Below are 72,089 nucleotides of genomic sequence, written 5' to 3'. Positions count from 1 at the left end.
AGGAGATATTTCTTGGAGCTACAGGTAAGCCTTAATCTAGGCTTACCTGTAGGTCAAAGTTGGTTGTAAGGGTTTACTACCACTTTAAGTAGGCAGGTCAGACGAGCATCATCAGGAACAGCTGGTAACTGTGGAGAGAGAAGAGAGCTGGCAATTAGCCGACAGCTGAGTGGCCAGCCCAGAGAAGGAAGAGCTAAGCCAGCCCTGACAGTACCCCTTCCTCAATGACCCCTTTCCCTCGGAGGGCCACCGGGCTTGAGGGGAAACCATCTATGGAACTCGCAGAGGAGGACAGAGGCATGTACTTCGGAAGATGAAACCCAGGAGCGTTCCTCCAGACTGTACCCCTTCCAATGCATCAGGTACTGTATGTGCCCACAGAACCTACGGTAGTCAACAATGGATTGTACCTCATACTCCTCATGGTTCTCAACCTGAATAGGGTGAGGACGTGGCACCGAGGTGGTAAATCGGTTACAGACCAACAGTTTCAATAAGGAGACATGAAACACATTTGAGATGCGCATACTAGGAGGAAGGTCCAACGCGTAAGCCACTGGGTTAATCCTGCGAAGGATACAGAAAGGCCCAATAAACTGAGGTGCAAACTTCAGTGAGGGAACACAAAGCCGGAGGTTGTGAGATGACAGCCAGATCCTGTCCCCAACCTGGTAGGAAGGTGCAGGCAGGCGTCTGCGGTCAGCATGGAGTCTGTACCTATCATTAGCATGACGTAAAGCCTCCTGGACTTGTACCCAAGTGGAACAAAGACCATGGAGATGCTCCTCTAACGCAGGAATACTCTGCGGAACAAACGAGTCAGGCAACATGGATGGTTGGAAACCATAATTCGCCATAAATGGAGACAATCGGGAGGCAGAATTCAAGGCACTGTTGTGAGCAAACTCTGCCCAAGGTAATAGGTCAGACCAGTTATGATGGTCAGAAATATAGCAACGTAGGAATTGCTCCAAGGACTGATTGGCTCGTCCTGCGGCCCCATTAGACTGCGGGTGATACGCAGAAGAGAACACAAGCTGGATTCCCAACTGTGCACAAAAGGCTCGCCCAGAACCGGGAGACAAACTGACTACCCCTGTCCGAGACAATGACCTTGGGTAGCCCATGTAAGCGAAAGATCTCCCGAGCAAAAAATGGAAGGCAGTTCCTTAGAGGTGGGCAACTTCTTAAGTGGAATACAATGACACATCTTTGAGAACCGGTCAACCACCATAAGGATAACAGTGTTTCCTTGGGAGTTGGGCAATTCCACAATGAAATCCATAGACAGGTGAGTCCAGGGCCTCTCTCCATTGGGTATGGGTTGTAGGAGGCCCACTGGAAGGTGTCGTGGAGTGTTACTCTGAGCACACTTAGGGCAGGCAGCTACGAAGGCAGTAACATCAGCCCGTAGACTAGGCCACCAGAATTGTTGGGAGATGGCCCAAATGAGTTGATTCTTCCCAGGATGGCCAGCTGCCTTGGGAGAATGGTAATTCTGGAGCACAGCTGTACATAAACTCTCTGGGACAAAGCAGCAGTCACAAGGTTTATCAGGAGGAGCATGGACCTGAGCAGCAAGAATTTTGTCACCCAAATGAGAAGTAAGACTGGTGCGAAACATAGCCAAGATACGATCAGGAGGAATCATAGGAACCGGAACCGACTCAGACTTGGAAGTAGAGGAAAATTGTTGTGCATCAGCCCTTACATTCTTAGTACCGGGTAAGAATGAGAATGCAATTAAAGCTCGACAAGAAAAGAGCCCATCGCGCCCTTCTGGGAGAGAGTCGCTTAGCCTCAGACAAGAATGAAAGATTCTTATGGTCAGTAAGAATAAGAACGGGCACAGTGGTACCTCTAAGGAGATGTCTCCATTCTTTCAGGGCTAAAATGATCGCCAACAGCTCTCTGTCACTAATCTCATAATTGCACTCAGCAGGTGACAATTTCTTGGAAAAGTAGCCACACAGATGCATAGTGCTCTCAGAGTTAGGACGTTGAGACAGAAGGGTGCCAACTCCAGTCTCAGAAGCATCCACTTCTAGGATAAAAGGCAACAGAGGATCAGGATGTGCCAACACAGGAGCAGAATCAAAGGCAGCCTTGAGAGTCTCAAAGGCCTTAATGGACTCCGGAGACCAACTCTGTGGGTTACCGTCCTTTCTGGTCATATCAGTCCGGGGTTTGACCAGAGACGAGAAGTTACAAATAAACTTCCGATAATAGTTGCCAAAGCCCAGGAAACGCTGCAGAGGACGTAAACCCACGAGTCGAGGCCACTGTAGGACTGCTAAAAGTTTCTCGGGGTCCATCGAAAAACCAGCAGTGGAAATGACATAGCCCAGGAATGTAACCTGTTCACGATGGAACTTGCACTTCTCCAGTTTACAATAGAGATTGTTCTCTCTAAGTTTCTGAAACACACGACAGACATCTGTGTGGTGGCTCTCCAGGGACTTGGAAAATATGAGGATATCATCGAGATAAACCTACACACACACACACACACACACACACACACACACACACACACACACAACTGCAACAAATCTCTGAGGACATCGTTAATAAAATCCTGGAAAACTGTCGGGGCGTTACAAAGGCCAAAAAGCATTACCAGGTATTCATAATGGCCAGTTCTGGTATTAAACGCAATTTTCCACTCGTCGCCCTCCTTAATGCACACGAGATTGTATGCCCCTCTCAAGTCAAGCTTCGTGAAAACCGTTGCTCCCTTGAGGTGGTCAAATAACTCTGTAATCAATGGAATCGGGTAGGCATTCTTAATTGTGACACGATTGAGACCCCTATAATCTATACAAGGTCTCAGTTCACTGCTCTTCTTTTTCACAAAGAAACCAGCACCAGCAGGAGACAAGGATTTGCGGATGAAACCTCGAGAAAGTGCGTCAGCAACATACTCCTCCATGGCCTTATCCTCCAAGACCGACAAAGGGTAAACCCAGCCACGAGTAGGTATGGCACCAGTTTGAAGGTCAATTGCGCAATCATAAGACCGGTGTGGAGGCAAACTACCGGCTTGACCTTTATCAAAGACATCACTAAAATCACGGTACTCCTCCGGCAGGGAGGGGAGTGAAGAGGTGCACAGGACCTTGGATACCTTCAGGAAGCATGTCTCACTGCATTGTGGTGACCAGGAGAGAACCTCAGCATGGAGCCAATCAAAAGAGGGGTTGTGCCTCTGTAACCAAGGATAACCAATAACCAGCGGAAACCTGGGTGAGGAAATAATTGGAACTGGATTTCTCATGGTGAAGAGCCCCTACAGCCATGGACAATGGAACCGCCTCATGAGTCACCTGGGCAGGCTGTAAAGGTCTCCCATCAAGAGCCTCAATGGCAAGTGGAGTGTCACGCAGCTGCAGTGGAATCGAGTGCTGCGAAACAAATGCAGCATCAATGAACAGGCCTGCAGCCCCAGAGTCGATTAGAGCCTGTATCTCGATGGACGACTCAGCCCAAGAAAGGGTGACCAAAACCATGGGCTTATCCTTCTGGATAACTGGGGATGAAACAACGCCACCTAAGGTCTTGACAGGTCTTGACAGGACCTCAAGGTTCGGGCGTTCCATGGACGGGTAGGACGGGTAGGACAAGACTTCAAAAAGTGACCTGCCTGGCCACAATAAAGGCACAATCTCTCCCTCCTCCTAAAGGCTCTCTCATCCGTAGAGAGACGCGTGAAGCCCAGGTGCATGGGTTCATCTTCACTGACCAACTTGGTACCAGGAGGCATGGGAGGTGAGGGAGGCATGGGTGGGACTACAAAGCTTGGAGGCAAATGTACAGGAAGCTTCCGCAAGCGCTCCTTAAGAGAAAATCTTTCTCTGAGTCTGGAGTCAATGAGAATGGCAAAAGAGATCAAGCTCTCCAGCTCAGTGGGTATATTTTGGGCTGCTATCTCATCCTTGATGGAATCCGAGAGACCATGAGAAAAAGCAGCCATGAGGGCCTCATTGTTCCAAGGAACCTCTGCTGCCAGAGTACAGAGTTCAATGGCGTATTCGGCAATAGTTCTCGTGCTCTGTTTGATGGACATGAGGCACTTGGCAGCAGAAGCGGAGCATGCGGGAACGTCAAAAACCCTTTTAAAGGAGGCCACAAACTGAGGGTAACTCAAGACAACAGGTTTTTGCGTCTCCTATAGAGGGTTAGTCCAGGCCAAGGCTCTCTCAGAAAGCAAAGATATCACGAAACCTACTTTGCTTCTGCCCGTGGGAAACACCTGGGGTAGCATCTCGAAGTATATCTCAACCTGATTGAGAAACCCTCTGCATTGAACTGGATTGCCCCCAAATTGCTGGGGAAGCGGAGCAGAACCAGACATACCTCTTATAGAGGCAATACTCGAGGCAGGGACCTGCACAGAGACTAGCGCAGCAGCAGGGATGGCCTGTGACTCAGGTTGTACCGGAGCAGCCACCGTGGGGGATTCCAAGTGAGCCGTGCGATTCAGGAGCGTTTGTAACGCCATGGCAAACTGATCCATGCGGTGTTCTTGGTCATCCAATCTGGAAAAAAATATTACCAACAAGTGGATTGACTGCATCTTCTGAATTCATGGCCTTTGCCTACTGTCAGAAACCATGAATCAGGCTGAGACATAAGTACAATTAAATCACACTTGTTTATTAATAAAAATAAAAAATTTTTTTATAAAAATAAAAATGTAAATAGAAAAAGCGTAGTCAAGCATAGCCCAAGTCCAGTAACCAGATCGGGTAGTCAGCCAGGCCACAAGTCAGGGATCCAAGTAGAGCACAGCAAGCAGGATAAGGAGCCAGAAGGGATGTCAGCAAGCCAGTCTTTAAACAAACCGCAGGATATGGTTTCAGTGATGTGACCAAGGCGAAGGCAGAGGTGAAGTGAGCTGGAAGGCTTTAAGTAGGCAGGTCAGAGGAGCATCACCAGGAACAGCTGGTAACTGTGGAGAGAGAAGAGAGCTGGCAATTAGCCGACAGCTGAGCGGCCAGCCCAGAAAAGGAAGGGCTAAGCCAGCCCTGACAGTATGCCCACTAAAAATTCACTGCACCCATTCACTTCTAATGATGGACATACATGCACCGTTCTTTTTTTAACTGTGGTGAAATAATAATGGATAACAATAAATCAAAGTAACATTACATTATAACAGTAAAACATATGTAACCCGGGGGACAGGTAGCAGGTACAAAGCTCCCTGGGATTAGCAGTTTTTAAAGCACAGATACCAAATCCAGTGAGGTAGTGACAACAGTGCTGTGTTTATTTGTGTTATATAAAAGTCTATATACAGGTGCTGTACAGTGTTCCAGAAAACAAATAAGAACAAAAATAGCAAAACAAAAATCCTAGCTGTGTCTCAGCTCTAACTACACAATATGCAGGCCCTAACTACCAGGCTGAGCAAGCCTATCGCTTGTCAGTTTCTGCATAAATTGCTTAACAGCTTTTGCTCTTCACAGACCAGTGTTGTCGGTGTTTCTCAGGCAGAGAGCAAAGGCTGTCTGCTCAGGTGAGCTTAAATTAGCCTGGGGAAGAGGACCAAGACCCGAACTGGACCATGGATCAGAGATCCCTGAACGTATATGAGAGGAGCCTGGGAGATGTATAAACCCCGAACAGGACTTTTCCCAACTCTCTCTGGGACTCTCTGCTACACATACCATACCTGCAAAGCAAACACGATAAAACACAGTAACAATAAAACAGCAAAACAATAGAGAGAGAACAATAGATAGAGAACAACACTTTTAATACAACTTTGAACATTCCAGGTTAGGGTCTCTCAAAATGCGATGGCCATCTAACACCTTTCGAGACCCTGTGTTAGTGTGCCGTAGCACTGTTCTGTGCTGTACCCTACGCTAATACTCAACTAGTGTATGGTAGTGACGGAAACAGTCACCGATGCAGAGACCAGGTTGGTCAGGACAGGAGGGACAATAATAGCGGGTGTCATGCCGATATCAGTGTTTTCTACAGACATAACATCTTTGGGGTGTTCTTTGGTTAGAGGTACATAATTCTATATAGTTACATAGAAGGTGAGGTTGAAAAAAGACACAAGCCCATCAAGTCCAACCTATGTGTACATGTACTATGTGTATGTGTGTGATTATTGGTCAGTATTACATTTTTTATCCCTGTATGCTGTGGTCGTTCAGGTGCTTATCTAATAGCTTTTTGAAACTATCGATGCCCCCACTGAAACCACCACCTGTGGAAGGGAATTCCACATTCTTGCCCCTCTTACAGTAAAGGACCCCTTATGCAGTTTAAGGTTAAAGCTTTTTTTCTTCTCATTTTAGTGAGTGGCCACATGTCTTATTAAACTCCCTTCCGCAAATTTTTTTTATCCCTATTGTGGGGTCACCAGTATGGCATTTGTAAATTGAAATCATCACACATGTGTTCTGTCTTCCCCGCTTGTTTGGGCAGACTAGAGGATCACCCGACACACAAAGCCGCCAGGGTTAATTAACCTGTGGCAGCGTAGTAGGAGGATACAGTCAATTTTTTGCTCTCGACTGTCCTCCATCTTGCAACCCCAGTGGACATGCGCAGTCCACTGGGGAAGCTTGCTGTGTCAGCGGGTGGAGTGGGCGGGGCCCCGTTCCGGCGGACGTGCCTTTGCACTTGTTCGCTGGGGATGGGGCCATGCACATCTCACTCTGGGGGCAATTTTTTAGCCGGCCACTATCCCCTCCCTCTCCGTCAGCTGTTTCAATTAGTTGTGCTGACTGATTGGAGAGGGAGGGGTATTTATTAGCAGTACCTATGTCTGCTCAGTATCCACAGCATTCTACTGTGGGATGCCGAGACAGACGGTCAGATTTTTTGTGAAGCTCTTTATTGCAAAGGTAAAGGATTTTTTGTTTTATTTACCTGTGCTACATGGATTTATTCATGCTGGGTGTGTGCTTATTTATCTGGCTGTTTGGACATGCTTGCACATGCTGAAACTTATACTATAATGGATTGACCCAAAGGGAATGTTTATAATGTAAGAGGCATTGGTCAATAAATTTAATTAAACCAGTATATATATATATATATATATATATATATATATATATATATATACACATATACATACACACACACACACACACACACACACACACATATATACACACTTTTTATTATAGTTACCATCATTCATTATCCATTGAAGTTAACACCAAGTCGTGTATTTCACTTCACCTACTGCTTCAGGTACATATGTGCTAGCAGTATATAATCGAACTAATTAATATATATTGGATATTAAAATAAGTACATTTTTGAACTTAATGTTTTAAATTAACCCTTTTTTGTTAAATCAATCCATACTACTTTGTTACAGGACCGACTATCCTGCCCCAATGTTTCCTCTAGCCTTTCTTTTGCCCACTTTGTTTTGGTTTAGATACCGATACCTCTAATTTTGGGAACCTTTGAGGTTAAGAAAACACTCAAAATGCCTGATTTGTCCTGTTGCTTTTATCTATAAACATCATGGAATATCTGTGTAATACCTCACTCTGACCTGTAATTGTATTATATGAAGATTTATATAATATTTGCAAATATATACGATTATTATTTTTACATTTTAATATCTGTTATTTGTTTTTTTGAATAGAAATGTGCTTTTGCTTACATACTCACCCCTGTGGAAGGAGACGCGAGGGCTCCGAAACGCGTAGGGTGTTAAATCTTTATAGCTTATTGTACTTGTAATATTGGGGGTTGTTTAACTCAAGTGTAGCACTCACTAGCGAAACCAATCCACACCAGAAACTCAATTTCAGGGCTTTTTGACCCACTTTTATTAAAAAAAGAAAAGAAAATGTCCATCAATAGCTCCCACGCAGGGGTTTCAATTTCACAGCAGTCATAAACAAAAAATACCAAGCCACCTGGCTTTATGGTCAGCAATACTGCCGTTTTGGCTTTACCCTTCAGCCCTCTTGGCCATATAACAGATCAGGGACTGTACCTCTTTTACTCTTCCTCACTGCTCATCCCACAGCTTTGGGCCCTCTGACTACACCATGCAGACATGCATGCTTCTCCCTTGCTTGCCTGGACTCCTCGGGAGGGTGGAGCCCAGAACCATGGTCAGGCGTCTAGAAATAGACCAACACACACCTGACCAGTCAGTGTGCTGGTGAATCCCAAAATCTGGACCCAGGACTGGGGATTTCATCCCACCCGGGCTCCAGATCACAAAACAGAATTTAGTAAATAATGAGGAAACTGAAAAGTCAGTTTCCTCCCAATGTTGCAAGCTCCCTGGAGCCCCTCAACCCGCCTGGTTGAAAATGCTGGGTCCATACACTGGTGGGGTACCACACTAACACATAACCCCCCCCCCTTGTTTCGACCCGGAGGGAGAAACACCTGCACCCACCATAGCAGTTGGGACACCTCTGTGCTGGCCATCAGCCACGCAGGCCCAACCCTTTTTTCGGGTGCGAAAACGACCTGTTTTTCCCATCACAACAGGTCTCTTGGGTTTACCACCTTTTTGCCTTTACCCTTGACCACCAACTCCCCAGAGCATAAAATCTGTGCATCACTCTCATTTTCCAAGAAATTATTCATGTTAATATCAAGGCCATTATTTACACTAACATTCAGGAATACACCACCATTTCTCCAATTACCAATACCGTCAGTTCTTTCTTGCTCGGGATTTGTTAGGGCCAGGCCCAAGGAGGGACAACACACAGGTGAGCAGTTATCTCTTATGGGATCTTCACTTCACCTGTTGTCCAAATCTCGGTGGGCAATTGTCCTAACAATTGACACTGAACAACGCATGACCCATTTCTAGCAGTACAAATCTTTGTCAGCTCACACTTTTCCATGTCAACATTTTTGTTCCTCTCCATACTATATTTGAGAGCGTCTCCGGTTACCCAAACTTGTACCTCTCTGCAGGTGACAGACAGAATCTCTGCTTTTGCCATGTCCAGATCTGGCCCTTCCTTCTTACGAGGTCTAGCGGGTGAGGCAGTATCCGCACCATTTACTATACCCTGCTCAGCCGCACCTCGGACTGCACTAGCAGACATGTCTACCACTGCATCAGGCGGAGAGACCTCCAATGTCTCCAGCAGCCCCCTAGAGCGCCTTCCGTACTGAACCGTATCCGGAAGCACTCTCACAGGGAACTGTGAGATCACTTTCCAGACTATTAAGCACCATACCACCCAGTTCCACTGGTGGTTAATGTTACCCAGCACAGCTTGTACTACCTGGCTCCACCCTTTGGTACCATGCAGCATTACCACATCTGACTGTAACAGAGGCACCCAGGTGTACAAGGAATGTGCTTTCATCAGTTCAAGCAGTTCCACTAGCATATCTGTAAATTCTACACACTCCACATCAATATGTAAAACATTTTTGGGGACCTTTCCCTTATCAGAGACATAAAGGGGCTCATTCACTGCAGTGTGAGGGGCCACGACATTTAAGGGAGCCTCCACCTCACTGGAGGCATCCATCACAACCTGATGCTCCACTGGAACACTGTTAGATGCATGTCTCCCATTCATCCCCTCTAACTCACCAATAAGGCTCTGCAAGTCAAAATTCATTACCGTGTCACCTTGACACTTGGAATTTAGCGGCTGGGTTGTGAGCACCACATCTGCCATGCATGCGCCCTGATCTGGTCCTTCTGACTGGAGGGAAACATCCCTTGCAGTGACCAACGCACCCTCAACCATCGGTCGCTCTGCAATCTCCCTGTCTGGCACAGCAGTTGTTGTATTCACACCCCTGTCACTCAACATAGTCTTGTCTAACATGGCTAGCAATTGTTTGGCCCAACTGTCCCAATCCATTGTGCTTCCATTATGAGGGCTCAGCAGTACCTCATCATCTGCTCTAGGAGGCACCTGGGATTCTGCAGCACAATCAGTACCTTTGTTGGTTCTATATAAATCACATTTTGACAACATGCTTTTACTCTTTGCTAATGCTTCATCAAACAAGGCAGGCTGCAATACACCATCACCACCTTGCTTCTGGGGCGTAAGCACACTCAGCTGTGTATCTTCAGCTTTGGCTAGTGGACTTAACCCTTTACCAACTGGGTTACACATATGGTAAACAGACTGCCCATACAAATTATCATTGCATGGTGTAGACCCAGTCTGTTCCACCAGAGCAAATTCAGTGCTGTCCTGGAAAATCTCTGGCTCAAACGCATCGAGAGCCCCTGAGACTTCCATGGACAACCCTGTGGCTCTGCGTCTGGTTGCCAAGGGAGACGTCACTCTTTCCTTATTACTTTTGAACAAATCAGAATAAGTACATTTATCATCAGCATTACCTTTACCATCAGCATTCATAGACATAGCAGTGTTATAAGCTTTAACAGGCTGTTTTTGGTCAGTACACTCAGCACCCCGTGTACCGCTCAGCACACCACCCTTCCTCTCCAAAGGCATTATTTTGGCCATTAGGGCAGCTTCACAGTTGTCCTGGGAAACCACGTGCCTCACCACTGCGGGCTACTGGTAGGTTTCCCTGGGCATCTCTGTAGCACCAGTCACTAGGGGACCTGGCACACAAACTGTATTGGTCACCTCTAGGTTACCACTTCCAGCACTCTGGTGGATTACACCAGGCACACATATAGTCCAGTCTTTGAGTTCTTAACCTTGCTGCAGGTTAAGCTTCAACCTGTGTCTCCCCACTACTCAGGGTAGCACACTGCAGCAAGTCCATTTTTACACCTTCTGCTGATCTCCCAGCCGGATATACTCCCACTTCACTGGAATCAGTCCCACAAACTGCAACAGTCTTACCATAATCTGTAGCAGGTAACTCTGTCTTCAATTGAGTACGTTGTCTCTCCTTTATCACACTTTTACTGGCCAACTTTCCCTGGTGGCCATGGAACGAAACTGCAGCAGCCACTTCTGACTCCTTAGCACCCCCTGCAAGCACAACAGGTACTTCCTCACTGTTGGCAGAGGTGACTGAAAACATGTTTGCACAAAAATCTGGGCTTGTGGACAAAGACTTCTGCCCAGTAACCACATCTCCAGGCATGTTCCATAACCTGGGACAAGAAAAAATTCCATGCCCCAGTTGACCACATTCCAGGCATGGTACATTTCTGCACACATCTTTAGTGGAACGCAGCTCCACATCTCCACTGTAGCTCCTCCTTCCAGTTAACACCCCATCTCTTGTTGCCAAGGGAGATGGCACTCTTCCAGCCGTATTTTGACTCTCCCAAAGGCAGCGATTTTGCACTCCTTGCAGCATTGTTGGTTTCACCTTGCCACAACCCTCTGCAGGCAATACTTTTCTCATGTGGTGGTCTGCAGCCTTGAAATTACCACTGTTGCTACGGGCAACCACATACCTCTCCAACTTCCGTTCAGCATGTTGATCACTCCTGGAACACAAATCAGGCTTCCAAAACATTGTTGTAGACTTTTGTATGGCCATGTCACTTTGTATTGGAGACAGAGACAATGGGCACATGGCGACAACATGACCCCACTCTCTGCACCGCAAACAGCGCTCTTGTTTCAGAGCCTTAACAGGGCTTCCCCAATTGCATCCTCTTTGAAACTTAGGCTTCCGCACATTCATAGTTGGCCTGCTTGCACCAGTGTTGTCAGGGGCAACAACATGCACTTCCCCTTTAACTGGGGTTGGTGTAGCAAAAAACAGTCTGCAATACCCTCCAGCAGGCTCAAACCCTTGCTTAATCTTCACAGTCTCTCCATCAGACTTTTGCGCCTTCCAGCAAAAAAATTTAACGCTGTCACTTTAAAGCAAGTTGCTTTTCTCTTTGTGCAAGCCCTCCTCACCTGCACACAAAGATTGTGCTGTCTCATGCACACAAACACAGTTCATATAACAGATGAACTCACTTTTTTGCAGGGATCTCCAGGTCTGCCCGCATCCAAGCACCACTTGTAATATTGGGGGTGGTTTAACTCAAGTGTAGCACTCACTAGCGAAACCAATCCACACCAGAAACTCAATTTCAGGGCCTTTTGACCCACTTTTATTAAAAAAGAAAAGAAAACGTCCATCAATAGCTCCCACGCAGGGGTTTCAATTTCACAGCAGTCAAACAAAAAAATACCAAGCCATCTGGCTTTATGGTCAGCAGTACTGCCGTTTGGGCTTTACCCTTCAGCCCTCTTGGCCATATAACAGAGATCAGGGACTGTACCTCTTTTACTCTTCCTCACTGCTCATCCCACAGCTTTGGGCCCTCTGACTACACCATGCAGACATGCATGCTTCTCCCTTGCTTGCCTGGACTCCTCGGGAGGGTGGAGCCCAGAACCATGGTCAGGTGTCTAGAAATAGACCAACACACACCTGACCAGTCAGTGTGCTGGTGAATCCCAAAATTTGGACCCAGGACTAGGGATTTCATCCCACCCGGATCACTACGAAATCCCCGGGCTCCAGATCCCAAAACAGAATTTAGTAAATAATGAGGAAACTGAAAAGTCAGTTTCCTCCCAATGTTGCAAGCTCCCTAGAGCCCTTCAACCCCCCTGGTTGAAAATGCTGGGTCCATACACTGGTGGGGTACCACACTACCACATACTGTATATTACCGATAACCATGTTGTTTAAACTGTTTTTCTATGACATGTTTTTATGATATTTAATATATTTCCTTTTCCATTTTCCATTTTTATCTATTGTAGGTGCCTTTAAAGACCACCAGGGGTTCTCTTTTGTTAAAAAAATTATATATACATATATTAAAAAAATACATATACATTATCATGAATATGCCAGAAAATAAAATGATATGAACAAAAATCAAATCCTATAGTTCTCAATGAAGAAATAGGAGATAATAAATAAAATAAAGTTCTCTGTGACTTTTGAAGGACAATGTGAATCCACCACCATATAAAGTGCAAGCTTACCAGCTGCACAAGCTGTTCGAGCTTTTGTCTAATACCCTGCCAAGGCCTTTATTCCTCCCCGTACCTCCAATGGCTGATGAAACGGGCGTTCCTGGATACTGTGGATCTGTTCCGTGGTCAGCGGCCAGCCACCAGATACAACTTGATGCAAGTGTTTATAACGATCCAGAAAAAATATATAAAAGAATTGCCATCGGTAAAATTGGTGGTATTTTATTTAGATAACGTTGATGCTTATAAACATAGAATGGAAGTAATTAAAAGCAATAAGAATGCCAGCCGGCAAGCAAAGGTACAAAAACACCCGTGCAAACGGCATGTAAAAACAGTGCAGTGACGTCAGCATGTCGCTCCTCCCAATGCGTTTCGTCACTGATCTGACGTCATCCTGGGGCACAGGCGGTGTACAGACGGACCGTTATATATAGTGAACATACAACCAAGCCTCGATCTGAATCTTAGATAGCTAATACTAAAAACACCATTTTGGTTATGGGAATACCAAACACCATTTTGATTAAGGAGAAATCAAAAAACGTGACTGAAATCATATAGATGACAATAAGTGGCAAAGTCAATAATGAGCGCAATGGCCATGACATCCGCCCAATGCCCAATGCACCCACCATAACCAGACCACAAAAACGAGCCAAAGCACTAGCTGGTACACTCAACGAGCATAGATGTTATTAAGGCGGGTAATAATTTCAAACGGCTAAATTTACATATGCCGTTACACCCGTAATGAGGGTATGTCATGGACTACCATCTTTGTTTATGACTATATCATCACCCTAGTTAACATGAAAATAGGCTTCCATGTCCACACCAACACCCACAAAGGGGGAAATCGACTGACTAAGTTAGAACCGGTCAATAATCCCCGTGGTAGATAATAAAAGGAATGTCACTTGTAGAATTACTTATCCATCATGGCATTCCAAAGAAATAAGAAAGGGCAAAACAGAAACAAAAAATGTAAATTGCCATCCAAGACTCAGTTCAAGTTTACACGGTGAGCAAAGAACAAGTTTACACTGTGAGCATAAATCAGTATAACAACCAAATTCTCAGTCTCTCTGACCTTGATATTAAATGGAGGGATGTAAATTCAGGAGTTATCTATAAAGGCGTTAACATCCACATCTACATTTAAACTGTAGGGGACATAGATATTTAATCTATTGACCCAAGATATATCAAGCTTAGAGATGCCTCTAATTAGGGAACTACCTGTCAAAAACCATGAATCAGACTGAGACAGAAGTACAGTAAAATCACACTTGTTTATTAATAATAATAATAATAATAATAATTAAAAGGTAAACAGAGTAAACATACTCAAACATTGCCAGAATACAGGAACTTGAATGGATAGTCAGACAAGCCAAAATGTCAGGGAGCCAGAGATGAGCGTAGTAAAACAGCAAGCAGGATCTGGAGCCAGAAGGAATGTCAGCCAAGCAAATCTTTAACAGGAACAGAGAAGATGTGAGAGAGATGTGATCAAGGCGAAGGCAGAGATAATCTGGGCTGGACATCTTAAATAGGCAGGACTGACAAGCAGGATATCATCAACAGGTAAGTCACTGTGGAGAGAAAGGAGCTGGCAATTAGCCGACAGTTGAGCGGCCAGCTTTGAGAAGGAAGGGGTGAACCCAGCCCTGACACTACCCCTCCAATGGGAACTGTATTTATCTATCCCTAAAAAAATAGTGTTAGAGGGATCCCTATTGTGGGTAGTTAAATAGTGTTTCAATACGGAATGCTCCGTGAACCCATTCCTAATCTTATTAATGTGCTCATTCAAGCGAACCTGAAGGGGGCATTTTGTCCTGCCCACATACTACAGTCCACAAGGGCACTGCAGCAAGTAGATTATCTCCGCAGTAGAGCATGTAATAAAAGGTTTTGATGTTCCTTAGAAGTGCAGCTAGAAACAAAACTATTCATTCTCCTAGTCCTACATCTGTTAAGTGAGCATACTTGACATTTTTTATATTGATAGTAGCCCGTAAGTTCACTAAAAAAAATGTTTGTTGTTAGGGGGGTCTAGGACATTGGGAGCCAATTTATCTCTCAAAGAGGGGACACCCCTAAAAACTACCTGAGGTCTAACTGGCAAAAAAGTGCTCAATATTCTGTCATTACCCAGAATGTGCCAATGTTTGGTGATAATGTGCTTAATATTCTGACGTGGATTTCAAAAACTTGTAATGAATGGATTTGTAAAAGTACTGTCCCTACCTTGTTCAGAAGGTCTTTCTTTCAAAAAATCCACCCTGTCGACCTGATTGAGGGTATCAGATAAGGACTTCATTGAGTACCTTTCTCCAGAAATCTCTCTGTAAGGCCGCGTACACACGGGCGGACTGTTCGCCCAACTTTGTCCGCTGAACAGTGTTTGGGCGGACAGTCCGCTCGTGTGTGGGCTTTCAGCGGACAGTTTCAGCGGACAGTTGGACGGACAAGGTTTTTCGGAAATTCCGAAAAACTGTCCGCTGAAACCTTGTTTGAGCGAACAGTCCGCCCGTGTGTAGGCTTGTTCGTCAAACAAAGTTGCGCGCATGCTCAGAAAGGATTTTCACGCCGAAAGCTATAATGCAGTGTATAGGACGTCGTATTTTTCGTCCCGTCGTACATGCCGTTCACGTCATCGCGCACGGTTTCAGCAAACTGTTCGTCCGTCGTGTGTGGCCATGTCCGTCCATGCTAAGTTTGAGCGGACTGTTTGCCGAAACTGTTGGACGGACAAAGTTGGGCGAACAGTCCGCGCGTGTGTACGCGGCCTTAGGGTCCCAACTTGCACTAAAAACTCCTCGTGTTCTGTTCAGTGCAGTTGCGCTTAAGCCTCATATACTGACTTTTAGGTACTGACCTAAGCCAAGAGGCATGGTGGCAACTGTCCACCGAAATGTAAGAATTTCTGTCAGTCAATTTAAAAAATGTAGAGGTAATAAATTACTCCTGACAGAAATTTTAAGGTCCAAGAAGTTGATCTCCTTACAGCTTGCCTCATAGGAGAGATGTATCTCCCTATTGTTTAAATTAAGAGAATACATAAATTCAGACAGGGCGACTTCACTTCCCACCCATAGGAGGAGGATATCGTCTATGTAACATGCCCATAAGACCACTCCCAGTCTCCTCTGAGCATAGACGACATCCTCCTCCCACTGAGCCATGAATAAGTTTGGCAGGCACATTTAGCCCTCATAGTGAAACCCCTATCCTGGCGGAAGTATTGGTCATTAAACCAAAACAAATTATGGGTAGCGGCAAATTCAAGAAGTTCCATAATGAAGGTAATCTGTTCTCTAGGGAGACTAGATTCTTGGTCCAAAAGGTGCTTAACAGCACTAAAACCAAGCTCATGAGGGATGATCATGTACAGTGAGGTGATGTCCGCCGTCACCAACCACATCCCTTCACATGACTTGAATCCTGACAAAAGACTGATGACATGACGTGTGTCTTTGACATATGAGGGCATAGTGCATACCAAAGGTTGTAAAAAGAACTCGGGCAACCCGGGGGGGCAGCTAAGACTCTTATGGATCTTTGGTAGGTAGTATATAATAGTTATTCTTGGTGCCACCAGGAAGTTGAGTGGCACTAGTACTGGCTCTCTGCTCCATACGAGAACCCTGCGGTTGTTGCACCTTAACAACAGAAGAACGAGGTCGGGTACACCTGACCTTAGCAGGGGCCATTTCTCTTTGTTGTAAGAGCTATCTGTCAGGGTAGCGCTACTCTCTACTGGTTCGTATAATGATCCTTAATCTCACAGTGAGGCTTCCCCTTCGCTCTCATCTGTCATGCTCAGCGACGTGTAGGCCTGTTCACTAGTGTACCTCTGTTTGGACACTTTGGCCTCTAAATTTACAACTAGTGTACAACTAGTTTTGCAACTCAGAGGCAAAAGAGCAACTGGTTGTCAGCGACTGCTTGAATCGCTACAAAAAAATTAACTCAGCGCTAGCAGGGATCAGGCCTGACTTGCTAATGCTGCAGTTTTGTGTGTTGTAAGTGACAGTGATCTTTTGATGCTGCACTTGGGTGGGCTGAGCTGGGCGAAGGGGCTAAACGCGTTTTCTGGTAGGTGTCTGGCTGATCCTGCTAACGCTGTGTTTTTGGGAATGCTAAACTATTGGACATGCTAGTATAAATCTGATCAGATCAAAGATAATGATCCGTTCAAACACTATACTAGTAAGGGAGGTGTATGGTGTGTGTGTGTGGATGTTAGCGCCACTGGAAATCAAACAGCAGACAACCGATGCTGTCTGGGATTAAACCTAACTGACAGCTAACTGATGCTAACTAGCTAACCCGTGACACTAATACGGTGTTCAGAAAAAATATCTGTACACTACATTAATGCCACAGTGACAGGGAGTAAAAGGGTTAACTGGGTGATCAAGGGGTTAAACCTTTATTAAAGGACTATATGGCAAGTACCCTAAATCTGCTACAACCCCTAACTGCCCTAAGGCTGTTTACAGTCACAAATGACACAAATAATTTAATCAGAAAAGAGATTTGTACACTATACTAGTGACACTGTGACAGGGGGTCAAAGGGTTAGCTGGGGGGTGATCAAGGGGTTAAATCTATATTAGGGGTTTAATGGGGGTACTCTAGACATAACTGGGCCTACTACTAACTTCCCTAATGCTGATTAGTGTCACAAATGATACCAGTACAGTGATCGGTGAAAAATCTGAAAACTGCACTTGGCACTGTGACAGGAAGTGAAAGGGTTAACTGGGGGGGGGGGGGGGCGACAAGTGTGTCTATGTGTACTGGTGTTAGTGTAGTGTTGGTGCAACTCACAGTTAGATGTCCTCTCCTCTCTCACTGGAACTGAAAAGGGCTCTACTAGGGGAGGTGACATAATTTAATCTGCCTTTGAAATTCTTTTGTACTCTTCTCCTGACTGATACCTTTTAACAATGAGATCCCTCTGATGCTTTGGAAGCTTCTTTGTGGACCATGGCTTTTGCTGTAGGATGTAACTAAGAAAATGTCAGGAAAGACCCACTAGAACACCTGAACTTTATTTTGGGTTAATCAGAAGCACTTTAAATGATGGCATGTGTTTACTGACTCCTATTTAACATGAGTTTGAATGTGATTGCTTAATTCTGCACACAGCTAACGTAAAGTAGATCTGGGGAAAATCCAATTGCCTCTCGGGGGGGGATCAGGAAGGAATTTTTTCCCGTGCTGTAGCAAATTGGATCATGCTCTACTGCGGAGCATAACACCTAGATACAGTTAGGGAACCATGAGATTGAGGACTCTGAACCAACATTCATTGCTTCCGACTTGTCCTAGTTACCTATTAACCCCTAAAACTCTTTGAAGTGATTCAAAAGGTAAAATAATTTGGCTGGGTCATAAGAGGGGAAGTAATTAACGGTAACAAATCATCTTCAATAACGCACATATATGAGGCTTGTCTACACCCATTATTCCCAAATAAGGGGTCTTGGAGGCTAGGGTCTCCAGAGCAATAATAAATTAAACAGCTGAAAGCAGGCAGCCCTGTCTAATACTGGATGCAATGGAAAATGGTTCCAATTTATGGCCTTGTAGCATTATGTCAGCCAAGGGTGTAATATACAAGGAATGGAGTGAGGCTAGGAACTTAGGACCAAAGTCTAATTTCTCCAATATGCAGATAAAGATAAGGCCAAGAAAGGGAATCAAATGCCTTGCACATATCCAGCGACAATAACATCCCATGCCTGGTTGCCGCTACATCCTAAGAAGAAAGGGAGATTAGATCTTTTGCTCAAAGCACTTGGTCCACCGCCTGCCTATGTGGGAGAAAAGCAAATTTGATCTGTGTGGATGCAGCGAGATAAAAAAGCAGAAATAAAATGAGAGAACAGGGCCCCAGGTCAGTGTGAATAAAAACAACAAAACTTTATTCCAATTGTCATGAAAAGGTCCATCCATTGATGGCGCTGTTGGTCTCTTGGATTGCAGTAACAATGTCCACCAGCGGGTGTCTTCTAACACCCAGGGCCTGTATTAAGAGGACTTACCTCCTGGTGGCACTGTTGGATCCTTGGGCTGTAGTACCGGTGTCCACCAGCGGGTGTACTCCGGCAGTGTGGAGCAGACAGCACCTTCTGTGCTCAGCTGTTACGTGAGGTTAATCACTGGCAGTCTTATAAATACCCGGCAAGCCCTGACATGCTTGCCTTGGTATTGCTCTCTCCATGTGCCCTGACATTTTTGCCTTTACTCTGACCTTGAGCCTGCATCTGACCCGACCTCTCCAGATCCTGAGCCTGAGCCCGAGCCCATCCTGGACCTGTCCCTCTTGTCTCCTGTTACCTTAGGATCCCTGCTCTGCAGCCCATCCATCCGTCCTCTCCCTCTCTTGTTGGTTCCCCATCCTTACCCATCTCCTGATTCCCCTGTGTATGACCTCGGTCTGGCTTTTGTTTACGACTCTGGTATTTCCCATTTATTGTATATATTACTTGTTGTTTGTGGTTGATAATGCACTGTTTGTTTTCACTTTCTTGTCACTTATTATAATAAACACTATTGTTACTTCACCTACATGTGTTTTGGGTTTCCTCTGTACAGTCCACACAGTCTGGTCTACTAATTCCCTGATAGTATACCAAGGTCATCCCTGGCCAGACGTGACTGCATTGAGGAACCATCCTGACCTGTTATTCTGCCAATATGGATTTCAATGAAATCACTTATTATTCTCTGCTGGCAAAAGAGGATGGTGAATATTGTCGCTAGCTTCTGAAAGGGTGGACTAGTGACCAGCTAATGGAAACCATCCGATCAGCTCATTCCCTGGTGGATCAGGGCTACATGTCATTTGAGGATGTTCAGCCCTTAATCCAACTATGTGCAAAGCCAACCCTGTCATGTTGTCCCGAAGGAAGTGATGATTTTTCTCCCCCCTTCAATTATGGCTAAGTGGAATCTCTGGTATGGTTGTAATGCCGCGTACACACGGGCGGACTGTATGGCCTACTTAGTCCGCCGAAACACATTTCAGCGGACAGTCCGCTCGTGTGTGGGCTTCAGCGGACTTTTTCAGCGTGCAGTCCGGCGTACTAAGAATTTAGTTTTTTTCGAAATTCTGTCCGTCGTACTTGCATTTCGGCGGACAATCCAGCCGTGTGTATGCAAGTCCGCCGTACTTTTGAAATGAGCAGATATTTCCCGCCCGGAGAAAAGTCCGCTCATTTCGAGCGGGTATCCAGGTAGGCGGGGCCCGCGAAGGAGACGTCGCTGGCCCCGCCGCCTGGTATGGACTTAAAGGGGAACCCCAACGCTGAAAAAAATCGGCGTGGGGGTCCCCCCCAAGTCCACAACAGACCCTTGTCCGAGCACGCTACCCGGCCGGCCAGGAAAGGGGGGCGAGCGAGCGCCCCCCCCCTCCTGAGCGGTACCAGGCCGCGTGCCCTCAACATGGGGGGTGCCTTGGGGAAGGGGGGCCGCGCGGCCCCCCCACCCCAAAGCACCTTGTCCCCATGTTGATGAGGACAAGGGCCTCTTCCCGACAACCCTGGCCGTTGGTTGTCGGGGTCTGCGGGCGGGGGGCTTATCGGAATCCGGGAGCCCCCTTTAATAAGGGGGCCCCCGGATACCGGCCCCCCACCCTATGTGAATGAGTATGGGGTACAATGTACCCCTACCCATTCACCTGTAAAATAAAAGTACAAAAAAAAACACAGGCGGGGCTAGCGACGTCTCCTTCGCGGGCCCCGCCTACCTGGAGACGCGCTCGAAATGAGCGGACTTTCCTCCGCGTGTGTGGGCGAGTCCGTTCATTTCAAAAGTAGGGCGGATAGTACGGCAGACTTAGTCGCCGTATTAGTCCGCTCAAAAAGTGCCGTGTGTGGGCAAGTAGCCCGTTCGGAAATTCCGACGGACAGTCTGGCGTACTTTTCCGCCAGACTAAGTACGTCATACAGTTTGACCGTGTGTACGCGGCATTAGAGAATGATCCAGCCTATTTCATGGAACATTATTCCTCTTGTTCACAGCAGGTGTTGTCTGATTGCATACATTCAGTGTAATCTCTGGTTAGTCAGGCTGTGTGTGACTCAGCATTTGTTCAACCTTTGCTACAGGCATGGTCAGATCTCCTGCATTTAGCTAAGCCACAACATTCCAGCCCTGTCATTGATCACCTGCCTTCCCAAGTATATATCTCCCCCTTCAATCTACCTGCCTCTTCTCCTCCACCTGTAAAAATCCCACAAAACCCTCCTCCAGCCACTGTTCATTGGTCTTCCTTTTGCCCAGATACTTTCTTTTCTTACAGCCCTGCACCTACGTATAAAGCTGTAGTGGCTAAGCCCACACAATCCTGCCAGTAACCCAACCTGCCTCCGCACCAATCAACCTGTTCCAGCCTGCGTGCATGCCAGTTGAACCCGATGACCCACCTAAATCTGCCAACCCAGTGCCTGCTACCCAGCCTGACGTCCCAGTGCCTGCTACCCAGTCTGATGTGCCAGCCTTCCAGTCTGATGTCCTGCTGCCTGGCTTCCAGTCCAATGTGCCAGCCTTCCAGTCGGACGTCCTGCTGCCTGGCTTCCAGTCCAATGTGCCAGCCTTCCAGTCTGATGTCCTGCCATTTAAAGATTTAATTACGCCTATACTTAAGAAAACATATAACTCTATCTCTCAAACACAGCCCATATTGTACTAATTTTAAAGCCTGAAAAAGATCAATTTGTAAAAATTACAAACCAATATAGATATAAGAGTATACTCTAAGATTATAGCTAAACGAATAACGGCGATTATATCAGATCATATAAATCTGTATCAAACGGGATTTATGAAGGGTAGAGAAACAAGGGATAATATTAAGACATGCACAATGATGGAATACGCTCAGAGAACTGCCATCCCAGCCTGCCTATTTGCTATAGACGCCGAAAAGGCATTTGATAGGGTGGGATGGCAGTTCTTGGAGGAAGTATTGAAGCAAATAGGAATGGGGCCTAAAATGCTGGGTAGGATAGTGGCACTATATAGGAATTCAAGAGCTAAAGTGAGAACAAATGGGATGCTGTCAGAATATATAAAAATATCAAATGGGCCTAAACAGGGGTGTCCCCTATCACCACTTTTATATGTTATGATAATGGAACATCTTATGGAAGCTATAAGGGGAAATAAGGATATCAGAGGGATAAAGGTCAACGGCAAAGAATACAAGATGGCTGCTTATGCAGATGATCTTTTGTTATATATAACTAACCCTATAATTACAATACCTAATGTAATAAAAGAACTGGAAAGATTTGGGGAAGTGAGTAACTTTAAAGTAAATTATGATAAATCTGAATTAATGAACATCACATTGGAAGAAAGAATGCAAAAGATAATACAAAAGGATTTCCCATTCAAATGGAAGCAAGATGCGATTAAATACCTTGGAATATACATTCCAAGAGATTTGAAGCTTTTACAAGATATGAACTATAGAATACGGCAATTTATAAGGTAAAAAAACTTCTAGGAAAATATGATAAAACAACATATTCCTGGTTAGGGAAAATAAATATTATAAAGACGGTGATACTACCAATTATGTTATATATTTTTCAGACTGTCCCTATAATGCCATCAAGGAAAACTATGAAGGATCTAAGGGAAGCTGTAGAAAGTTTTATATGGGCGCACAAGATTCCTAGAATAGGAAGAGATGTATTAATAAGAACAAAAAATAATGGAGGACTGGCAATGCTGGACTTTGTTAAATATCTCCAAGCAGCCTCATTAACAACTTCCCACCCGGCCAATGCACATATACGGCCGGGTGGGAGGCGTCTACTTCTGATAGGATGTTCAGGAACGTCCTTCAGAAGGAGCGGGGTCGCGTGCGCGCGTGCCTGATGTGCTCGTGTCACCCGGACATGGCGCATCTCAGATCGGCAGGAGGGCTCTGTGATTGGCCCTCCTGATCACATGACGGCCGTGTCCAATCACGGCCGTCATGTGATGTAAACAAACAGCCGGTTGCTAGGCAATCGGCTCCTCCTCTCCTCGCACAGAAGTCATCACTGAGGAGAGGAGAGCAGATCGCTGCAGCCGGCTGATGATCAGTGAGTATGAGCTGTTTTTTACAGCTTTTTACACACTGATCATTAGTCTAGTGTAAACACACAACACACCACACAGTATAAACACAATGTCCCCACATATATCCCCAAAACACACATGTCCCCAAAACATACATGTCCCAAAATAATAAAAACACATGTCCCTAATAATAAAAACATGTCCCCCACATATGTCCCACTAAAATCACATGTCCCAATGATTATCTGCACACATATGTACGTGATCACCTGCACACATATGTACATGATCATTTGCGTACATATGTCCGTGATCACACAAACCAATTATTATACACTTAACGGAATTTTTTTTACCAAAAACATGTAGCAGAATACATTTTGGCTTAAATTTATGACAAAATTAGATTTTATTGGATTTCTTTTAAAATAGAAAAAAGAAAATATTGTTTTTTTTCCAAATTTCCGCTTTTTTTGCGCTTATATCGCAAAAAATAAAAAACAGAGTCGTGAATAAATAACACCAAAATAAAGCTCTATTTGTGCGAACAAAATGCTAAAAATTTCATTTGGGTACAGTGTAGCATGACCGCGCAATTGTCACTGAAAGCGCTAGAGCGATGAAAACTGAAAATTGGGCTGGGAAGGAAAGTGCCCTGTATTGAAGTGGTTAATGAGAATCATTGATTGGCAACACAATGCAAAAAATAAACAATGGGTAAAATTAGAAGAAGATATAATAGGGGTTAGAATAAAATATCTGCCCTGGATAAAACCTAACTTAAGGCCGGAAGAAAAGGAGTTACCTATTTTTGTAAAAACAACATTAAAAATATGGGAGGATATAATAAAAAAAGGAAAGCTATCCTCTATAATTGGCCCTATGACTCCATTATTTGCTAATCCCGAATTTAGGCCAGCATTAAATAGTAAAACATTTCTTAAATGGAATATGGATGAGCATGAATGAATTATACAAATCCTGATTGATGGAAAGATGCCAACGCTCCAGGAAATGGGACACGAATATAAAAATAAATGGCTACAATATCATCAGTTGAAAACATATATAGATCCAATAGTGATAATGATTAATAGACAATTAACCATATTTGAACAAATAGCAACAAATAAGGATAAGGTGAATAAAAAAAACTATCTATCTAAGATATACAATCTATTACTCCCTTATGGTGATATTAAAAAAATAGTAGGTGTAAAAAAATGGGAGGAAGAAATAGGGAAAGATGACTGAGAAAGAATGGGAAGTGATATTTGAAAGAATGCACAAAATACCCTTAGCAATTAAATATCAGGAAAAAAATTATAAAGTAGCAACAAGATGGTATAGAAGTCCAGTAGTTATGAATAGAATAAATAAAAGGAACTCTGAAACTTGTTGGAGATGCAAAATAGAAAAGGGTACTCTAGAACATATATGGTTTAGCTGTTATAAGATAAGAGCTTTTTGGGGTAAGATAATGGAAATATACCAGCAGGTGACAGGTATAGGGATAAAGCTGGATATAAATGAAGTATTATTCTCACATACAACCAAGTCAATAACACAGAAGGAGACAGTTTTTACATTGTATGACCACAGTTGCAAAAGTCGTAATAGCGCAAAAATGGAAAAAGGAAATAGCGCCATCAATAATAGAGTGGAAATATGAAATGAGTGAAATACATTATTTGGAGAAACAAATAAGAGAAGAAGGATATGTGGAGAATCAGATCTCAAAGTATTGGAAAAAATGAGAGAAGTTTTGTACCTCAGGGAAGTTGAAAGATTATTTGTAAGTGATCGGTGTTGGGGAATGTTGGGGGGGGGTATGATGGCTGATCGTTTTTTTTTTTGTTTTTTTTCCTTTTCTTGTTTATGGGGAATATGTTGGAGTTTTATGTTGTAGAGGATGGATGTTTTGTATGTTTTAAAATTATAAAATAAAGAGATATTTAAAACAGTCTGATGTCCTGCTACCTGCCTTCCAGTCCAATGTGCCAACCTTCCAGTCTGATGTCCTGCTGCCTGCCTTCCAGTCTGATGTCCTGCTGCCTGCCTTCCAATCCAATGTGCCTGCCTTCCAGTCTGATGTCCTGGTGCCAGCTTTCCAGTCCAATGTGCCAACCTTCCAGTCTGATGTCCTGCTGCCTGCCTTCCAGTCCAATGTGCCTGCCTTAAAGTCTGATGTCCTGGTGCCAGCTTCCCAGTCTGATGTGCCAGTCTTTCCGTCTGATATGCCAGCCTCCAAGTCTGATGTGCCGGTGTCCTATCATATAGAGTCCCCCATCGGATAGTGTCTGCTGTGTACTGCGCATGTGCAGTACACAGCACACACAGATTCCGAAAATAGCCGAAGATGAACGGCGCCTGCGCCGTGAGTCCAGGTTCTAGCCCCACCATCCAAGTGGACATAGAGTTGGAATATAAAAGAGCCGAGCGCAGCGAGACCGAGCCCGAAGCGCGGCGAGCGAAGCGAGGCCGCGAGGGGCCCTCTAATATCGCCAGCCCTATGTCCACTTGGATGGTGGGGCTACCACATCGACTCACGGCACAGGCGCCGTTCATCTTCAGAGATTTTCCGAAGCTTCCTCTGCTCTGTGCTGTGCATGCGCAGTACGGGGCGGACAGTAGCCGATGCCAGGACACTATATGGCAGAACACCGGCCCTCCAGTTTGACGTCTCTGCTTCCCAGTCTGATGTGCCGGCTTCCCAGTCTGATGTTCCGGCTTCCCAGCCTGATGTGCCGCCCATCCAGTTTGATGTCTCTGCTTCCCAGTCTGATGTGCCGGCTTCCCAGTCTGATGTTTTGATATTGGTGTTCCTGTCTGAAGTGCCCGTGTCTCAGCCTGGAGGTTCGTGCCCGCTACCCAGTCTGCGGAGCCGGTGCCCGCTACCAGTCTGCAGAGCCAGTGCCCGCTACCCAGTCTGCAGAGCCAGTGCCTGCTACCCAGTCTGCAGAGCCGGTGCCCGCTACCCAGTCTTCTAAACCAGAGTCAGAGAGCACTGACATAAGCAGCGTGACATAAAGCACTAACACCAGCACCGTGATATACAGCACTGACAGCAGCACTGTGATAGAGAGCACTGACATCAGCAGCGTGACATACAGCAATGACACCTGCACCGTGATATACAGCACTGACAGCAGCACCGTGATAGAGAGCACTGACATCAGCAGCGTGACATAAAGCACTGACACCAGCACCGTGATATACAGCACTGACACCAGCACCGTGATATACAGCACTGACACCTGCACCGTAAGCAGCCCCAGGAGGAAGTCAGCATAGCACAGGGATGATGGGAGCCCCTCATAATGAGCATAGCACAGGGATGGTGGGAGCCCCTCATAATATGCACAGCAGAGGTACAGCCCCAGGAGGAAGTCAGCACAGCACAGGGATGGTGGGAGCCCCTCATAATAAGCAGCCCCAGGAGGAAGTCAGCATAGCACAGGGATGGTGGGAGCCCCTCATAATAAGCAGCCCCAGGAGGAAGTCAGCACAGGGATGGTGGGAGCCCCTCATAATGAGCATAGCACAGGGATGGTGGGAGCCCCTCATAATATGCACAGCAGAGGTACAGCCCCAGGAGGAAGTCAGCACAGCACAGGGATGGTGGGAGCCCCTCATAATGAGCATAGCACAGGGATGGTGGGAGCCCCTCATAATATGCACAGCAGAGGTACAGCCCCAGAAGGAAGTCAGCACAGCACAGGGATGGTGGGAGCCCCTCATAAGCAGCCCCAGTATGAATGAATGAAATACTTGTATAGCGCACAATGCGAACTGAATCACCTCTAGGCGCTGTGGCGAGCTTTGATCATCTGCTAAAAGAGGAAGGTCTTGAGTTTTTTCCTAAAAGCCAATTGATTTTCTTCCAGACTGATGTTGATTGGTAGAGCATTCCATAGCCGAGGCCCTTGGACAGCAAATCTCCGATCCCCCTTGGATTTATACCGGGCTTTGGGCACAAGGAGGAGGTTTTTGTTGGCTGATCGAAGACTGCGGTTTGGTGTGTAATGATTTATTTTCTCCATTAGGTATTGCGGAGCTTCTCTATGCACGCATTTGTGGGTGAGGCAGAGGGTCTTGAACGTGATCCGATTTTTTACGGTTAGCCAATGTAAGCTCCTCAGCGAAGGAGAGATGGATTCCCAGGGTTTTTTTCCTGTTATCAGCCTTGCCGCCGTGTTTTGGATCAGTTTTAATCGCGCAAGTTGATATTGTGGTAATCCTATGTAAAGCGAGTTTGCGTAGTCCAGTCGTGAATTAATGATTGTTCCAACTACCACTGCTTTGTCATTCTTTGGGATAAAAGGGATGGGTCTGCGAAGCATGCGTAGCAGATGGTGAGATGCACTGACTACAGATCCTATTTGCGCATCCATTGACATTTGTGCATCTAAAATAACCCCGAGACTCTTGGCTTTGGTCTTTGGGGAGATAGTCTGCCCAAAGACGGTTGGTGGAGACCAGGAGGTTTTGGCTGCGGGCTTATGATTTGGGTGTAAGATAAGAAGCTCTGTCTTTGATTCATTCAGCTGGAGGGAGTTAGTGGTCATCCAGTCCTCTATTGATTTGAGGCAGTTTTCAAGTTTTTGTTGGTGATCTTTTTTTCCATTGATCCGGAAATAAAGTTGCTTGTCGTCAGCGTAAGAGTGGAAGCAGAGATCTGAGCATCTGATGATTTGGAGAAGTGGGCGAATGTAAATGTTGAAGAGAACGGGTGACAAAGGAGAGCCTTGAGGGACTCCGCAGGTGACTGCCCGAGTTTCGGAGAGGAATTTTCCTAGTTTCACTGTCTGTGACCGATTTCCTAGGAAGGACGCGAACCATTGGAGATCTATGTCTTGGACTCCGGCTACTTCTGTGAGTCGGACGAGTAGAGTATTGTGATCTACTGTATCAAACGCTGCACTTAGGTCTAGCAGTACGAGGAGACACGGCTCTCCGTCATCTGCTGCTTCGAGGGCGTCATCCCAAATCTTGAGGAGAGCTGTTTCTGTTCCATGACCCGGGCCAGTAGAAATATGACACCGCTCAACCTCTTCAAACAGGAGGGTGCTTTTTTTGGACAAGGAAGTGAGCCAAATGAAGAAAGAAGGTCTGTGTGCTCGATTAAAAAAATCATTTATAGACATATACATGGTCTACTGGTCACATGTGTTGAATTCCTCCGAGATCCATGCCTCATTCATTTTTAGAAATGTGAGGTAGTTAACACTGTCGTGAGCTAGGCTAGGCGACCTCTGGCCAGAGGTCAAGCCTGCCCACCCAGTAGTCCAGGGGTTCATCACTCCTCAGAGCGTCCACATCGGCCGTTAACCCGATGTAGTCGGACACCTGACGGTCTAGGCGTTCCCTGATGCTGGATCCGGATGACACCTGTCGATGGGTCGGCTGAAAGAATGACCTCATATCTGAAGTCACCAACACATCTTCAAACCGGCCTCTTCTTGCAAGCGCTGTTGGATTGGTACCCGCAACTCCTTCACTGGGAGTGGGAATTGCTCCTCTGCCAGCGCACGCAAAAGCAGAATGCAGCATTTCTCGAAGCAAGGCCTGGAAGTGCTCCATTCTGACAGCCCTCTGTGACGGCGGTAACATTTCTGCCATTTTGTGTTTGTACCGGGGGTCTAAGTACGTTGCCACCCAGTACTGGTCCTTGACCCTTATGCTTTTTATACAGGGGTCCCTATTAAAACACTGGAGCATGAAGGCCCCCATTTGCACTAAACTGGAAGCGGTGTGGTGGCCTGGCTCCTGCTCATCATCCAGGATAATGTCATCCTCTTCATTCTCCTCTCCCCATCCACGCACAACAACAGGGATCCCAGAAAGGTTTAAAGCATGCTCTTCTTGCTCCTCCTCATCTGCCCCGGCACCATCCTCCTCTGACTCCTCTTCAGACTACTGTTGTTCACTTGTCTCAGATAGAGTAGCCCCCCCCTGGGAATTCATCCAGCAATGCGACTTCCTCATCTTCCCGCTCCTGCTCCTCCACAGCTTGATCAATGACACGACGCAATGCACGCTCCATAAAGAAGGCATAAGGTACCATGTCACTGATGGCACCATGGCTGCGACTGACCAGTTTGGTGATCTCCTCAAATGGCCGCAGAAGTCTACATGCGTCGCGCATGAGCAGCCACTGGCGCGGTGAAAAAAAACCCAGCTCCCCAGAACCTGTTCTGCCGCAGAGTTCCTACAGGTAGACGTTAACTGCATGTTTCTGCATATAGAAGGTTGAGTTCCATCGCGTCGGGCAATCGCAAATAAGACGTCTGACCGGCAGATTGTGTCGCCGCTGAATGTCAGTAAAGCTGAAAGGAGTGCTGGGCCAGTGTGGCTCTTGGCTTCCAAGCACAACAGACGCAGCACGGCATGGCAACGTCTCACCTGGCATGTCGAATAGGTTCTGGGGAGCTTGGGCGGCGCAGTGGAAGAGACGCTAGCAGCGGAAAAGGAGGAGTCAGCCAAGGAGGAGAGGGAGGAGGATGGAGTAGGAGGAGGAGGAGAAGAAGAGTCAGGCCTGCATGCAATCCGTGGCGGTAAAACCAAATCTACACGGGTGCCACGGGTTAAATGCTTGACGGCCGTCAGAAGGTTCACCCAGTGGGCAGTAAAATTGATATACCTTCCCTGCCCGTGTTTGCTAGACCACGTGTCTGTGGTCAGATGTATCTTGGCACCAACACTGTGTGCCAGAGATACATTCACTTGCCGCTGAACATGGCCATATAGCTCTGGGATGCCCTTCTGTGAGAAATACTTCCTTCCTGGGACCTTCCATTGTGGTGTTCCAATGGCCACAAATTTTCGAAAGGCCTCCGAGTCCACCAGTTTATATGGCAGTAGTTGGCGGGCTATCAGTTCTGACAAGCCAGCCGTCAACCGTTGGGCAAGAGGGTTATCCGGCATCATCATTTTTTTACGCTCGAACATTAGGCCCATGGAAGCCTGCCTTTTTGCAGAAAAACGTGAGCTTGGCGTGATGGAAGGTGGAGTGGAGGACAATTGTGAGGAGAGAGGAGAAGGAGAAGTAGAAGACGAGGCTGGACGGTGAGAGCCTGGAGTGTGGCTTTGTGTGTTCCGTTGCTCCCACTGGGCTCAGTGATGGCTGCTCATGTGCCTTCTTAAGGTGGTCGTCCCTAGGTGAGTGTTGGGCTTACCGAGACTAATGCGTTGACTGCAAAGATTGCAGATGGCAACGCTATTGTCAGCAGCGGACACGTTAAAAAAAGCCCACACTGCGGAGCCATGTGCCGGTGTCCTAGGAGTGCCAGATGTGACCGTACATGGTCGATGACTCGCTCCTGATACATTTGCAGTCTGCTTTGTCCCTCCTGTGCAATGTAAGTTATTCCTACTTCTCCTCCCTATCTGCTGGTCCATATCTCCCTCTGAACTCCCCTCCTCTTCCTCTCTTGTGGGCACGCACGTGACATCACTAGACACGTCATCGACGTCACCGTCCCCACAGCTATAAGTAGAGATCTCGGAGTAGGCAGCAACACCAGGGACCAACTTCCTCCTTGGGCTGACCTGGGTACTGTCGTCAGACTGCCGAGTGGCGGTTGTTGCTACCTCCTCTTCCTGATCCAATACCAAGAGTGGCTGCGCATCAGAAATGTCTTGATATGGATCGGAAAATAATTCCTGTGACTCAAGCGGAAGGTATGTGGTGGTGGTGGTGGTGTTTTTGGTGGTAGAGTCTTTGGGGGTGCACATAGCAGAGAGTGAAGAAGAGGGTGCAGATCGAGAGGATGAGGAGGGTGCAGAAGAGTAAGGCTGAGTGAGCCACTCAACCAAGTCTGGTGTGTCCTTTAAAGTAATTGAACGCACCTTCTGCAACTTCCCACTTTGGCTCAAGCCTGTTGCTCCTGCCCTACCCCTACCACCCCTGCGGAAGGGCCTGCCTCTTCCTCTGCCTGTCATTTTTTAAATGACCCTGTGACAAAACTCTCAGTCCCTATACTGATAAAGGACTAGTGCAGCAGTAGGGCAGCAGTCAGCAGTAGTACACCTCAACCCTATGTATTGTGGACCTATACCAGTCCTTAAGGAATAGCAGACTGTACCTCACTCAACCCTATGTACTGTAGTACCCTAGACCTTACCAGTCCTTATAAGGACTTTTGTGGAACAAGTAGGTTGTGAATGATTAGCAGACTGTACCTCAGTCCCTATACTGATAAAGGACTACTGCAGCAGAAGGGCAGCAGTCAAGTATAATATTCTTTCTATATTTGGAAGAAAGAATATTATACGTGTACAAGCCTATTACCATACCAGTCCTGAAAAGAACCTTTGTGGACCTAATAGTAACAGCTACTGATTAAACTGACTGTCCCTCACTGCCTCACACACAGCTTCCTGCCTGTCCCTATTTAAACTGACAAAACAGAGGCTGCTGGAACAATAACTTGAATAGCACTTTTGTGGACCTAATAGTAACAGCTAATGATTAAACTGACTGTCCCTGCAGCACACAGCGTCCTGTTCCTTTCTCTACACTGACAAAAGACACTCAGGCTGCTGCAACAATCACTAGTAGAGCACTGCCTCAAACCTATATCCTGAACTACACCTAACACCTATACCATGATACCAGTCTTTAAAAGAACTTTTGTGGACCTAATAGATAGCGATCTGGGTCACTGAAGTCTCTCCCTGCTCCACACAGCAACCTCTCCCTATAGTGACAGAAGAAAGAATGTAAAATGGCTGCCGGATCGGGTCTATTTATAAGTTAGGGGGAATGTCCAAGTGTCCATGTGCTGTAATGTCTCAATTGGCTGTCCTGTACCCCATGATGGATGTGTCATCATAGGTCAAAATTCTTTTACACAGTAAACACGGAAGTCCGCCGGGCAAACCGTTCGGCCATCCCTACTCCTGTGTATGACCTCAGCCTGGCTTTTGTTTACGACTCTGGTATTTCCCATTTATTGTATATATTACTTGTTGTTTGTGGTTGGTAGTGCACTGTTTGTTTTCACTTTCTTGTCAGTTAATATAATAAACACTATTGTTACTTCACCTACATGCGTTTTGGGTTTCCTCTGTGCAGTCCTGTTCTACTAATTCCCTGATACCAATAACGGAATAAGCAAACTCCAAGACTCCTATCGCTGAGTGACCAGATGGAGAGAAAGCCGCTCACACAAGCCCAGACATGCCACATAAGAAAGCAGGAGAACAGCGGTGTCACAGGCTCTCATGCACCACTATGAGCTGTAACAAGACAGGGCACACAAGCTGGGGAGGGGGCGGTCCACAGCGCGTTTCCGAGGCCATGCCTTCTATTGTAATAATAATTTCTTTTATGCATGTACTTGACCTTAAAGCTTGAAGAAGGAGGCGGGGGCTCAGAAACTTGTTGTGACCCGCCTTCTTCCCAGCTTGTGTACCCTGTCTTGTCCAGCAGGTTCGGACATTACCAGCAGCCCTTCAGTCTGCTATCTTCGATTACCACACATGATATCACAACACCTCTACATGCACTCTGCAAGTTTTTTTTTTGATGTAAGTGGATATTGGAATAAAGTGATGTTGTTTTTTAGGCCCCTTTCACACGGAACGGATCAGTAATGATCCGCCCCGTGATGATCCGCTCGCTCAGCGGGGATCGCTCCGTTGTCAGCTCTCCGCTCTCCTCTATGGGGATCGGCTGAGCACGGACCGTCTGTCCGTGTTCATCCGATCGGCTCTGCAGACGGATAGAAAAATAGGATTTTCCTCCGTCTGCAGAATCGGACAATAGCGGAGGTGGACAATAGCGGGTGTCTGCGGATGTTCATCCGCAGACACCCGCTATCCCATAGGGATGCATGTATGTCCGTATTTCATCCGCAAATGGATGGATGAAATACGGACATACTGTCCGCGTGTGTGAAAGGGGCCTTATTCACACTGACCTGGCACCCTGTTTCCTCCTTTTAGTTCTGTTCTCAAGAGAATCCCATACCTCAACAAGGAGCTGCCGTCTTGTGTGATTTCTGTCCAGTCACCACCTGCTGTATTTCCCATTGGCCTTGTCATCCTGTGGTTTCACCCATTTATGGACTACATGGAGTTGATTCACTATAATATTATTTTATTTTCTGTTCATCAGTCTACAAATTTTTATTTATATTTCTATTCTATCACTTTTAGCTCTCATCTAATGTCAGTGAGTGCTGACTCATTTTCAGTTGGTGAATTGTTTTTGAGAAAAAAAAGCAAGTAGCCTGTTTGCAAGTATTTTATTAAACAACTTTAAATCCCTATTGATCAGCAAAATTTGCCTATAGTTAGCTACATCATTTAGATCTTTGTGTGGTTTCAGGATGAGTTATGTAAGCTCTATTGGATCAGGGTCTATAGGACTTCCCTTCTCAATGGCATTGAAATAATGTGTTAGATAGGGAGCTAGGAGAGCAGAACGTTTTTTGTGATATAAGGCAGTGAAGCCGGCGGGACCTGGACCTGTTTGATAGCTAACAATACTTCATCAAACAAAATATCCTTTTCCATTAGCTCCCTATGTTCTGCCAGTATGGGTGTGATAGGAAGGCGAGCAATTAACTAATCAAAGTCACGTGGAGCAGAAGAGTTCATATCTTTGTACAACCATTGACAGAAGGAACTAAATTCTTGCAGAAACAATTTAGGATTCCCTTTAAATGAGCCATCTGATTTCCTGATTTTGGGAAAATGGGGAGCACGGCATCTAGTAGCCAAAAGTTTGCCCAGTTTATACATAGAATTTAGCCATTGCAAATGCTGCTTGGCCTTTTGTCAGGGCTGGCCTCAGCCCTTCCTTCTCAAAGCTGGCCGCTCAGCTGTTGGCTAATTGCCAGCTCCTTTCTCTATACAGTGACTCACCTGTTGATGATATCCTGCTTGTCGGTCCTGCCTACTTAAGCAGCCCAGCCCAGATGAGCTCTGCCTTCACCTTGTTCACATCTCTAGAGATGCTCTCCTGTGTTCCTGTTAAAGACTTGCTTGGCTGACATTCCTTCTGGCTCCAGATCCTGCTTGCTGTTTTACTATGCTCATCTCTGGCTCCCTGATGTTTTGGCTTGTCTGACTATCCGTTCCAGTTCCTGAACACTGGCTATATTTTGAATACATTTACTCTGTTTACCTTTTTATTATTATTATTAAACAAGTGTGATTTAACTGTACTTCTGTCTTGGTCTGATTTCATGGTTTCTGCCATCCTCCTGTTGTAATCTGGTAGTGGTAGTTCAGACCAGTCCTGCTGGAATTGAAGCCCCATTACTCTGAACTACACATCCCATGATGCTCTGCTCTAGGTTTTGTCTCAAAGGAAATGACACATAGAGTCCAAGCCAACACCAGAGGCAGACATCTCCACATTAATAACTGTACATTGTCCCGGAATTGCAGGCATAAATGCTGCTGGCTACATTCTCCCCCACTTTAATTCTTTGGTCCCCAAAGAAGTGAAGACAGTATGAAGAGAAAGATATCATTTTGCCCCTGTTCAAATCATTAGTAAGACCTCATCTGGAATATGCAGTTCAGTTTTGGTCACCAGTTCTCAAAAAGGATATTGGGGAACTGAAGAAAGTGCAGAGAAGGGCAACCAAACTGATAAGAGGCATGGAGGAGCTCAGCTATGAGGAAAGGTTAGAGGAACTGAATTTATTCACTCTTGATAAGAGGACATTAAGGGGGGATATGGTCAACATGTACAAATATTTAAGGGGTCCATATAGTGAACTTGGTGTTGGGTTATTCACTTTACAGTCAACACAGAGGACAAGGCGGCACTCTTTACGTCTAAAGGAAAAGAGATTTCATCTCCAAATATGGAAAGGTTTCTTCACAGTAAAAGGATTTCACTTATGCCCTTCTAGAATGGAGAGAGTATGTTCTGGAAGAATTTAAGGAGGGGGTGGTGAGTCTAGTAGAAGGTCTAGATGGTCAGGTGATCCCAGTGCAGGTGTCAGAGGAAGAGAAAGTACCGGGGACGCTGCTGGAGAGTCCCATGGCAAGAAGCTCAATAGGGGAAAGTCCAAATACCCAAGGTGCCAGTGGGATGCCACCTGCATCATTCTACCTGGACAAGAGCCGCCTAGTGGATAGTCTGATACAAAGCCACCAGACATCTACCAATGAGAGATATCAGAAGCTGCTGACCTTCTCAGGTCATATTCCTAGTGTCAGTGTGCTCACGCTGTGTGGGCGAATCTGCGTGTGCGCACGCGCACATGCGCTGCTAGGAAGCTTAGGCATCGGCGCGTGTTTGTGTGTGCATTTCAGGGGCACGCGTATGCGTAATGGGCACATGTGTGCGCTAGTGTGGTTTGGCACCAGTGGCCCTATTTAAAGGTGACAGCTGCATTTGTTCAGCGCTGTTTGTCTGCAGCTTGTACCTGAGACTTCTGCTACCTGCCTGTCTGATTGCTATTACTGACTTGGCTTACGTCTGACCCTGCTGATCTCTCCTGTCCTGATCCCGCCCTACCTGACTCTGTTTTTTATCTCTGATGCTGACCCTTTGCTAGCCTATGACCTTGCCTTTGCCTGCTGTATCTGCCTGATTGCCTAACCTGCTCTGACCCAGGTTGTCTGACCATCCCTCTGCTTGTTCCAAGTGTGCTGAGTTCCACCCAGGATCCGCTGCCGCTGTTCCTGTGCCTTCTTACTCCCAGCTGTTGACTGTCCACCTGTTCTGCCAGCCTCTGCAGTTCCAGCCATCTGGAGGACCATCTCTACTGTCTGCACCAGTTGCTGCATCCGGCTCAGCCACTCCTACCCCGCTGAGCTCACAGGACCACTGTCTCCACTCCAGTGGGCCCTGAACCAGAGTGGTAAGAGATGCCTTCTTCCAGCAAGTCAGGCTCACCACCAAGGTACCTAACAGTACAAACAGCCATGACCGAGCCTGCGGGAGAAGCTTCTGCCATGAAGGAGATCTGCTCACATCTTGCGGCCCAGTGGGCCCTGTATCAGAGTCGTAAGAGAAGTCTTCTTCCACCAAGTCAGGCTCACCACCAAGGTATCTAACACCTAGACCCGATGGAGAGGAAGAATTTGAGAGCTGGATGGATCAGGCTATGCAAGCCTTAGAGGACTGGAATGTGTCTAGATCAGTGGGAAGATGGCAAATTAGTGAGAGCCTGTTGAGCCCAGCAGCAGATGCCATCAGAAGTTTTAGGAGAGGAAAGCCGGATTGTGAAGCCAGGGATTACATCAAAGCTCTTTATGCTGTTTATGGAAGGGTGGAGAAGTTATCTGATCTGATGTACAAATTTGAGCATACTCACCAGATGAAAGGCGAGAAGATGACAGCATATATTGTCCGCATAGACCAGATCCTACACCAGATCATCTTGAAGAAGGGTGTGGATCCCAGAGAGGCAGACAAAGACTGGTTAGATTGGACTCTACAAGGAGCTAGGCCTATTGTCCTCCAATTACTCCTAAAAGGCACCAAAGAGGCCCTTTCTTACCCAGAGCTAATGGGGTTGGTGAGAGAAGAGGAGGTTATTCTGGATGAAAAAGACCAAGAGGCTCGACTCACCCTAAGGACTGGTCAGAGGAATGAGAAGATTGCTGCACAATCAGTACATGTAGAAGGCAGTGTGGAAGAGAGTGATGAGGAGTTTGAGTGGTGGGAACACCCTAAGAGTCCTATTGTACAGTTCCCCCCCCCGAGGGTGACTCCGGTAAAGCTAATAGAGAATGGAGTTGAAGCACAGGAGCAGTCACAGAAAGTCTTGTTACAAGTGATAGAAGCGGAAACTCTGGTGCCGGACTTAGCGGACAGGTGTTCGAAAGTGGTACAAGTGCAATTATCCTGGACATTTTAAGGTACAATGTCCAAAGAAGGAAGTGAATGTTGAGTTGTTGGAAGAGTTGGTGAAGATGCTGAAGACATTATTGAAAGATCAACCGGCGCAAAACCCCCGGGGGTCTCAGTGAAGGAGCCAACTGAGAACCTCACTGGAAAGCAGAGCTCCAGGAAACAAAAGAAGAAAGGGGCCGGAATGAGGCCGCATAAGACGAGGGTGGCCCAAACACCCAGGACATACCAACAGTCAAGCAACCCGACACGGGGGTCAGGGAACCAGGCTCAGAGGGTCAATGCTTTACCATCACCTAGGACCACAGTTAGGTCCTATCAAAAAAGAGCTGAAAAGGTTTGTCAGACTAGCCCAATTCAAAGAGGTCTGGCAACACCTCCTAGGGTCACTGCTAGAGTGACACAGAGTACTAAGAAGAATAAGAATGGGGATTCTGATCCCACTCAGCGTACTCCTGCAAACCTCCCAGAAAAGCTAGTGGGGCTGCCCCCGATTGTACTAGTGCAAGTTAAGGGAGTGTATACCAAAGCTCTACTGGACACATGGGTGCAGGTTACGTTGCTATACCGAGACTTTTATGACAAGCACCTTATCCATATTCCCATTCACAAACTAGAAGAACTTGATCTGGGGGATTGGAACCACCAGATGTTTATATGATGGCTACATTCCCATCCTTTGGGCCAGCAGCTGTCAGGAAAGAGGAAGTTTGGACACTTTGGTGGGGACGAACACCGATCTAATGAGAAGGTTGCTGATCTCTGTACTAAACGAAGACTGGACCACCATCAATAAGATACACCCACAGTTACAGCAAGCTTGTCAGCGAGTGACCAGGGAAAAGAAGGCCCTGAAAGGAGGAATGGGTCCGCTGTGGAAGTTGGAGGCTAAAGAGAGGGTACAACAGCCAGGGGAGGTTGCCCATATGAAGACCACCATCAAGCTGGGATCAACCAGACCCATTTCTGGTGTTGGAGACGGATGAGCGGGCCAGAGCAGCTGGATTGGAGCTGGTTCCAGAGCTTGTTCCTAACCAAGATTTGAAGGAAAGTGCCCATTCAGTTAAAGAATGTGACTGATCAGACTGTCAAGTTGGGAGCTTGCATGCTGATGAAGCAAGTGAGGGCTGCCACCCCTGTAATCCCAGAAGAAGCTAAGGACTTGAAAATTGGTCAGCAGCTACAGAAGGAGGTCCATAAATGCTCAGGAGTTTTACCTCCTTCCGGGCAAAAAAGGGTGAAGACTCGGCTGATGAGATGGGAGAAGCTGTTTGCCAAAGAGGAGTTTGATGTGGGATGTGCAAGAAGTGCCAAACATAGAATTCACCTTCAGGAAGACAAGCCTTTCCGAGTGCGGGTCAGGAGGGTACCCTTCAGTGACTTGGAAGACTTAAGAGAGCAGCTTGCTGAGTTAAAGAAGTCTGGGGTCATCCAGGAATCGCGGAGCCCTTATGCATCTCCTATTGTGGTGGTGAGGAAGAAGAATGGGTCCTTGCGCATGTGTATCGATTACCGAACTCTGAATTGGCGCACCATCCCAGACCAGTACACCACACCCCACATTGAAGATGCTTTGCAGTGTCTCACTGGAGCTAAGTGGTTAAATGTGTTGGACTTAAAGTGTGGGTACTACAGATTCCCATGCACTCAGAAGACCAGGAGAAGACAGCTTTCATATGCCGTTGGGTTTTTATGAAGTCAGTCAGATGCCTTATGAATTCAGTCGGGGGCTCCTGCCACGTTTCAACGTTTGGTGGAAAGAATGGTTGGGGATATGAATCTTGTGGAAGTTCTGATGTACCTGGATGACATCATCGTATTTGGGAAGACCCTAGAAGAGCATGAGGTCTGATTGGAAAAGGTATGAAGCTGTCACTAGAGAAATGCCAGTTTTATTGAACTTCTGTTACCTACTTGGGTCATGTGGTTTTCGCAGGAGGAGTTGCCACAGACCCTCAGAAGCTGGATGCTGTCTCTACCTGGCCCAGACCAAGAACAGTAACTGAGTTGAGATCATTTTTGGATTTTTGTTTCTACTATCAAAGATTTGTGAAAAACGTTGTCAAGATTGCCGGGCACTCAATTGAGTTATTGCACGTGGTTACGGGAGAGGAAGAAGAAGGGATGAAACCTAAGAAGAGTGGCGCTCGCAAAAGAAAGGTGAGTCTATTCAGAGTCAATGGACTCCTCTATGTGAAAAGGCGTTTTGGAAACTGAAGAAAAGTCTCACCGAAGCTCCCGTCTTGGCCTACGCTGATCCTAACTTGCCCTACGAGTTACATGTGCATGTCAGTAGGGACGGCCTGGGGGGAGTGTTGTATCAAGAACAGAAGGGGGGGACTGAGACCAAACCAGTAACCTGAGTAGAAGTCTCACCCGATCAAGGAAGAACTACCCTGTGCACAAACTGTTTCTGGCCCTCAAGTGGACTGTGGCAGACAAGTTAAGAGTCTATTTGTATGGGGCTGAGTTTGTTGTCAAGACGGACAACAATCCTTTAACTTACGTCCAAACCACAGCGAAGCTGGATGTCACAGGACACCGATGGATAGCAGCGTTGGCAGGATTTCGGTTCAGTCTGAAGTACCGGCCTGGAGTTGGGAACCGGGATGTGGATGCATTATCCCGCAGGCCTCAGACAAGAAGGACCAGAAGAATGGGCCTGTGTAACAGAAGAAGGAGTACGGACCTTGTGTCAGGGTTTGGACAAGAAGATGAAAGGAGGAGTGGCTGTTGAATATCTGGGAGTTCACCCATCTGATATACCAAGGCGTTACTGTGGGCTGACCCAAGTAAGAGGAGAAGGTTTACCCCAATTGTCCAAGAAGGATTTGAAGAAAGGGCAAGAAGAGGATCCATTGGGTCAGTTAGCATTACAGGTTTTGAGCAAGCAGGATCCTGGACTGTTGCTAAAGAGTCACATAAAGAGGGCAAAGATTCTGCATAGAGAATAGGATCAGTTGGAAACAAGAGATGGAGTGCTGTACAGGTGATGCCCAACTGAAAACAGGGAAGAAAGGTGGCAGTTATTTCTTCTGGAAAAGTACCGTCCTAGTGTTCTAGTGTCCTTACATGATGAGCATGGTCACCTGGGAACCAATAGAACTTTTCGACTGATCAGGGATAGGTTTTATTGGCCCAATTTAAGAGAAGAAGTCGAGAGCTATTGTTCTTGCTTTACTTGTCTCCAGCGGAAAAGTCCAGTTAGAGCAGCCCCAATGGGCCATCTGCAGAGTCAGGAGCCCCTAGATTTGGTTTGCATTTACTTTCTGTGCCTGGAACCCGATATAGGTTAGGTGGAAAAATAGTATCCTGGTCGTGACGGATCATTTCACTCGCTATGCACAGGCCTACCCTACTAGGGATCAGAAAGCCAGTACAGTAACCAAGATGCTTGTGGAAAAAAAATGTATCTGCACTATGGGCTGCCTGTGCGCATTCATTTGGATCAAGGAAGGTACTTTGAGAGTCATCTTGTATATCAGTTATGTGGTTTGCTGGGTATCAAGAAGTCATGCAACACACCCTATCACCCTCAAGGTGATCATCAACCAGAACAATTTAATCGAACTCTATTGAACTCGTTGGGGACTTTGACTCTGGATAAGAAGCAACATTGGGGTAACAACATAGCTGCATTAGTTCATGCCTATAATTATATCGAGAGTGATGACACCGGTTACTCTCCTTACCGTCTTATGTTCGGGAGGGAAGCTAGACTTCCCATCGACTTGGCTTTTGGCACCTCCCTGGATGATACTCCATTAACGTTGCATAAAGAATATGTAAACAGACTACGAAAGAATCTGCGACAGGCCTATGAGAAAGCAGTGGAACATGCTGCTACCAGGGAATCCCAAAATAAGAGAAACTTTGATGCAAGAGTAAAGATTCAGAATTTACAACCAGGTGATCAGGTGTTACTAAAGAACTTGGGCGTGCCTGGAAAGCACAAACTGACAGATCGGTGGAGGCCACAGCCTTATATTGTGTGTAAACAAATTCCTGGTCTACCGGTGTATCAGAGATGGAAACTCTAATGCCGTGTACACATGGTTGGACTTTCCGTTAAAGAAGGTCAGACGGAATAATTTCATCGGATATTCCGATTGTGTGTGGGCTTCATCTGACTTTTCCTTTTGAAAATTCTGACGGACCTAGAAATAGAACATGTTTTAAATCTTTCCGACAGAATTCATTCCTATCAGGAAAACCGTCCCTCTGTATGCTCTTCCAACGGACCAAAAATGACACATACTCTGAAGCAAGTATGAGACAGAAGCGCTCGGTGTGGTAAAACTACCGTTCGTATTGGAACTAGCACATTCCTCACGCTGCTAATTCTGTGATCTTTTAATGCAGCGCATTCTTTTCTTCTTTAGAATGCTGGAAGAATGAAGTTGTTTTACTGCTCATATTCACACAGAGTTCTCACAAACTTCTTTCTTCATTATTTATCCTCATCTCATGACTAATATTCCATTTTTTAAAAGGCCAATCTCCATAATGTTTACAATTATTTTTTATACTCATCTTTTATAATTTTTTATTTTGTCAAGATTTATTTTCTGATTACTTAAATTATTTTCTAGTGATCTCAATATATTTAGTTTTTTGGAGTGTCAAGTTACCACAATAACATTATTATCTTATATTTTTTTATTAACCTCAAGGAGGTTGGTGTCCCTTGTTAATTTGACATGTCTTTTTGAAATGTACCTGCCTACTCACAAACTGTCCTTTTTGAAGAAAAACACATAGGAAAGTATTTTGTGATAAGGAAAATATCCATTTATTCTGTGTAACAAAATAAAGAGGAAGTCAATGCTGGACAAACCCCCCGAGGCACACATCAACAAGTCTGTGGAAAGGAAAATTGGTAGCTTGAGCAGTCCATATAATAGGGAGCACAATCTGGTCCACGAATCCCAGAGATCAGGACAAGCAGCAGATGACATATCTGTCCCTAGTTTGTGGTACTACAACAGCTTGAGTCTTCTGTCAGACCAGACTGAACCCAGGCCATCACTTTCTTCTCTTCCTTGCAGCCTTCCTTGGAGGCTGTGGCTCTGGTGGTGGACTTGTGGTGGGAGGAGGAGGAGGAGGAGGATGGGCGAGTTCACATATGTGGCTGTTTTGAGTCAGCTGGCCCCTCAACCCCTTCTGAAGGACATCAGAAATAAATGCCTCAAAGAGGAGGCGTTGGCCCTTCTCCAATTCCAGCAACCCGGTGGCTAGATAGCAGCCATAGGCCACTTCAGCATTGCGGGGGGGCTCCTGAGGAAATGTCTGGCTTACTTAATGAGGCCCAGTGCTGAGTTCTCTGTCATTGTCCCCTTCCTGGGCCTTTTGGTGGTAAGGTAGAGGGGAGGCACCTGGGATTGGGTGAGGCTCCTACTGGGCCCAGCCACCTCCTAGCTGACACTGGGCATGGTCTCCTCCTGGCTGCCACTGGGCATGGCCTCCTCCTGGCTGCCACTGGGCACGGCCTCCTCCTGGCTGCCACTGGGCACGGCCTCCTCCTGGCTGCCACTGGACCCGGCCTCCTCCTGGCTGACGCTTGGCACAGCCTTCTCCTGGCTGATGATTGGCACAGCCTTCTCCTGGCTGATGATTGGCACAGCTGACGCTTTCCAGACCCTCCTCCTGGCTGAGCTCATCCTGTGTATAAAAAAGGGACATAGTTGCAGTTTTTGCTTCATCAATCACACACAATTTTCAGCTCATGACTCGCAAATTGAATGTTAATAAATAGAAAAGGCTATCATTCTGACCCCAGCATTTTTCAAGCTGGTCACCAAAACTTTTGGCCACTACTGTTTGGTGATATGTATACATAATTTTTGGTATAAAATCATTGATTTGTAAGCAATTATAACATCTAGTTAACATCATTAATATTAGGACAATAAATATGTCTAAAAACGAATCTACCTGGCTCCAGCTGGGCACATTCACTTCTTCCAGGATGGAAGGCCCAGGTTGTTCCTGGGAAGCCTCTGCTGGGGTGGAGAGAAGGCTGCAGGGAAGGGTCAAAAGAGATTCCCTGGCTTCAGTCTGGTCTTACAGAAAACTCAGTTTGTTGAAGTACCACAGCCTGGGGACATAAACATTCTCTGTTGATGCTCCTGATCTGACTAAAGCCTGGATCTTATTGTGCTACTTCTTATATATGTTCCTCAAGATCGCCATTTTATTTTCCAAAAACATCATGTTTGCTTCGGGGACTCGGGTCTTGACATATACCAGAAGTCTCTCCAGCGTTGCCTTCCTTGTTTATTGTGATATAAACTGTGTTTGACCTCCCACAATTTCCTCATCTCCCTGTACTTATCAATGAAACTGGACAGACATTCTGAGTCCTTAAACTGATTCATTTAAGACAATACACAATACAAAAACACTCAGGTCAGTCTAAACTCTCATAATCTTATCCCAATATAGGCCTCCAACTTGAAGCAGTATAGGCCACTGTGATGGGCCAGGGTTAAAATTTTACCTTCGTTTAGGACACTCGCCACTTCCGTTTGCCGCCCCCCCCCACACACACACACACACAGATTGGATGTACGATGCGTGTTAGCTTGATAAGACAAAAACATCAATGTCAGCCTAAACTCATAATCTTATCCCAATATAGGCCTCAATCTTGAAGCAGTATAGGCCACTGTGATTGGCCAAGTTAAAATTTTACCTTAGTTTACCTTTGCGAACCACTTCCGTTCGTTTGTTCTACACACAGATTTTACGTATGACAGATATGTGTTAGCTTTATATACACTGCGCATGTGTCAAACTCCGCCCACCTCAACCACCCCGACGTTCTTTTTCACAAATATTCCCCGCCGCCTTCTCTCTTTGGTGCGCAGTAAGAGTAGTATGCTAAACATGACGGAGACACATTTTTTAAGTAGCGAGGAGGAAAGCCCGGAGCCCCAAACATCCGGATCCAGGAGGAGGAGATTACAGGCCACCAACATGGCCTTTGATGAAATGGTCAAGATGGTTGGGATTTTGAGGAGGGAGGATTACGATGGGAAACATGGTCCGTATACCCATCCCAATCTACAAAAGGACAACATCATGATGACTGTTGTCAAAACTCTGGAGCAGAAGTTTGGGGTATGCTGGTTCAAAGACCAGTTAAGGAAGCGATGGTCTGACATAAAACTGAGGGAGCCAGGATCAGTATAGCAAAATAAAGTAGGAACTTCAAAAAAGTAAGTACTTGTCGTGTGTTCCTATTATGATAATTATCTTGCATGCTGCTCCATGTGCTTTTCTTTACTGTTGTATAGTTTGAAACGGCTATTTTCATGTTTGTGGGCACAGTAATTGTTTGTAAGAAACATCCTTCATAGGAAACATCATTTGTTTGCCAATAAATATGATGAATTTAGCTGGTAAAGGGTTATAACTAAATTTTGGTCATGCTAATTTATCCTATTAAAAGAAGTTTAGGATATTGTTGTTTAGATGTCCTTGAATCTAGAATGAAATGCAAACTTGATTCAGTGGAATGTAAGGAGAGGACACTCAGCAGCTGTTTACACATCTGGACTCAGGAGCACTAGTGTGGGACACCAGAGCACATTTTTTAGGGTAACCCACACAGGTGCTACAGTGGATACTTGGGGTGTCTCCATCTGTGAAACTTGGCCAAAAAGAGTAAGTATTCCAGCTTGGTAAAAAGGGAATTTTAATCATGTCTTCAACTTGAATCTCTTCGTATCAGACAATTGTACACCACTTCAAAGAAATGTTTCCTATTCCTATTTCTGGACTCAAATATCTGTGTGTTAAGTATACCTTTTGTTTCATTCTCATAAGGGAGAAAAGACTCAGACAACATCATCCCAGGGACCCCTGACCTCGCCAGCCTGATTGGGAAGTTAGCCCGAGCTCTCCTGGGGATCTGGAGGAAGGAGAGCTGGAAGAAACGGGCAACATAGTGAGTGTCTGACACCCCAGCTTCAGGTAATCTATGTATGCCTGCATATTTCTAAATACATGTTTTTTCATCAATTTTAGGTGATGTTCTGGTTGTGGAAGGGGAAGCAGTGGAACATTTCAGTAGGGCCAGCACCCAAACACTCAATCAGAAAATCATGGTGTGGAATGGGGAGATAGACGCAATGCACAATCACCTTGACATCATGCAGCAGGAAATGAAGAACATGATCAATGTTTTGGGGATAATATAATCCATTTTTCCCTCAAACAAATTTGATCATGTTCTTCATTTTCTTTTTAGATGACCACAATAATTTGTTCTTATTTGTACATTTTACAAGCCAAATTTTGAAGATGCACACGGTGTGTCAACATGTGCTATCTGCCATCAGGGGATCTCAATGTACGCGTTTTGTGGGTGCAACCCCTTCCTCATAACGCTAGTAGGTGAGATTGTACCCCCAAAACACGTCCATTGATCCCCCATGATGGGAGATAGCACATGCTGACATTACCCATTTGGACTCCCAATTTGTGTGCATCTTCAAAATGTGGCTTTTACAGGGGTGACATCACCCCATCATATTTACGGCAATATCAAGACATTTTTGACACTATAATGTCTGATATTGCCTTCAGTTTTTATTTGTTGAACTTTGTAAGTTCCAAAGTTGTGTATGTTATGCTTTAAAACATGCCTGTTTTAAAAAAAAAAAAATTATATTGAGTTAAAAAATATTAAAAAAAAATTGTGAAAAACAAAAAATATTTTTTTATATAAACTCACGTGTGTGAATGTGCACAAAGTAAACATTTTGAAATACAACAGTGTGTGGCTTCTTCTTTCAATACTCAATAATAGTTTTGTAAGTCATTTTGTGTTTACAGTGACAATGGGGCTTATTTACTAAAGGAAAATCCTCTTGGCACTACAAGTGCACCAGGAGAACCTAGGAGACGGGCAAAAAGAAAAGCAAGCAATGAAGAAAATTCTAGATTTTATCAGAAAAAAATGTTTTCATTACTACAAATTTTATACATTGTCTGGCATTGCAATGGCCCCCCTACCCATAAAATAATGAACATATTTCTCCCGAACTTCACGGGCGCTTTGGGGTGCCAAACCAGTACAGCCATTATCCAGGCCCTTCAGGGAATTGTCTGGAATAAGTCCGGCCTCAGGCCCAACTAATGCTAAATAATTCTGGGAACTTTACCTTAAATAATTGTGCAGGATGCAGCAGCACAAGATGATATGGTTGATTTTGTAGTCCTCCATATGGATTGCTGTCAGAAACAGGTGGAACTGGCTGGCCATTGGTTTTGGCACACTATGAGTTCCTCTAGATGGACATGGGGAAGAATTGCCAGATGTCGGATGGAGGAGTCTTTGCCCAGACTGAGTTTTACCAGCGTCTCCAGACTAGTGGCCTGGCATTGCCATCTCATGCGGACAACGTCTTTATTGCAGATGAAGCCTTCGGTCTGGGCAAGTACCTGATGAGGCCATTCCCCCAAAGGACCCTCACCCCGGAGAGGAGGGTTTTTAACTATCGACTGGCCAGAGCGACAAGAGTCATTGAGAATACCTTCGGGACAATGGCCAGCCGGTTCCGCCTGTTTCTGACAGCAATCCATACGGTGGACTACAAAATCAACCATATTATCCTATGCTGCTGCATATTGCACAATTATTTAAGAAAAAATTCACAGAATTATATAGCCTCAGTTGGGCCTGAGGCTGGACTTATTACAGAGAATTCCCTGATGGGCCTGGATACTGGCCGTACTGGCTTGGCCCCCCAAAGCACCCGTGAAGTTTGGGAGAAATATGTTAATTATTTTACGGGTAGGGGGGCCATTCTAATGCCAGACAATGTCTAATTTTTATTAATAAAAAATGATCAGATAAAATCTTGAAATTTCTTTATTGCTTGCTTTTCTTTTTGGCTGTCTCATAGGTTCTCCTAGTTCACTTGTAGTGCCAAGTGGATTTTCCTTTAGCAAATAAGCCCCATTGTCATTGTAAACACAAAATTACTTACAATACTGGTATTAAACATTGAAAGAAGAAGCCACACATTGTTGTTTCTCAAAATTTTTACTCCATGCACATTCACATGTGTGTTTAAAAAAAATTTATTAAAATATTCGTTTTTTTCTCAAAAATATTTGTTTCTTTTTCTCAATATTTTTTTTTTTTTTTACAAACATGCATGTTTTAGAACATAACATACACAACTCTGGAACTTACAAAGTTCAACGTATAAAAACTGAAGGCAATATCAGACATTATAGAATCAAAAATGTCTTGATATGGAGTTCATCAGATGGGGTGATGTCACCCCTGTAAAAGCCAAATTTTGAACAACATACCTAATGTCAACATGTGCTATCTCCCATCATGGGGGATCAATGGACATGTTTTGGGGGTGCAATCACTTCTTCTCACCTACTAGAGCTGGAAGAAAGGGGTTGCATGCACAAAACGCATACATTGATATCCCCTGAAGGCAGATAGCACATGTTGACACACCGTGTGCATCTTCAAAATTTGGCTTTTAAAAAGTAAAAAAAAAATGTGTTTGTTGAGTCCAACAAATGGGAAAATGGATGTGATTTGCAATAAATGTATATTCTCCCAAACACATCTATCGTGTTCTCATTTGTTGTTCCATAACATTCAGTTTATTTAGAATAATGTCAATTTCCCCATTTCACATCATGATGTCGTGGATGAGACTCTGGGCGCTGGCCCTAGGGAAAGGTTCAGCTTCCTGTTCTACAACCAGCACATCACCTAAGAATTGGTTAAAAAACGTATTTAGAAATATGCAGGCATACATAATTACCTGAAGCTGGGGTGTCAAACACTCACCTGTTTGGGTGACCATCTCGCCCACTTCCTCCACCTCTCCTTCCTCCAGATCCTCGGGGGGCTTGGGCTGATTTCCCATTCTCGTGATGTGGGGGGTCCCTGGTGTCCTCTGAGTGGTGTCCTCCAAGTCTTTTCTCCCCTATGAGAATGAAACAATAGGTATACTTAGCACACAGATATTTGAGTCCAGAAATAGGAATATGAAACATTGCTTGGAAGTGGTGTACAGGTGTCTGTTTGGGCAGAGTTCCAAGTTGAAGACATGATTAACTCCCTTTATTAATTCCCTTTTAATCAAGCTGGAATACTTACCTTTTTTGGACAAGTTTCACAGATGGGGACACCCCAAGTATCCACTGGAGTACCTGTGTAGGGCACCCTAAAAAATTTGCTCTGGTATCCCACACTAGTGCTCCTGAGTCCACATGTGTAAACCGCTGCTGAGTGTCCTCTCCTTACATTCTACTGAATGAAGTTTGCAATTCATTCTAGTTTCAAAGACATCTAGACAACAATGTCCTAAACTTATTTTAAGACAAATTAGCATGACCAAAATGTAGTTAACCCTGTATCAGCTAAAAACAACGTATTTATTTGCAAACAAACAATGTTTCCTACGACCGATTACTGTGCCCACGAACATGAAAGTAACAATTTAAAACTATACAACAGTAAATAAAAGCACATGGAGCAGCACGCAAGTTAATAATCACAATAGGAACACACAAGTACTTACTTTTTTGAAGTACTTTCTTTAGCCTTCTGTACTGATCCGGCTCCCTTAATTTTAAGTCTGACCAGCGTTTTCTTAATTGCTCCTTTGATCGTCGTATCCCAAATTTGTGATGCAGACTCTTCACCACTTTCATCATGATTTTGACCTTACGCAAATTGGGGTTTGGGTACGGCCCATTCTTAGCATCATAGTCGGCCCTCCTCAATATGTGGACAATTTCCACCATCTCCTCAAAGGATATATTGGAAACCTTATACCTCCTCCTGGATCTGGACATTTTGACCTCTGGGCTTTCCTCCTCGTTACTACTAGTAGTAGTCACCTGGTGTGTCTCCACCATTTTCCTCTCCCACTGCAACGAAAGAGACGGCACGGGGAATCTTCAAGAAAGAACGTCATGGGCGGGCAGAGTTTCACGCTTGTGCAGTCTATATCAAGATAACACACATTTGTCGTACGTCCCATCTGTGTGTGGAGGAAGGACAGACGGTAGTGGCGAGCGTCCTAAACAAAGGTAAAATTTGAACTTGGCCCATCACAGTGGTCTATACTGCTTCAAGATATTGAGAGTTTAGGCTGACATTAGTTTTTTTTTTGTTTTGTGTATTGTCTTTCAGCAAAGATTAATCACTTTAAGGACCCAGAATTCATGGCCAGTTTCATAGACAGATACAGGGAGATGAGTAACTTGTGGGAGGTGAAACACAGCTTATATTATAATAAACAAGCTAGGAGGTCATCGCTGGAGAAACTTCTGGAATTTGTGAAGACTCGGGTCCCTGATGCAAACATTATGTTTTTGGAAAATAAAATTGAGATCTTGAGGAACATGTATAAGGAGCATAATAAGATCCATAATTCACTCTAATCAGGAGCATCAGTAGAGAATGTTTATGTCCCCAGGTCCTTCAACAAACTGCAGTTTCTGGATGACCAGGCTGAAGCCAGGGTATCTTTCGACCCTTCCCTGCAGCTTTCCCTCCACTGTTCCCTCAACCCCAGCAGAGGCTGATGAGGAACAACCTGGGCCTTCCATCCTGGAAGAAGTGCATGCGCCCAGCTGGAGCCAGGTATATTATTTTTGATAATTTTATTGTCCTAATATTAATGATGTTAACTAGATGTTATAATTGATTACAAATCAATGATTTTATCCAAAAAATTATGTATACATATCACCAGACAGTAGTGGCCAAAAAATGTTTGGGGCCAGCTTAAAAAATGCTGGGGTCAGAATGATAGTCTTTTCTATTTATTAACATTCAATTTGCAAGTCATGAGCTGAAAATTGTGTGTGATTGATGAAGCAAAAACTACAACTATGTCCCTTTTTTATACACAGGATGAGCTCAGCCAGGAGGAGGGTCTGGAAAGAATCAGCCAGGAAGAGGCCATGCCCAGTGGCAGCAAAGAGGGGGCCGTGCCCAGTGGCAGCCAGGAGGTCACTGGGCCCAGTAGGAGCCTCACCAAATCCCTGGTGCCACCCCTCTGCCTTACCACCAAAATGTCCAGGAAGGGGACAATGACAGAGGAGGCAGCACTGGGCCTCATTAGGGAAGCCAGCAATTTCCTCAGGAGCCCCCAAAGCTGAAGAGGCCTATGGCTGCTATCTAGCTACCAGGTTGCTAGAATTGGAGAAGGGCCAAAGCCTCCTCTGCGAGGGATTTATTTATGATGCCCTAGCTGACTGAGAACAGCTACATATATGAGAAAGCACATCCTCCTCCTCCTGCCACAAGTCCACCACCAGAGCCACAGCCTCAAAGGAAAGCTGCAGGGAAGTGTGGAGGGAAGTCTGCAGGGAAGAGCAGAACGCGATGGTCTGGGTTCAGTCTGGTTTGACAGAAGATGCAGGCTATTGTAGTACCACAGCCTGGGGACAGATATGTCATCTGCTGCTGGTCCTGATCTCTGGCATTCCTGGACTAGATTTTTCTCCCTATTATATGGACTCCTCAAGCTTACAATTTTCTTTTCCACAGACTTGATGTGTGCCCTGGGGGCCAAAAGGCTTCGCAAATTCCAAAAGTTTCTCCAGCGTTGACTTCCTCTTTATTTTGTTCCCCAGAATAAATGGATATTTTATTTTCACAAAATACCTTCCTATGTGTTTTTATTCAAAAAGGACAGTTTGTTTGTGAGTAGGCAGGTATGTTTAAAAAAGACAATGTCAAATTAACAAGGGACACCAAAATACAAGATAATAATGTTATTTTGGTAACTTGACACTCCAAAAAATCTAATTATATGGAGATCACTAGAAAATTATTTTTAAATAATCGTAAAATAAATCTTGATGAAATAAAAAATGATAAAAGATGAGTATAATAAAATAATTGTAAACCTTATTATGGCGGGGTGGATGAGCATGCAGGTGTGAGCACGTGTTATGTGTGAAGGGGTGGGCGGACTCTGATCCTGTGAAGCTTCCATGGAGAGACTCCGAGCTGAGCTATGCACAGGCTGAATGTTCTCTCCCCATGCTGACTAGAGGAGATTATTACACACTAGATGCTGCAGCTGAAATCATTATCAGGTGTTGATAGATGAATTCTCTCTCTCCCTCCACCGGCTGTTCTAAGGAGATTATCGGACATTCAGCACAGACAGAAAGAGGTTGGAGCTGCTCTGTGAGTATCAGCTAAGAACCTTTCAGTTTCTTAGGCTTGTGGATCAGAGGGATGGATGGATCGATGGATGTCTCATCTCCTATGCCTTTAGCAGTAGTGCAGCCCTGGAATCACGGACATAACGGTAGGCTGTAAAATTACCTGTTTTTCCTGTTCTTATCTACACTTGGAAAGAGGGGAGAAAAGATTGAAAAGGGAGGAAGGAGGAGAGCCAGGTGAGAAAGACGTGAAGTATTTTTTGTTACCTCTATGTTGTTTCCTGAACAGTGGGGAAGCCTAAAAGGTGTGTGGCTAAATGGCCCCTACTAAACCACGTGTAAGAGCACAAATTGTTACTCCCTGTTCCTCCCCCACAGCAATGTCTGCAAAGACAGCAGGGAAATCTGCAACAAAATCCCCACAAAAATCCCCACAGAGGGGGACACCAGCAGAGACTCAGACTGTGATAGAAGGAGAGGTAGAGCGAACTCCCTCTGGTAAAGACATCGTGGAGGCTATTAAAACAAGCAGAGAGACTCTTACAAACAAAATTGATGCATTAGCAGTGGATATAAATCTAATGAGACATGAGTTTTTTAGAATACAGCAAAGGACCACAGAAATAGAAACTCGTGTCTCTAAACTAGAGGATGAATTATAAGCAGATAACAGAGAATGACAGATAACAGAGAAAACAAATCAAAGTGCTACAGGACAGGGCAATTGACACAGAAAGTCATCTGAGAAGAAATAACGTTTGTATTGTGGGTTTACCAGAGCGCGTGGAGGGAGACAACCCAATTAAATTTTCAGAAATTATTGACGGAAGTCTTTGGCCTAGTGGACATGTCCACAACGTTTGTGGTGGAGAGAGCACATAGGACCTCATTTCGCCCCCCAAAATCAGGGGCGCCTACTCGTCCATTTTTGATACGTCTATTGAATTATAGAGATCGAGATCGTATCTTATCAACAGCCAGGATAAAGGCAGATTTACAGTATGAGAACTCCAAATTATCATTTTTTCCAGACAATCCGCTGGAGATACAGCAGCAAAGAAGAGCCTATACGGATATATGAAAAAGATTGAGAGAGAAAGGGTTAAAATATAGCCTTTTATACCCCAGTAAATTACGAGTGATTGACGGGACACACTTTTTTTTTGAAACCCCGCTCTTAGCAGCAGAATGGCTGGACACCAAGTAGCAGGACATTAGATAGATTGATTTTTTCAGTGTCCTTTCTTTTTTTTCCTTCCCTTCCCTTTTTATTTATTTTTCTTTTTTAATTTATTTGTTTTATTTATTTTTTTCTCCCCCCATTTGTCTCTCTGATCCCCCTTGTTTTTTTGGGGGTATGTGTAGATGTATGTGTATGAATATGTATATGGTTATTTGTTCATGGATTGGTATACAAACAAAAACATAGGATTTTTGTACTCACCGTAAAATCCTTTTCTCTGTAATTCACCGACCGACACAGCTCCTCTCTGTAACTAAATGGGTTTGTTAGACTGCCACTAAGAGAACTAGGCAAAACTAACACAGAATTGTCAGTACCGCCCAGGGAGCGGACCCTATGCTAACAACCCTCCCTGCTGCCCCAGCAGGCTCAGTACGTCAACAAGCAGTATAACGTAGAGAAAAGGAGAAATGGGTACTGTGTCTGTCGGTGAATTACAGAGAAAAGGATTTTACGGTACAGTACAAAAATCCTATTTTCTCTTATATTCATCGACCGAAACAGCTCCTCTCTGTAACTAAATGGGACGTCCCTAAGCAGTGCCAAACGAGGGGTGGGAAAAAACAGCATTAAAACTTCATCCACCATGGCAAGTGGGAACTAGTGAAAACTAAACCCACAAAAAAAAGCAGTGTACGGAAAAACACACCGCCATATAACCGGGTATTCTCAACAGGAGAGATCCCCAACACCGCAACCTTTTTGTGGAAGTTATGCAACAGTGCATTAACAAACAGTACTGCGTTTTTATCAAAAAAACAGGAAAAAATCTCAATTGCAACTACACGGCCGCCTGCAAAACTTTGTCAGTGGGATCCTTGAATGCAGGAGTCCCCTCAACCAGGATCGTGGTTACTTTATTTAATCTGGATACTGGGGGGTCCAGGACTGGAGGAGCTGACCATTTCTTGAGAAGGATTTCCTCAAAGGGGTAATGCACCGCCATGTTTTTGGGGACCGAAAAGGTCTTTTGCGGCCAACCCCATTCCCTGTAGATGAACTTGTCAAAATAAGTCAAATACGGGAACACCTTAGGTGAACGTGCTGGCTTATGGGACACAAAAGAGACCAATACATCAGCAGAGGGATCCGCTGGCTCCTGGATCTTCAGGGTATCATGCACAGCTGTGATAAGTGCTCCAACCAGCGCCTTGTCGCGCCCGGACCCGGATGGGGAATCATCCTCACTGCCTGAATGGTCCTGGTCAGCCTCGTCTGAGCAGGGGTCACCAGCCGCAGCAGGGCCCGAGTCTGCAACTGAGCTCTCTCCAGAGGACAGGGGTGCAGGGGCCTTTTATGTGCACCTTTCCTTCTATGCAACGCCTCTCTTTTTGCAACAAAAGAGTTAAGGACCGCCGTCAGGGTGTCCATGGGCAAAGTGCTATCCGCAGGTGACCCGGTTGCAATAGCCTGGATTTCGGTGGAAGAAACACCAGTTTTTGAAGCCATGCTGACCCTACCCTGTCTGCCACCTGAAAAGGGACTTAAGACAGTGAAGGTCCCACCCTCCTGCTGCCGCCACCTGGGGGGGTGAGGGGGGTTTCTAGCGCCAAACCCACCACCCTGGGGCATTCTGTGATGGTTATTAGCCATGCCTGTAGTCCCCAGGAGGTTACCCAAGTGCAGAGTGAAGAAACTGTGTTGGCAGCAGCTGTAGAAAAGAGCGGTGAAAATATCATAGAAAATGGCCACTGAGGCTGACAAGGGGAACCTGCTCTGTCCTCACCCAAAATGGCCGCCGGACAGTACCATGCGGTGACAAGAAAAATCATAAAACAGTGCTGCCTCCAACCAGTAAAAATACCTCCACAGACACCTTTTGGGACCCCCCACACTGGGACCAGGACCATCACTAGCCACACAGAGCCCCTACAGGTGAGAGACCCAGCGATCCCCAATACACACACCGCCAGCAGCACATGCAGCCACAACCCCGGTGGGGAAGGAGGGAAGATAGGGACGTGGGAGAGAAGAGAAGGAGGTGAGGTGGCCCCCGAATCGACCTCCCAGGGAATGCCCAGCTGCTCAACCCCCCGAAGCAGGGAGAACCGTACTTACCAGTCCTGAAGAGCTGGGAGACATTCCATCACAGACCCACTCCTGCGCAGTTACAGGGTGGCTGCTGGCCTCAGTATACTGTGATCCAGACATCAGTAGTCCGGTCATATGTACACCCCGGAGCATTGAAGCTCACGACCACCTCTGGAGCTGAGGTATGTCGTGGCCTGCCGAGCCTTAGCTGCGACCTGCACACGCTCGATGGCCGGACTGGGGGGACTACAAGGATCGCCTGTCACCCAGCCGTCAGTTGATAGAAGATCACAGCATCTTTCATCTTGTGCAAAAGTCTAAATCCTGCTTCAAAAAAAAAAAAAGGGCCCGCAGGGTTCCTAGGTCATTCTCCTTCACTAGGTAAAATAAAACAGACTGCTGGGGCAGCAGGGAGGGTTGTTAGCACAGGGTCCGCCCCCTGGGCGGTACTGACAATTCTGTGTATTGTGTTACAATTTTGGCTAGTTCTCCTAGTGGCAGGCTAACAAACCCATTTAGTTACAGAGAGGAACTGTGTCGGTCAGTGAATATAAGAGAAATTGTTGCGCTAAAATCTTGTATGAGTTAAAGCATATTCATGCCAAAACTCTCAAGTGTATAAAAAGCAATAATATTCATTACAGCAAAAGCAAAATAAATGAAATAAGTAAATAAGAGGGGTAATTGCATCAATATGCAACTACTCCTAAAATAGAATAAAGTGTCCCATATAGTGCCAAGTGTTTAATGGATGTCTATAGGAGTCTCCATGTGGTCAAACGCTGACACTCGAACAGACTTGCCAGAAGTGGACTTCACAGATGGTATCACAGTAAGCAAATAATGAGGTACTCTTACCAGATCCGTTTGACACAACCACCCTACAACGATGTGTCATTCAGGCTTATAGCGCTCAACCTCCTGCGCTGAGGTAAGGCGGACTCCAGGGCTGGAACCAAACAAAGGATGACAACCCCCATGCGGATCAGCGAACTTCAGGACTGGAGACTCGCAATACCATCGGTAGAATTCAATGTATGAGAAAAAGAGATGCAGAAAAAAACCGGAAGGACTCCGATGGTGCATGTCAACTTAAAAATGTGATTTATTCATATCAAAGTGTGACAATAAAAAGAGATCTCGATGCATAAAAAGGCAATGTGGAAAGCATAAGACAAGCTAGCCCGATGTGTTTCGACTCAATGGGTCTTCTACTGGGGCATATCTCTCTTTTTTTGTTTTCTGTTTTGTTTGTATACGTTGGGTACTGAACATAGAATATATACTATGTTCAGTGAATAAGGGGTAAGGAGAAGTTCCTCTCCATTCCCATCCATGAATGTATGGGGTTGCAGAACAGGGAAGGGAGTGGAAAGGGACAGGGTAGGATGGGAGGAGGGGGGTGAAGTGAATGTGGAGAGGGGTGTGTAAGGGGATGTGGTGGGATGGGGGCGGGATGGGGGGAGAGAGGTGAAGGAAGTGTGAGGGGGAAGTATGGATGGGTACAACAAGGGTGTGGCTTAAGAACCCTATGGACATTCTCTATGATGTGGTGGAGGTGTTTAAACTTCCAATATAATGACAGGTAAAAATAATAGCTATTCAATACTCTCATGGAATGTCCGAGGATTGAACTCGAAGTTTAAGCGAGCATTAATGTTTCAATATATAAGAAAATATAGTCCTCAATTAATCATACTTCAGGAGACACATTTAATGGGTAAAAGATTAACAACGTTAAAAAAAGCCTGGATAAAAAAAGCATGCCATGCCACGTATTCCTCCTATGCTAGAGGAGTATCCGTTTTAATAAATAAAACTTTTCTGTGAGAAATAGAGAAGGCTTTTATTTACATACAAGAGAAATATGTTATTTTATTCTATACAATTGGGCAGCAAAGATATATTACAGTAGCAATTTATATACCACCCTCATTTGCGGTGGGAATTTTGAATGAGCAAAGTTATTGTTTATTGGAGATTTTAATACAATTCTATTAAAAATCAAGATACACTCTTAATGGCCTCCCCTCTAGTATATCATCACAGCGCTCAATCTCCTCTCCCCGCAGCTGCCACTTAAATGCTTAATGTATGTCCCAGAAGGTGAAAAAAAGGAAATATTAAATAAATTGCAACAATCACCTTGTAGCGCTGAAATAAACTACTAAATAGTGGTGTGCTAAAGTAATGAAATAAACCACGTGAAAGTTATAAACAAATGTGCATAAATAAAATACAATAAACGTTGAAGTAAATTGTGATTAAGTATCCAGGAAATAATAATAAGCAATCACATATGCATAATAAAATATCAAAAAATGACAAAAAATAAAATATCAAAAAATAAACACTATCCTCTAATAGTGATCTAATATCAATGTGAGAAATAGTGATCAAAGTCCCAAAAAACAAAAATCAGTAATCAAACAAAAAAAAATTGAATGAAAACCATAATGGTGATAAAAATTAACCAAAATCAGTTCAAAGACTCCTTTTCCAGTGAAAACTATATAAAGCAAAGTGTCCATATATCGGAAAGCCTCCACCGCACCCTTGGTGTTCGTGCCCCCCTTGTTTAGAACACTCACCAGCTGTATTGCTCAGCACTCTCGTGTCGAGCAAAAATCGCTTTTAATGAATACAGATGATCAATGTTTCTCCAACCAACTCTTGCAGCAAACTTCACAGCAGAGGATAATGATTTAGTATCTCAGAATTACCTCGGGGAGACAAACAGACTTCCCATAGTGCAAAATTGCAAAACTGCTTTTAATCTCAATAAAAATCAATTAAAATCACACTCACATGGACCAGCTTAAAAACAGGCACTTCAAATAGACATTTCACTTTTCAACAAGGAGATCCTTCCCTCATAGGCATCGGTGAGCACATTGGAAGCGGGCTAGGTTAATAGCATAAGCACTGTCTCTATAAATGGTAGCTGTGTGGTACCTGACAGCAGACAACCAAACTTGAAAGCAGCGCCAAATAGTAACATCCAGTCCTTCCACTTGTGTGTTCTCCTCCCTCCGCCTTCTCTCTACCCTTTACTGTGTACACTGGTCGCCGTATAGACACGCCCTATACGGCTATACGGCGACCAGTGTACACAGTAAAGGGTAGAGAGAAGGCGGAGGGAGGAGAACACACAAGTGGAAGGACTGGATGTTACTATTTGGCGCTGCTTTCAAGTTTGGTTGTCTGCTGTCAGGTACCACACAGCTACCATTTATAGAGACAGTGCTTATGCTATTAACCTAGCCCGCTTCCAATGTGCTCACCGATGCCTATGAGGGAAGGATCTCCTTGTTGAAAAGTGAAATGTCTATTTGAAGTGCCTGTTTTTAAGCTGGTCCATGTGAGTGTGATTTTAATTGATTTTTATTGAGATTAAAAGCAGTTTTGCAATTTTGCACTATGGGAAGACTCTTTGTCTCCCCGAGGTAATTCTGAGATACTAAATCATTATCCTCTGCTGTGAAGTTTGCTGCAAGAGTTGGTTGGAGAAACATTGATCATCTGTATTCATTAAAAGCGATTTTTGCTCGACACAAGAGTGCTGAGCAATACAGCTGGTGAGTGTTCTAAACAAGGGGGGCACGAACACCAAGGGTGCGGTGGAGGCTTTCCGATATATGGACACTTTGCTTTATATAGTTTTCACTGGAAAAGGAGTCTTTGAACTGATTTTGGTTAATTTTTATCACCATTATGGTTTTCATTCAATTTTTTTTGTTTGATTACTGATTTTTGATTTTTGTTTTTTGGGACTTTGATCACTATTTCTCACATTGATATTAGATCACGATTAGAGGATAGTGTTTATTTTTTGATATTTTATTTTTTGTCATTTTTTGATATTTTATTATGCATATGTGATTGCTTATTATTATTTCCTGGATACTTAATCACAATTTACTTCAACGTTTATTGTATTTTATTTATGTACATTTGTTTATAACTTTCACGTGGTTTATTTCATTACTTTAGCACACCACTATTTAGTAGTTTATTTCAGCGCTACAAGGTGATTGTTGCAATTTATTTAATATTTCCTTTTTTTCACCTTCTGGGAAATACAATTCTATTGCCAGAGCTGGATAGACCAAAACCTCCTAAGCAATATTCAGCGGACTTGTATAATTGGGCTCAGGTGACAGGAGTAACGGAAATTTAGAGATGGAGAAATCCAGAAAAAAGTCTATTCCTGTTTTTCTGCCTCCTATAAAACAGCGTCCAGAATAGATTTAGCATTTGCAGATGTAACAATGTTAACAGATATTTCAGAAGTAACATACTTACCAAGTGGCCTATCAGATCATTCTCCTTTATTTTTGTCAATACGTGTTCCCACCCTGAGGAGTGCATCATTGTGGAAGTTAACTCCGCAGTGGGTGTCACACCCCGAGATAGAAGGAAAAATGGCATCCCTAATAATGGAGTACTGGGAAAATAATGCAGGGTCGTCCTCAGTGGACATTGTCTGGGATGCGTTTAAAGCGTATATACGGGGACAATACATCTCAAATATCTCTGCGGTTAATAAAAAACAGGTTAGGATACAGGAATTGCAAAAACAGAAATTAAAAAGGAGAAATGTGGTCAAGACTCCAGTGTTATAAATTTTGAGCAAATGATGGCTGCACAAAGATCTCCATTTACATATGGTAGAAATAACAAGGTTGGAACTATATAAAAATGGACAAAATATTTTTGAGCAAGGAGATAAAGGTGGGGGATTTCTAGCAAGATAAGCGCAACAAGAATATCAAACTACAACTATATCAGAAATCAAAACCCTACAGAAAAAGAGAGTAAAAGAACCTGAGGAGATTTTAGAGACCTTCAGAGAGTACTATGGTTAATTTATGCCTCTTCTCTCCCCTCCGACTTCCGCCTGACGGCTATGACGGACCCTTTAGACCGCGTAGCCCTCGGGTGGTTGTTGGATAGGGAGAGAGAGGCATTGATATGTCCGATTACAGGTGTAAAGGTCAGAGTAAAGGTCATACATACATTCCCAGGGAAGAAAGCACTAGGCCCAGATGGAATTCCTATGGAATTTTACAGCGCTCAAGTCCTGCGGGAACGCATGGGAACGGAGTTCCTGTACTTTTTCCACAACAGGAACTCAGTTCCCATTAGCAGCCGTGTCCTGCAAGACTTTGAAGTATGCGAGCTGTGTGGCAGGTGCTACACCAGTAGCTGCCGACACAGGCATTGCCAGTAGGGGGCCCCATGACAGCTTCCGCTTCGATCTACCTGTCAATCACAGCTAGCTGACGGGTAGATCAGGTCTAGGTCTAGCTGACGGGTAGATCAGCTATTTTGCTCACAGGACATGCAGGGAGAGAGGTGAGCTGACGGAGGAACATCAGTTTGGGGTGGTAAGCTGAGCACAATACCTGGCAAAGTTTAATGCCAGGAGGAAAGTTTATGTGGCAATATGTGAAGGGTTTGAATAGCAGTGAGTGTGTGTTGGAGCCCTGCAGAGTTTGCACCCCCAGCTAACATACATCTCCTAATCAGGAACACATCTCCCCAAGCATTCTGTCCAGATAATGTGCAGTTAATTTATGACCTTTCCGTTTAACCCCGTGTTATCCAAACTCTGTTCAATGAAAAGTGTAAACTCACCACATAAACACTCTATATATAAAATAAAATTCCCCAATAAAGATCAAAACATGATCACATTTGCATGGAAGCACAATTGAATGAATGCTGATTATTCAGAGAATTGCCGTATTTATGTTTGAGGATTGTTTTTATGTACTAACAGTTAAGCTTCATACACACAATACGAAAATTGGATGAAAAATACCAAGCGTTCGTGCATATGAGTGTAGCGGATGACATTTGGGATCAAATGTCACATGCATTGTAAATTTAGTTTTTGCTTCAGGATCCTACGGTACTGAGGGTTAATTGTGTAGGTAAGCCTTAACACCAGTCTGGCCAGGCCATGATTGATGTTCTGTCTGGTCATGTGAACGGCGAGGTGCACATGACAGGCTAGAACCAGGCCTGGTTGGATGTTTAGGTATGGCCCTCTCGGAGCCAATTAGCGGGAGTGCTGGGTCCGCTGAGGAGTTTGGGAGAGGGTACTTAAGCAAGTGTGGGTCACGTGTTCGGGGTCCCGGAGTTGTTCGTGAGACCCGTGTGGTCTGTTCTGGTTTCAGGACTGGGGTAGCCCCACGAGGGGTCGCGGTCACGGGGTGTTCGACATCCCTCAGCATGTTCCTGTCAGTGGCCTCTGATAGACCCGACTGGTCTGGGGTAGGGATCCGTCTGTTCCCGAGTCTCGGAACCTGCTGGACCGAGGCGCAGTAACAGAGGGAGGATTCAAAGTGTCTGGGTGTGCTCTCGGCTTGGAGGGGCACCACAGCTCATACAAGTGACTGGGGGAGGAGGGTCAGCAAGTGGCATCCTGAGAAGTGCCTGGTTACTGAGTTGGGAAGGACATTGACGAGTCCACACTTTTCCAGTACCTCAAAGGAAGCGGGGAAACGTTCCAGGTACAGTTGGAAAAAGGTTCCTGTTCATCTTCAGTTGATTGTTCAAGTTTTGAGTCAACGTGCTGACTGCCATGACCTCTGGCTAGAGGTCTGTTCAGCTTTGAAGTACCCAGCTGCGAGTGGCTACTCTCTGGGTGGAAGTAGAGACTTTGTTAAACCTGCAGTTCAAGGTACCTGAGTTCTTCACCCGTACCCTCTGTTCCCAAAGAGACTGTGTTTTGTGAGAGTTCTACTGCAAAATAAAACCTTTTGAAAGGACTTTATCTGTGTCAGTGTACAAGTCGTTGGGTATCAACCCTGGGAACCCCTAGGCGCAGAGGAGCAGGCCAACCCGCCCTGCAACGGGTTATGGCAGCTACACGAGCGTATAATTTATTTATTTTGGTGGGGGAGTGGATCTTGGGTGGGAGTTCCCACACTTTTTTCCCCAGGACTTGACCCCTGGAATTTTATAAGAAATATGGAGCTTTACTAGCTCCAAAATTAGCCGAAGTATTTACAAGTGGTCTACTGAAAGGAGTCCTTCTAGACTCAATGAGGTATGCACATATAACCTTATTATACAAGGAAATGAAAGACCCAAAACAATGTTCTTCATACAGGCCGATAGCTTTATTAGATATAGATCTAAAAATACTGATGAAAATATTAACACTGAGATTACAACCTTTATTAACCGGTTCCCGACCAGCGCACGACGATGTACGTCGACAGAATGGCACGGGCAGGCATATTGGCGTACAGGTACGTCCAATATTCAATGCCGCCCTTCCATCGGGAGCGCGCCGCCGGCGGCACGCTCCCGCGCTGGTCGGGACCCCCGTGAGTCCGGTCGCGGGACCCGCGGACTCGATAGCCACGGGCATCCCCGCGATCGTCTCACGGGACGGCTGAATGGAGGAAATGCCGTGTAAACAGCATTTCTCCATTCTGCCTAGCAACTAGTGACGCTGATCTCTGCTCCATGTGATTGGAGCAGAGATCAGTGTTCACTAAATGAAAGCCCAACCCCCCCACAGTTAGTAACACACCCCTAGGAACACTTAACCCCTACACTGCCACCCACTGGTTAACCCCTTTACTGCCAGTGTCATTTACCTGGAATCACTGCATTTATATAGCAGTGATTACTGTATAAATGACAATGGTCCCAAAAATGTGTCAAAAATGTCCGATGGGTCCCCCACAATGTCGCAGTCACAATAAAAATCGCTGATCGCCGCCATTACTAGTAAAAAAGAAAATAGAAAATTATTAATAAAAAGGCTATAAAACTATCCCTATTTTGTAAACGCTATAACTTTTGCGCAAACCAATCAATAATCGCTTATTGCGATTTTTTTTACCAAAAATATGTAGAAGAATACGTATTGGCCTAAACTGAGGTAAAAAAATGTTTTTTTTATATATTTTTGGGGGATATTTATTATAACAAAAAGTAAAAAATAATGCGTTTTTTTCAAAATTGTCGCTCTATTTTTGTTTATAGTGCAAAAAATAAAAACCGCAGGGGTGATCAAATACCACAAAAAGAAAGCTCTATTTGTGGGAAAAAAAGGACGTCAATTTTGTTTGGGAGCCACGTCGCACAACCGCGCAATTGTCAGTTAAAGCGACGCAGTGCCGAATCGCAAAAAGTGGTCTGGTCTTCGACCAGCAAAATGGTCCGGTCTGTAAGTGGTTAAAGAATATCATAGATTCGGATCAGACAGGATTCATGCCAGAGAGAACAACAGATGGTAATCTACTTAGATTACCTACAAACATACATACCCACCACGTATATGAGGGATCTAGAACAGGGGCCTCTCTGGATATAGAGAAGGCTTTTGATACGGTTGAGTGTCCTTTTCTTTGGGAAATAGTTAGGATGGGATTTCCATTAATATTTATTAAATGGATACAAACAATATATAAAAAAAAACCACATCGGTAAAATTGGGAGGAAGGCTCTCGTCCCCATTTCAGCTGCATAGAGGCACAAGGCAGGGCTGCCCTCTCTCTCCAGCACTGTTTGCAATTGCAATAGAGCCAGTGGCAGAGGCTTTTAGGACCTCGCCGAATATTCAGGAACTTCGGATTGGGGGGGCTGGAGGAGAGGGTAGCCCTGTATGCCGATGATGTGTTGCTGTTTTTGAGAGAAGCAGGTCCTTCATTGAAAGGAGCTCTAGAACTACTGAATACTTTTTCAGTGTTTACAGGGCTTAAAGTGAATTGGGATAAGTCTTTGTTATTCTGTATTGACAAAGGGGCACAAGACACAGCTCCCTCAGATCTACCATTAAAATGGGTATCAGAATTTAAGTATCTAGGTATAATAATATCTCGACAGGTCAAAGACTTTAAAATGCTGAATTTAGATCCAGTAATACAGGAGTGTAAGAAAAAGTTAAAGATCTGGGAGGCATTGCCCCTGTCACTGCTGGGACGTATAAATTTAATAAAGATGAAGATTCTTCCTAAATTTCTGTATTTATTTAGAAATTCTCCGCAGTGGTTGCCTAAGAAGTTTTTTTTACACAGCTACACGGTATGTTTTCTACATTTATATGGAAAGGCAAACCAGCTAGAATTAAACTAAGAGTACTTATGTGTCCGGCGGTACAGGGGGGATTGGCTTTCCCAGATCTTTATAAATATTATATGGCTACACAGTTGGTGACGATAGGGAGATGGCTGAATCTGGATAGATTTGACTCTGCCATGATGGTAGAGGCCGCAGTGGTCCAGTCGCGGGAGGCACTGCAGTCATTGCCATTCCGCGGATTAAAATATAGGTGAGATCTGACTCCCTTGATGATTACAACAGTAAAAATATGGAGAGAAGCCATGGCAAAAGAGGATAATTTGAGAGGGGATTTATCCCCAAACACTCCATTATGGAGAAATCTAGAGCACCCACATTTGGATTCCATCCAAGATCCAGGGGCATGGACTAGATTTGGGATTAAAAAAACTATCTCAAGTTGTACCCGAAGGGAGAATTATTTCATTTGCCGAAATAAGGAGATGTTGGAATATACCTGGGAACTACACTTTTAGATACATGCAGTTGGTCCATGCTTTAATGGCTCAGTTCACGGAGGTGATCCCAAAATTGATAGAAACAGAATTAGAGCAAATGGTAAGGAAAAAGACCAAAAAAAAGCAAATTTCAATTTTATATAGCTAGTTATCCAAAACTACATTTTCAAATATAAGTAAGCTATGTGAAAACTGGACAAGAGATGTTCCAACATTAGAAGATAAAAACTGGGAGGAGATATGGATATCTCCACTCCAAATATTAGTATCTCTGCGAGATAAATTAATACAATTTAAAATACATAGAAGTTATTATACACCATACAAATTATACAAAATATTTCCAACAAACTCTCAAAACTGCTGGAGATGTGCAGGCACCCCAGGAAATTTTATCCACATATTCTGGTCTTGTCCAAAGATAGTGATATTCTGGAGGGAGGTTTTGAGAATAATTACTATAGTAACATCAGTCTCTTTTAAATCAAGAGGCAGAGATCTGCCTATTAGGACTAGTAGGGAATAATATCACCCCTATAGGAAGGAGAAAAGGTGGGTCTGTTGCTTTTTTTATGCTAGAAAGACAAGAGTGCTCCTTTGATCGTTGGATGTCCCCCCCACTCCAGGGACCCCCCCCCCGCTCCCCCCTCTTCCCTTCCTCTTCCTCTCCCCCCCCCCGTCTTTACCCCTTTTCTTTCTTTCCGCCCCCTTCTCTCTCTTTCCTATTTCTCTATTGCTATCTCTTTTCTCATTTCTTCCCTTTTTTTATCACATCTGTCTCGCAGTGCACTCAGGCTGCTCACTGGCATTTCTGACAAGTAGCGGGGTTTCTTCTTATTCCCCTTTTGAAAGCAGCCCAACTCCATCTGTTCGCTGTGTAAGAGTTTTGCTTGCTTTTTTACCTGTTGTGTGGTTTTCAGATATTGGCACCTCATCGCATAATTGAAATCTGTCCGTCCCTACGCCCCTTTAGCTTTGCTCTATGGGGTGTGGCTGCGTGTCGCGACCAACTTAGATGCTCCTATGTGACTATTTTAGGCCGGACACGAGTCCACCATTGTTATGTCCCTATGTAACTCTTCACATGTCTTTGTATTATTTTTGGCAGATTTATGCTATCTTTGTATTGTCTCACTGATGTGAAATTTTTCAATAAACCTTTTGTAAAAGAAAGACAAGAGTGCTGAAGTGGAAGAAGGTGGAAGCTCCAATGTTAACACAGTGGAAAAATGTTGTAAATAGTAATCTACCACTATATAGGGAAACATTTGGAGTAGAGGACACGGAGAGAATGAGAGAGTATGGGCAAGTTGGATAGAAAATTCCATAACGGCATCAGGATAAGGAGATAGGGCAAGCCACACCAAAAGGGGGAGAAAAAAAAAAAGGAGTAAGAGGGATATGAATGTATAAATGTATATGTACAATTTTATGGTATTGGAGGACATGACTATGAATGGATTTTATGGAAGCTCATAAGAGAGCGATGAATGTAAATGGTGAAATATATCATGGATATGTAAAAAAACGAATAAAGAGATATAAAACTATTATTATTATAGCGATCGGTCTTTTAAAAAAAGAATATTATTCATGAGATGAGGATAAATAATGAAGAAATAAGTTTGTGAGAACTGTGTGAATATGAACAGAAAAACAACTTAATTCTTCTAGCATTATAAAGAAGAAAAGAATGCACTGAATTAAAAGATCACAGAATTAGCAGCGTAAGGAATGTGCTAGCTCCAATACAAACTCTAGTTTTACCACACCCAGTGCTTCTGTTTCATACTTGCTTCAGAGCATGCTTCGTTTTTGGTCTGTCAAAACAGCATACAGACGAGTGGTTTTCCCGATAGAAATTGGTTCCGTCGGAAATATTTAGAACATGTTCTATTTCTAGGTCCGTTAGAATTTTAGAAAGAAAAAGTCTGGCACACGATTGGAATATACGATAAAATGATTCCATCTGACTTTTTCTGTCGGACATTCCGCCTGTTAGTAGATATGAGTAAAATCATAAAGATGTCTACTCGCAAACATAAGTTAACCAGTTCCAGACCAGCCGCTGCAGTTTTACTGTGGCAGGTTGGTCCTGCTGCGCAAAATCACGTTGGCTGGGCGCCAGCTGCGATGATCGGATTCGATCAGGAACTGATCAATCACCAGGCCCAGGCCAATGAAATCTGGCCTGGACCTGGTGATCGCTCCTGGCGAATGAGATCCTTCCCCTGCATGTGTAAGTGTAAACACAGCAGGGGAAGTGATGTAATCTCTCCTCGTATCCATCTTTTCATTCCAGACCTAGAGGAGAGAGCATCTAAGCCCTTGTACACACGGTCGGAGAATCCGTCGGAATGTGTCCTATCGGACCGTGTTGTCGGATAATCTGACTGTGTTTGGTATGCATCGGACTGATTCCGTCTGAATATCCGTCGGAACAAGTTTTCCAACTTGCTGGAAATATTTTCTGACAAACTGGTTTGATCGGACATACTCCGATCATGTGTAGCCTACTCCGACGGACAAGGTGCCATGCATGCTCACATTCAAATTCCGACACGGAAGTGCTCGTTCAGGGAAAAACTACTGCTCGTAAGCGATATAGCACATTCATCATGCTGCAATGTTAAAAATTCTTTCATCAAGCGCATTCTCTTGTTCTTTACAATGCTGCAAGAACGAACTTCTTTTGATGCTCATAGTCACACACACTTCTCCCGAACGTATTTCATTACTCTTTTTTTAACCATTTCAGCAATTCAATTTTAGTTTCCATCACATCTACACAATTTTAGATTTTGTTTATTCTTTTTTGGATGTTTTTTTTGGGATTCCCTAAAAATCTCCTTTAAAGACAGTTTGCTCATTTATCCTTTTTTTGGGGTGTTTTGTGTGTGTAAACTTACCACAACATTTTGGTATTTTTGAGATTTTGTTTTTATTTTTTAATCTACAGGAGGTTGTTTAGTGTTGGTACCCCTTGTTATTCATTTCACTTATTTTTTGGGAAATGTACCTGCCTGCTCACAAATAAACTGGCCTTTTGGAAGGAAAACACACACAAGTATTTCATCAATCAAAAAAAAACCTTTATTTTGGTCGCAATAAACTAAAAAGAGGAACGCAGCACTGGAGAAACTTGTTACTTTGGTGCAGCCTTTGGCCCCCAGGGCAGACATGAACAAATTAGAATATAAAAAATTGGTGGCCTGAGGAGTACATATCTCAGGGAGAGAAGTCTGGTTCAGAAGTCCTAGAGAACAGGAAATTCAGATGCCATTTATGTCCCCAGGATGTGGTTCTTCAAGAGGCTGCATCTTCTGGCAGACCAGACTGAACCCAGGCCATCACTCTCTCGTCTTCCTTGGGCACTTCCCTCCAGGCATCCTTCCAGGCTGTGGCTGGGCTCCTGTATTTGGGGCACGAGGAGGAAGGCGTTGGACAACCTCCCCCCAACTGAGGTCTTCCTGTGTATGAAAAGGGGACATAGTTTTAGTTTTTTGATCATCAATCACACCATTTTGTGCTCCTGGCTTTTGTTTATTGAATGTTACCAAATAGAACAGACTATCATTCTGAGCCCAGCATTTTTCTTTCCCGTCCCAATCATTTTTGGTCACTACTGTCTCTTGAGATGTAAACCACTTTGATAAATCACAACTTACTGATCAATAAGAACATCTAGTTAATATCATTAAATGTAACAAGAAATATGTTCAACAATGCAATACCTGTCTCAAGCTGGGCCCCACCACATGTTGCTGCCTGGAAGGCCCAGGTTGGACATCAGAAGCCTCAGCTGGGGGTGAAGGGTGCCTTGAAGGAAGACTGGAGAGTGGTGGCCCAAGTGGTGGCCTGGGTACCCCCTGGTCTACCAGAAAATGCAGCCTGTCAAAGTGAACCATCCTGGGGTAATAAACGGCATCTGGATCTCCTGCTTTCAAGGACTCCAGGTGCTTCTTTCTCTCCCTGAAATATGTAATCCTCATGGCCCCAATTTTCCTATTCAGATAGGCCATGTCTGCCGTAGGGACCATGATCCGCACCAAAGAAAGCAGTTTCTCCAGCGCTGCGTTCCTCTTTGTTATGTCGGCATAAAACTTGTTGTGGAACTGCCACAGGCAGGGCATCTCCTTGTAGAGTTCTATAAATAGCCCCATAAAATTTTCATTTTGGAATGGATCCATATTGTCTGCAAGACACAACACAAGACAAACCCTCAAATACTAATAATGCCATTAAAAATCCTCCTAATCTTGTCCCAACATCGGCCTATATAGAAGCAGTCTAGTCTAGTGAAGCACCAAGTCAAAAATTTTACCTTCGTTTGCATGTTCGTCACGTCCGCGCCTCACTCTCTTCCCAGATCGTACGGACGATACACGCGTGTTGCGTTTTATATACAGTGCACATGCGTGAATCTCCGCCCGCCCCTGACGTTCTTTCTAGACTATTCCCCGCCCCTTCGCTTCTGGCTCAGTGGGGAGAGCACATGGCGGAGAGAACGCAGGTGTGCACTAATAATAGTTCCACTAACGAGGAGGAGGGTGAGGAAAGCCCGGAGCCTGAAACGTCCCGATCCAGGAAGACAAGATTTAAGTCCTCAAATATGTCTTTTGGAGAGATGTTGGAGATGGTTGACATATTGAACAGGACCGACTATGAGGGGAAGTATGGACCTTACCCAAACCCAAATATCAGAAAGGCCAAGATCATGGCTAAAGTTGTGAAGAGTCTTCATAAGAATTTTGGGGTACGCCGATCCAAGGATCAACTGAGAAAACGTTGGTCAGATCTGAAACTGAGGGAGCACGAACAGTACCTAAAGATCAAGCGTGTTCTTAAAAAAGTAAGTAGTTGTCATGTGTTAATATGATTATTCTTGCTTGCATACATGCTCCATGTGCTTTGATTTCATGTTGTGCATTTTAAAATGGCCACTTTCAAGTTCATGGTTTCATTCGTTCGTAAGAAACATCGTTCTGCAGGGAAGTATTCCAGCTTAACAAAGTGTACCCAATAATGTTCTCACCGTGTAACTCGGCCCAAAAACACAATTGTACAACACTTCCAAGCAATGTTTCAGATTCCTATTTCTGCCCTGGGGATTTCTCCTTTCTGGGGAGAGAAGACTCGGCAAGTATGAGGACACCAGGGACCACACCCCTCCCAAAGAAGGCCAACTTCCAAAAGCACAAACAGAGGAGCAGGAGCAGGAGGAGGAGGAGGAGGAAGGAGAGATCGTGGAGGTTGGGCAAATTATCACCACAACAGGTGAGTGTCGGAAAACACAGCTTCCGGTAAGCTCAGCAATGTATATCACCATATTTTTATTACATGGTGTGTTTTTTTGCTTTGTTTTGTAGGTGATGTGGAAGAAGATTCCCGTTTTACCAGTGAAAGTGCCCAGATCTTGATCAGGGAGATAATGGGGTGCAATCGTGATTTGGAAATTATCCAACAAAACATCAATGATGTAAAAAATAAAATGAAGAACATCATTGATGTTTTGGGGAGAGTGTGAAACAACAAAAACTAGATAGGGTTTTATTTTTGCTATTTTAAAAACAAAATGTTGTATTTATCGAAATTCCAAATTTGGAAGATGCACAGAGTGTGTAAACATGCGCTATCTCCCATCATGGGGGATCAATGTACGTGTTTTGTGTAAAGTGTCTGAGATGAAGGGGTTGCAGCCCCAAAGCATGTACATTGATCCCCCATGATGGGAGATAGCACATGTTGACACACTGTGTGCATCTTCCAAATTTGTTTTTTTCAGGGGTGACACCCCATGTGATGAAGGCAATATCAACCCAGTTTGTACATACTCAGGTCTGATATTGTCTTCACTTTTCAAAGTTGAACTTTGTAAGTTCCTGTGTTCAGTATTTTACGGTTTAATACATGCCTGTTTACACAAGAACAACAAGGAAACCAAATTCTGATTAAACTCTGTTTTGGATACACACAATTTTTTGGTTTGTTGTAAAAACCTTTTCTAAACGCACATGTGAATGTGCTTGTATTAAAAAGTTTAATTATCAACAATGTGTGGCTTCCTTTTTCATTTTGCATAAAATGTATTTGTAGTCAAATTTTAGTTTGTGCTGAGAAGGAGTGCGATTTACTAAAGGCAACTCCACTTTGCACTCCAAGTGCAGTTTCAGGTGTACTTTTGCAGTGCACTTGTAGTGCATAGTGGATGTGCCTTTAGTAAAAAGCACCTACAGTGATGTGTAAATTTGGACAATCATGCCATTTTCCTGCCATGGTGCTGAAAATGAGCACAATTATGGTGAGTAATGCACTACATACATTATTAGTTACAAAAAGAAGGTGTGTGTGTAGCAGACCCACAACATTATTATATTATCTGAAGAAGAGACTGTCCCCTCATCTCGCTCAGAACTTGGGTTTGCACTGTTGGTGAAAAAGGCACAACTTCAAAAAGACTGCAAAGTGGGAGGCCACAGTCTGCCATTCCTGTGGCATTGAAGGACACTGTGTAGTGAAACAAGAACAAAAATTAGTAATTTGACAAATCAACATTGCAAGCAGATTAGACACCCACATTTTTGGTAAAAATTAGTATAACATTTTGGGAACTGAGTATTTAAAGCCTAAAGTATAAGGTCCCCTTATGAGAGTCATCATCCCCCCATCCCCCCCATATGATGGGCCTTTGCTAAAAAATGAGGGGGGATGTTTAGGACAGGTAACCCTGTCCACTTGATTGAGAGCTGAATGCCTAAATAATGTGTGATACTTTGTGAAGCCCCTCCTTAATTACACTATTGGCAGCCCACGGGACAGGTAAGAAGTGTCATAATAACAAAATGAAAACAAAATGGAAGCACATTTTGACATTCTGCTATTACATATCAAGAAAATTAATCTGTTAAAAAAAAAAAATATTGCATTTGAAAGTATTGAGGCAGGCCCTTACACTACATGCTTTGGTGAATTTGTCCATAAATGTGACCATCAAAAAGGTAGGTATAGTGTGTATTGGGTTTGGTCAAGTCATCAGATAGAGGATTGCTATCAGCTGAGCTAGCAGTTGGGGGGAGGGGGGTTACTAATGAGTTTGGCACAACCCCAAAAATTAAAAAAAGGTCACTTTGCATGAATTGAAGCACACGCACATCACATTTGAAGACATCTTAGGGGGTGTTTAGGGGAAAGCAATACTATGGAGCTGACAAAAAACATTGTTAAGTGACTAGACTATAGTTTTATGGGCCAAGAAGAGCATGGTGGGTAAGTTAGTGAGGCAAACATGCATGAGGACAAAGGGGTAGAGCATATGAATTAGAGCATATTGCAATGATGGTAATTAGGGAATGAGGAAAGAAATGCAAGACATTAGCAATCATGAAATACATAGAATGTGATGTTTAAGGATAAAACTTAGCTTCATATAGTCCTTCTGCACGACCTGAATGATGGCAGAACAGGTCTCTGGAATAATGATCCCCAGAGCCTGGGGGGAGATGCCTGTAGAGAACTTGAGGTCCTGAAGGCTTCTCCCTGTCGCCAAGTAGCGCAACGTGGCGATGAGCCTCTGCTCCGGAGTGATGGCTTGCCGCATGCCGACAACTGGGTCCGACCGTGTGTATGCAACAGTTTCGGACACAATCCGTCGGACAAAATCAGACGGATTTGGTTGGCAGAATGTCCGACCGTGTGTACAAGGGCTAACAGTGAGTTGCATCAACACTACACTGACACCAGGTCACATAGGCACACAAGTCACCCCCGATCACCCCCAATCACCCCCAACCCCTTCACCACCTGTCACTGTGTCACCCAGTACAGCAATCAGACTTTTTATGATCTCTGTACTGGTGTAATAGTGACAAAAATCAGTGTTAGGGTAATTAGTCTTAGGCCCAGATAGGTCTAGGGACCGCCCAGAAAGGTTTAACCCCTTGATTACCCCCTGTCACCTGTGATCACAGAATAAGTGTCATGGGTAATGCAGTTTAGCTAGTTTATTTTTTATAGTGTCAGGGCACCCGCCCTATTTTACCCAATAAAGGTTTAACCCCCTAATCACCCAGTGGGTGTTCAAAGTTAGGTTTTAGCGTCAGATAGGGTCTGTGTCGCCCCAGGCAGCGTCAGATTAGTGCCAGTACTGCTAACTCCAACACACGCACCATACACCTCCCTTAGTAGCAGTGTCTGAACAGATCGATATCTGATCTGATCAGATCTATACTAGCGTCCCCAGCAGTTTAGGGTTC

Source organism: Lithobates pipiens, unplaced genomic scaffold (assembly GCF_037356315.1).
Source record: "Lithobates pipiens isolate NorthernLeopardFrog02 unplaced genomic scaffold, aLitPip1_a1.2 Scaffold_28, whole genome shotgun sequence".
NCBI lineage: Eukaryota > Metazoa > Chordata > Amphibia > Anura > Ranidae > Lithobates > Lithobates pipiens.
Note: the sequence above shows the minus strand (reverse complement) of the source record.